This window comes from Papaver somniferum, unplaced genomic scaffold (genome assembly GCF_003573695.1).
Source record: "Papaver somniferum cultivar HN1 unplaced genomic scaffold, ASM357369v1 unplaced-scaffold_117, whole genome shotgun sequence".
Taxonomy (NCBI): Eukaryota; Viridiplantae; Streptophyta; class Magnoliopsida; order Ranunculales; family Papaveraceae; genus Papaver; species Papaver somniferum.
Window position 1 is genome coordinate 7,737,737 of NW_020620714.1, and position 72,089 is coordinate 7,809,825.

General features: G+C 37.1%; 3 protein-coding genes and 2 pseudogenes across 3 annotated transcripts; 4 read left to right on the forward strand and 1 right to left on the reverse strand.

The window, feature by feature from the left end:
• The first annotated feature begins 31,571 nt into the window (after window positions 1-31,571).
• LOC113329769 lies at window positions 31,572-33,388 on the forward strand (annotated as a pseudogene).
• Window positions 33,389-34,521: 1,133 nt separating this feature from the next.
• Window positions 34,522-41,408, reverse strand: LOC113329770 (annotated as a pseudogene).
• A 518-nt stretch (window positions 41,409-41,926) lies between these two features.
• Window positions 41,927-43,943, forward strand: LOC113329442 (pentatricopeptide repeat-containing protein At1g63330-like). The gene has a single exon (XM_026576311.1). It carries the CDS (start codon window positions 41,960-41,962, stop codon window positions 43,820-43,822), a length of 1,863 nt encoding a protein of 620 aa, XP_026432096.1. The 5' UTR covers window positions 41,927-41,959; the 3' UTR covers window positions 43,823-43,943.
• A 7,859-nt stretch (window positions 43,944-51,802) lies between these two features.
• LOC113329771 (pentatricopeptide repeat-containing protein At3g22470, mitochondrial-like) lies at window positions 51,803-53,154 on the forward strand. Its single transcript, XM_026576603.1, has 3 exons — window positions 51,803-51,911; window positions 51,983-52,288; window positions 52,391-53,154. The coding sequence occupies exons 1-3, from the start codon at window positions 51,803-51,805 to the stop codon at window positions 53,152-53,154; spliced, it is 1,179 nt and encodes a 392-aa protein (XP_026432388.1).
• A 13,145-nt stretch (window positions 53,155-66,299) lies between these two features.
• Window positions 66,300-67,056, forward strand: LOC113329521 (zinc finger A20 and AN1 domain-containing stress-associated protein 5-like). The gene has a single exon (XM_026576383.1). The coding sequence runs from the start codon at window positions 66,454-66,456 to the stop codon at window positions 66,967-66,969; it is 516 nt and encodes a 171-aa protein (XP_026432168.1). The 5' UTR covers window positions 66,300-66,453; the 3' UTR covers window positions 66,970-67,056.
• Window positions 67,057-72,089: the final 5,033 nt, after the last annotated feature.

The window sequence follows — 72,089 nt, forward strand, 5'->3', positions numbered from 1 at the left end:
TCGGGTGATGATGGTGAAGAAGTGATGGCGCTGCAGAGGTGAGGTGGTAGCGCAGGTGGTGACAGAGGTGGAGAAGGTGGTGGTGTACGGTGGTTTCTGCAGAGGAGTGGGGGAGAAGAAGAAAGAAAGAGGAGAAGAATGGGTCGAGTTTAGGGTATAGGTATAGGTTGCTAGTGTGTGAGGCGGGATATCAAATTTCGATGTTGGCGAATCTGAGTCACTGGATGCGAAGCTGGTAGGTGAATCGGATGGTGATGCGGAGGCAAGCGAGGAGCGACCGTCGGATGAATGGATACAACGAAATGAACGGTACTTGATGGAGTTAGGTACTGTAGTGTAAGGCGGAGATATCAAACTTCGATGAACAGCAAGGGAGCAACCGTTGGATTCAACTACCATCTAATCTGAAGGCTTGGAATTTCAGCGCTGTGGTGCTTGGCAGAGACTTCAGATTTTGATGCTCTATGTAGGAGCGACCATCGAATGCTTCTGAGAACTGATCTGATGGCTGAGAACGGAGGCGTTTTTGTGTGTAGAAAATGAGGTTGTGCGCACCATTCTTCGCGGCTTCCTTGCGTGATTTCTCCCGGCTTTTCACTACTTTTCTGCTCTTTTTGCTCCGCGACTCATCCGAACTTTATTTATTACCTAAAAATGCAAAATTAATTAATAAAAATATTTATTCTTGAAAACAATGAAAATACAGAATATGGGATAAAATGTACAATTAATGCATAAAAGATGAGTTAAATGCCAACAAAAAGGGATAAATATATACAATATTTGGCACTCATCAAATACCCCCAAACCTGAATTTTACTTGTCCTCAAGTAAAACAAAACTAAGGAAATCCTAACTATACCACTGTCGCTGGTCTCTCGAATGCATTTAGCGTATGCACTAAGCCTTTTAAACCACTAAGTGTCCCTAGTGGACGAGTTGAAGTCTCGTGAAGGTTTGCTTAGAACGTACCTACAAAGTTCTAGGTCAAAATATAAGCTCAGATTCCATCAAATGTGACATGTGCAAAACAGTTAAGCTCACAGCAAAATGGAGATGTCAATCTAGCTATCGAAGGCACAATCCTAGCACTGATAACAAATAAAGACATGTGATAAGAGTGTAAAGTGTATCTACACATGTGTAAAGAAAGATCTGAAGTTATGACTACTAATCACCAAGAGATAGTTTCTCAGGCTAAGAACCAAGGTCGAAATCTAGCTAGCTGTCCGGACTTTACGAGAATTGTGAATGAGTTGGAGGTATTTCACAATTACTCGCGTTGTACATCAATGGCATACACCCTCCTTGCTTATTACAATAAAACACAAAAGATGACTCTTTACATGACTCTTATTTACATTGACTACTCTCTTTTTATTTTTGGAACAAGAGATGATGGAATTAATAAATACTTGACTTTTTTTTTTGTATTTTTCTGATATTTTTTTATTTTTTTATTTTTTTATTTTTTTTTTAAGAAGGAAACACTTTTGATATATATACAAAAGGAAACAAAAGATTACATGACACTTTGCAAGAGGTAGCCCTTTTTGATGCACCCAGTTAAATTCGATGGTTGTCTTTCTTAATGTAACCTCCACCTTCTATCCCAACCAACCAAAGAACAATCTAGTCAAGTTTCGTTCAGTATTCTAAAGTGATTGGCAATCGTAACTTCCTATCAAACACCTTGAAGATCGAGGCCATACATGTATTGGTAGATCGTGCGCGTGCAAATTTCTTATCACTATGTGAATTGTGCTAGAATCAGGGTGCCTAAATATCTAGACTAAGACTCCTAATAAAAATACATATTTGCACAAGAGTCAACATTTCAAGGTAAATGAGCTCCATTTTTATGATTTTTTTTTTCAATTTTTAATTTTTTTTGAATTTTGATTTTTTAATTTTTTTTGGAATTTTTCAATTTTTTCAAAAAGAAGAAGGAGTTCGTTTTCAATTATAGCATATTATCGTGGCATCTACTCTATACCCCCAAACCTAAACTAAACATTGTCCTCAATGTTTCAAAATATGGAAAGAATTAAAATGCAACATATGGAAAGGGACATGCTGAGTAGAGTAAAAGGAGAGAGAATACCCGATTTCGGCGAAAGCAGAATTAAAACTCCGTTATTCAAGGCAAAAATCCAACATATTTCAGCCGAGATCATATTGGATTAGAAAATATATACAAAAGGAACAAAAGGGTTTTTAAAAATTTTATCTACTGGATTATATACAAAAAAATTCACCATACACTAACAATCTAAAGAGTTGAGGATCAACCCAAAAGAAAAAGTGTAGAGACATGAAAGTTTCAAAACACTAAAATTGGACTTAAATGGGAGAGAGTGAAAAACCGAATGAATCACCCCTAAACCAAAATTTTTCAACAGGTTTACTTTTAAGCACAAAATCTTTTAATTTTAAGGGTTCAGGATTCAAAAGGTCTAACTCATAATGGACTGTTTTCGGGATGGGCAAACATGCAATTTCCAACTGTGGCTCTTTAAAAGTGTTATATTTTGAAGCAAAATAGTCCAAGAGGACTTGGGAGGCACACAGTTCCAATCCTAGATTAGGAATTTTCAGAAAAGTTGGTTTAAAATTTGTACAAACCAAATCTAGGTTGGGTGGAAGGCCATCAGATTGTGACTTAGGTAGAAGAATAGGCATATCATTATCAATCAAATCAAAATCTTCTAACTCATCTACACATGTCACATCATGCTCACAATCATCAATCAAATTGGCAAGATTACAATCAGAATTATCAACATCATCAACAGATTTATTCTCGTGTATCGGCACATCAGGGGAAACATCACATGGAATACTAGAAGAAATATCATGCATTAAGGTCGGGGCAGAGAAGCCTAATGTATTTGAACCCAAAGGTTCCATAACATTTTCAGTATAGACATGTTCTTCTAACATAACATCATAATCATCATCATCATGATAGGAATTTTGCAATCTAGGATAATTTTCAATCCTAAGGTCGGAGCTATTACAAGAATAAAACTCTAATTCATGGGGTGACTCATATCATGTGGTGTTGTTCCTGTTTCCCTAACGGATTCCCATTGATGGGTTTTCTCTGCAATCTCGGCTAAAAAATTCCATGCATCATCCACAGATTTATCAATAAACTCACCATTACACATAGACTCAACCATGGTTCGAGATTTAAAGTCTAGTCCCTCATAGAGGATGACGACAAGTCTCCACTTCTCAATTCCATGGTGCGGACATTCACTCAACAAATCATTAAAACGTTCAAAATAGTGAAAAACAGTTTCCTCATCCAATTGGACAAAACAATTGATATTTTGACGAATAGCGATGGTCCTATGATGTGGAAAAATTTTTGGAAAAATTGATTAGTGAGTTGTTCCCAAGTGGTGATTGGTGGTCTCAAACCGTAAAACCATGTTTTGGCCCTTTCCTTTAAAGAAAATGTAAACAAACGCAATTCAGAGAGTCTTCGGACATGTGATCAGGTTGCATAGTCCGACAAATTTGTTCAAACTCTCTTACATGAGTATAGGGGTTCTCAGAATCGAACCCTCGAAATATAGGAAGTATTTGTATCATGCTTGCATTTATTTTAAAAGGGTTATTGGTTTGAGGTAATACAATACATGATAATGGAATTTTATTGACGGATACATGTATTCATGGAGAGCACGAGGTTGGCCCATTTTGAAAGACACAAAGCCCACTATTTGGTTTTAATGGGTTTGGATTTTTGGGAAAAATTTGGTTTTGGTGGGAGACATTTGAAAAGAAAATTTGGTTTAAAAATGGGAGCAAAGTGGAAATTTGGTTTTAAAATTGGGAGCAAAGATTTTTTTTTTTTTAGAAAAGAAAATAAAATTTGGTTTTTTTTTTGAATGGGAGCAAGCCCACTGTTTGTCCTCTAATGGAATGGAAGGAAGGCTGCGGCCCACGAAACACTAAGTTTTAATTTTGAAAGTTGAATTTGGCCCAGTTGTTAAGGCCCGACGTTTGTTTTAAAACTTTGGTTTCGAGGTCCACTTTTGAGTGGAATACAAGTCCACAATCAGTTATAAGCTCAGCTGGGTTTAAACCCAGAATACAAAATACAAGTACAATGGAAGAATTTAAACAAGCCCACACAAATAAATACAAGCCCACAAATTAAACAACAAGCCCACAAATAAATTATTACAAACCCAAAATAGAAAAATAAAAAGCCCAAAAAATTGGGTTAATTATTACAAGCCCACAATTAAAGAAATTTGGAAGCCCACAGGTTGGGTTCTCTCAATGGAATGGGTTTAGGCTTACCTTTTAGCACAGCCCAGCTGCTCTGATATTGTTGCAAAAACCCAGTTGGGTTTTGGTTCTTTTCCTTGGTGGCGTCCCAGAGGAAAAACAGGTTCAGAACAGCAGGTCCAACAGCAAATGAAGTGAAGCAGATGCAGATGCAAATGCTATGAAATGAAATACAAAATAGCTAAAGAAAAACACAAGAAAAAACAGCACCAATCCCCGGCAGCGGCGCCAAAAACTTGGCAGGCTTTGAAAAGGTCCTAAAATTATCCCCGGCCAAAAACTTGGTGGGCCCGGAGATATGTATAAAATTAAGCGCAAAAAAACGGGGGCCTACAGTAATACCGCAAGTGCACGGTCGTCAGTTGTAGCTCGTGCAAGTACGGGTCGATCCACAGAGATCGGGTGTGTTTTGTAGTGTTCTAACTATTTTGGGTTCTAGTTGCTATTGGGCTATGAAGCCTTTTGGCTTAAATTGGGCTTTGAGTACTAATGGGTTTGATAATAATAAAATGAACTGAGCTTGGGCTCAGTTAGCCTTTGAAGTGTAAATGGGCTTTGGTTGAAGTTGGCTTTGGCTTTAGCCTATCAGTACACTAGGCTTTGGCCTTAAACTTAGGCTTGGGCTGAACTGGGCCTTTTCTTGTTCTGAGCCTATTTCTGGGCCTTAATGAACTAAACCTTGGGCTTTGTACCTTTGGAATTGCACTGGGCCTTGGGCTTTAAACCTTTGGTTTTTGGACTGAATTGGGCTCAGCTTTTGAAGTGAGCTTTGGGCTCAGTTGGCTTTAGCCTTATTCCTAAGAATGAACTGTGAGCTTTGGGGAGGAAGCAGCAGCAGCACAAGTGCTGCACAGCAGCTGCACAAGCAGTGCATGTAGTAGCAGCAGGGGAAGGAAACAATGCAATGCAGCAGTGCAGTGCAGTGCAGCAGGGCAAGCCAAGGGAAGCAATGCAGGGCAAAAGTAACAGCAACAGCAGCTGCAAGCAGTGTAGCAGACAGCTGCAAGGGAAGTGGAGTGGCAACAACACAAGGCAAAGAAGAGAAAGCAGCAGCAGGTTGGCAGAGAAAACCAACAGCAGCAGCAACAGAGAAAAAAGAGATGCAATCAACAGGGCAAAACAAGGCAATGAAATAAAGAAAATAGCAAACAAAATAAACATGGAAGCAACATAGGGCAACACAGGGCAAAAACAAAGAACAAAGCAAGTGAACCAAGGCCTAAGGCCAAGGGCAAGGATGATAGTGAAACTAACAGAGCAAGGCTAAGGCAAGAATACAGGCAAACAAAAATGGAATGGCAAGATAATCAGCTTGCTATGAGCACTGATTTCTTCCATTGCACAATCAGCACATTGCATCCTAAGCATACAAAAGGAATGGCAAGATAATCAGCTTGCTATGAGCACTGATTTCTTCCATTGCACAATCAGCACATTGCATCCTAAGCATACAAAAGGAATGGCAAGATAATCAGCTTGCTATAAGCACTGATTTCTTCCATTGCACAATCAGTTCAGTGCTTCTAAGGCTTCTAGCCTAGCATTCCATCACTTCACATGTATCACAAACTTAACACTAAACATTACATGGCACTAACAGGACATTAACAATGACTCTAACACATAAACAAGAACAACACATGTTAACAGGACACATGTAACAGGAATTTAAAACATGAAATTAACATGCACATTAACAGGAAAATAACAATTTTAACATATGCAGTGAAATTAGAATTGAAACATAACAGGGAATTAAAATTGAAACCCTAAATTGAAATCTAATTGAAATTCAAGAACTGAAATTAAACCTAAACTAACCCAATTTTGGGGGAATCTCGGCTAGCCCAAGAACACCCTCAAATTGCTCTACACACTCTCTATTTATAGCATACAATTACCCAAATTTTTCAAACCCTAAAATTAGAAATTAGGTATTTTTCAATTCCGAAATTGCTCACCAAATTCGCTGAATTGGTGGTGACCCATGCCTCTTTTCTTCCCTCTCGGTCCTTCTCTGCCTCCAATTGCGTCAATTTCTCCCTAATTCGAGGTGTTTTATCAACCCTCACCTAGGTCAGTTGGTGAGAGGAGTTAAAGCAGCTCGGCTAGGGGATGGTGTGGTGTCGGGTGATGATGGTGAAGAAGTGATGGCGCTGCAGAGGTGAGGTGGTAGAGCAGGTGGTGACAGAGGTGGAGAAGGTGGTGGTGTACGGTGGTTTCTGCAGAGGAGTGGGGGAGAAGAAGAAAGAAAGAGGAAGAATGGGTCGAGTTTAGGGTATAGGTATAGGTTGCTAGTGTGTGAGGCGGGATATCAAATTTCGATGTTGGCGAATCTGAGTCACTGGATGCGAAGCTGGTAGGTGAATCGGATGGTGATGCGGAGGCAAGCGAGGAGCGACCGTCGGATGAATGGATACAACGAAACGAACGGTACTTGATGGAGTTAGGTACTGTAGTGTAAGGCGGAGATATCAAACTTCGATGAACAGCAAGGGAGCAACCGTTGGATTCAACTACCATCTAATCTGAAGGCTTGGAATTTCAGCGCTGTGGTGCTTGGCAGAGACTTCAGATTTTGATGCTCTATGAAGGAGCGACCATCGGCTTCTGAGAACTGATCTGATGGCTGAGAACGGAGGCGTTTTGTGTGTAGAAAATGAGGTTGTGCGCACCATTCTTCGCGGCTTCCTTGCGTGATTTCTCCCGGCTTTTCACTACTTTTCTGCTCTTTTCTCCGCGACTCATCCGAACTTTATTTATTACCTAAAAATGCAAAATTAATTAATAAAAATATTTATTCTTGAAAACAATGAAAATACAGAATATGGGATAAAATGTAGAATTAATGCATAAAAGATGAGTTAAATGCCAACAAAAAGGGATAAATATATACAATATTTGGCACTCATCAAATACCCCCAAACCTGAATTTTACTTGTCCTCAAGTAAAACAAAACTAAGGAAATCCTAACTATACCACTGTCGCTGGTCTCTCGAATGCATTTAGCGTATGCACTAAGCCTTTTAAACCACTAAGTGTCCCTAGTGGACGAGTTGAAGTCTCGTGAAGGTTTCTTAGAACGTACCTACAAAGTTCTAGGTCAAAATATAAGCTCAGATTCCATCAAATGTGACATGTGCAAAACAGTTAAGCTCACAGCAAAATGGAGATGTCAATCTAGCTATCGAAGGCACAATCCTAGCACTGATAACAAAAAGACATGTGATAAGAGTGTAAAGTGTATCTACACATGTGTAAAGAAAGATCTGAAGTTATGACTACTAATCACCAAGAGATAGTTTCTCAGGCTAAGAACTGAGGTCGAAATCTAGCTAGCTGTCCGGACTTTACGAGAATTGTGAATGAGTTGGAGGTATTTCACAATTACTCGCGTTGTACATCAATGGCATACACCCTCCTTGCTTATTACAATGAAACAACAAAAGATGACTATTTACATGACTCTTATTTACATTGACTACTCTCTTTTTATTTTTGGAACAAGAGAGATGGAATTGATAAATACTTGATTTTTTTGTATTTTTTCTGATATTTTTTTTTTTTTTTTTAAGGAAACACTTTTGATACATATACAAAAGGAAACAAAAGATTACATGACACTTTGCAAGAGGTAGCCCTTTTTGATGCACCCAGTTAAATTCGATGGTTGTCTTTCTTAATGTAACCTCCACCTTCTATCCCAACCAACCAAAGAACAAGCTAGTCAAGTTTCGTTCAGTATTCTAAAGTGATTGGCAATCGTAACTTCCTATCAAACACCTTGAAGATCGAGGCCATACATGTATTGGTAGATCGTGCGCGTGCAAATTTCTTATCACTATGTGAATTGTGCTAGAATCAGGGTGCCTAAATATCTAGACTAAGACTCCTAATAAAAATACATATTTGCACAAGAGTCAACATTTCAAGGTAAATGAGCTCCATTTTTATGATTTTTTTTCAATTTTTTAATTTTTTTTGAATTTTGATTTTTTAATTTTTTTTGGAATTTTTCAATTTTTTCAAAAGAAGAAGGAGTTCGTTTTCAATTATGCATATTCGTGGCATCTACTCTATACCCCCAAACCTAAACTAAACATTGTCCTCAATGTTTCAAAATATGGAAAGAATTAAAATGCAACATATGGAAAGGGACATGCTGAGTAGAGTAAAAGGAGAGAGAATACCCGATTTCGGCGAAAGCAGAATTAAAACTCCGTTATTCAAGGCAAAAATCCAACATATTTCAGCCGAGATCATATTGGATTAGTAAAATATATACAAAAGGAACAAAAGGGTTTTTTTAAAAATTTTATCTACTGGATTATATACAAAAAATTTACCATACACTAACAATCTAAAGAGTTGAGGATCAACCCAAAAGAAAAGTGTAGAGACAATGAAAGTTTCAAAACAAAAATTAGACTTAAATGGGGATGAGAGTGAAAAACCGAATGAATCACCCCTAAACCAAAATTTTTCAACAGGTTTACTTTTAAGCACAAAATCTTTTAATTTTAAGGGTTCAGGATTCAAAAGGTCTAACTCATAATGGACTGTTTTTCGGGATGGGCAAACATGCAATTTCCAACTGTGGCTCTTTAAAAGTGTTATATTTTGAAGCAAAATAGTCCAAGAGGACTTGGGAGCACACAGTTCCAATCCTAGATTAGGAATTTTCAGAAAATTGGTTTAAAATTTTTGTTACAACCAAATCTAGGTTGGGTGGAAGGCCATCAGATTGTGACTTAGGTAGAAGAATAGGCATATCATTATCAATCAAATCAAAATCTTCTAACTCATCTACACATGTCACATCATGCTCACAATCATCAATCAAATTGGCAAGATTACAATCAGAATTATCAACATCATCAACAGATTTATTCTCGTGTATCGGCACATCAGGGGAAACATCACATGGAATACTAGAAGAAATATCATGCATTAAGGTCGGGGCAGAGAAGCCTAATGTATTTGAACCCAAAGGTTCCATAACATTTTCAGTATAGACATGTTCTTCTAACATAACATCATAATCATCATCATCATCATGATAGGAATTTTGCAATCTAGGATAATTTTCAATCCTAAGGTCGGAGCTATTACAAGAATAAAACTCTAATTCATGGAGGTGACTCATATCATGTGTTGTTCCTGTTTTCCCTAACGGATTCCCATTGATGGGTTTTCTCTGCAATCTCGGCTAAAAAATTCCATGCATCATCCACAGATTTATCAATAAACTCACCATTACACATAAACCTCAACCATGGTTCGAGATTTAAAGTCTAGTCCCTCATAGAGGATGACGACAAGTCTCCACTTCTCAATTCCATGGTGCGGACATTCACTCAACAAATCATTAAAACGTTCAAAATAGTGAAAAACAGTTTCCTCATCCAATTGGACAAAACAATTGATATTTTGACGAATAGCGATGGTCCTATGATGTGGAAAGAATTTTTGGAAAAATTGATTAGTGAGTTGTTCCCAAGTGGTGATTGATTGTGGTCTCAAACCGTAAAACCATGTTTTGGCCCTTTCCTTTAAAGAAAATGTAAACAAATGCAATCTCAGAGAGTCTTCGGACATGTGATCAGGTTGCATAGTCCGACAAATTTGCTCAAACTCTCTTACATGAGTATAGGGGTTCTCAGAATCGAACCCTCGAAATATAGGAAGTATTTGTATCATGCTTGCATTTATTTTAAAAGGGTTATTGGTTTGAGGTAATACAATACATGATAATGGAATTTTTATTGACGGATACATGTATTCATGGAGAGCACGAGGTTGGCCCATTTTGAAAAGACACAAAGCCCACTATTTGGTTTTAATGGGTTTGGATTTTTGGGAAAAATTTGGTTTTGGTGGGAGACATTTGAAAAAGAAAATTTGGTTTAAAAAATGGGAGCAAAGTGGAAATTTGGTTTTAAAATTGGGAGCAAAAGATTTTTTTTTTTTTTAGAAAAAGAAAATAAAATTTGGTTTTTTTTTTTTTGAATGGGAGCAAGCCCACTGTTTGTCCTCTAATGGAATGGAAGGAAGGCTGCGGCCCACGAAACACTAAGTTTTAATTTTGAAAGTTGAATTTGGCCCAGTTGGTTAAGGCCCGACGTTTGTTTTAAAACTTTGGTTTCGAGGTCCACTTTTGAGTGGAATACAAGTCCACAATCAGTTATAAGCTCAGCTGGGTTTAAACCCAGAATACAAAATACAAGTACAATGGAAGAATTTAAACAAGCCCACACAAAATAAATACAAGCCCACAAATTAAACAACAAGCCCACAAATAAATTATTACAAACCCAAAATAGAAAAATAAAAAGCCCAAAAAATTGGGTTAATTATTACAAGCCCACAATTAAAGAAATTTGGAAGCCCACAGGTTGGGTTCTCTCAATGGAATGGGTTTAGGCTTACCTTTTTAGCACAGCCCAGCTGCTCTGATATTGTTGCAAAAACCCAGTTGGGTTTTGGTTCTTTTCCTTGGTGGCGTCCCAGCAGAGGAAAAACAGGTTCAGAACAGCAGGTCCAACAGCAAATGAAGTGAAGCAGATGCAGATGCAAATGCTATGAAATGAAATACAAAATAGCTAAAGAAAAACACAAGAAAAACAGCACCAATCCCCGGCAGCGGCGCCAAAAACTTGGCAGGCTTTGAAAAGGTCCTAAAAATTATCCCCGGCCAAAAACTTGGTGGGCCCGGAGATATGTATAAAATTAAGCGCAATAAAAACGGGGGCCTACAGTAATACCGCAAGTGCACGGTCATCAGTTGTAGCTCGTGCAAGTACGGGTCGATCCACAGAGATCGGGTGTGTTTTGTAGTGTTCTAACTATTTTGGGTTCTAGTTGCTATTGGGCTATGAAGCCTTTGGCTTAAATTGGGCTTTGAGTACTAATGGGTTTGATAATAATAAAATGAACTGAGCTTGGGCTCAGTTAGCCTTTGAAGTGTAAATGGGCTTTGGTTGAAGTTGGCTTTGGCTTTAGCCTATCAGTACACTAGGCTTTGGCCTTAAACTTAGGCTTGGGCTGAACTGGGCCTTTTCTTGTTCTGAGCCTATTTCTGGGCCTTAATGAACTAAACCTTGGGCTTTGTACCTTTGGAATTGCACTGGGCCTTGGGCTTTAAACCTTTGGTTTTTGGACTGAATTGGGCTCAGCTTTTGAAGTGAGCTTTGGGCTCAGTTGGCTTTAGCCTTATTCCTAAGAATGAACTGTGAGCTTTGGGGAGGAAGCAGCAGCAGCACAAGTGCTGCACAGCAGCTGCACAAGCAGTGCATGTAGTAGCAGCAGGGGAAGGAAACAATGCAATGCAGCAGTGCAGTGCAGTGCAGCAGGGCAAGCCAAGGGAAGCAATGCAGGGCAAAAGTAACAGCAACAGCAGCTGCAGCAGCAGTGTAGCAGACAGCTGCAAGGGAAGTGGAGTGGCAAGCAACACAAGGCAAAGAAGAGAAAGCAGCAGCAGGTTGGCAGAGAAAAACACCAACAGCAGCAGCAACAGAGAAAAAAGAGATGCAATCAACAGGGCAAAACAAGGCAATGAAATAAAGAAAATAGCAACAAAATAAACATGGAAGCAACATAGGGCAACACAGGGCAAAAACAAAGAACAAAGCAAGTGAACCAAGGCCTAAGGCCAAGGGCAAGGATGATAGTGAAACTAACAGAGCAAGGCTAAGGCAAGAATACAGGCAAACAAAAATGGAATGGCAAGATAATCAGCTTGCTATGAGCACTGATTTCTTCCATTGCACAATCAGCACATTGCATCCTAAGCATACAAAAGGAATGGCAAGATAATCAGCTTGCTATGAGCACTGATTTCTTCCATTGCACAATCAGCACATTGCATCCTAAGCATACAAAAGGAATGGCAAGATAATCAGCTTGCTATAAGCACTGATTTCTTCCATTGCACAATCAGTTCAGTGCTTCTAAGGCTTCTAGCCTAGCATTCCATCACTTCACATGTATCACAAACTTAACACTAACATTACATGGCACTAACAGGACATTAACAATGACTCTAACACATAAACAAGAACAACACATGTTAACAGGACACATGTAACAGGAATTTAAAACATGAAATTAACATGCACATTAACAGGAAAATAACAATTTTAACATATGCAGTGAAATTAGAATTGAAACATAACAGGGAATTAAAATTGAAACCCTAAATTGAAATCTAATTGAAATTCAAGAACTGAAATTAAACCTAAACTAACCCAATTTTGGGGGAATCTCGGCTAGCCCAAGAACACCCTCAAATTGCTCTACACACTCTCTATTTATAGCATACAATTACCCAAATTTTTCAAACCCTAAAATTAGAAATTAGGTATTTTTCAATTCCGAAATTGCTCACCAAATTCGCTGAATTGGTGGTGACCCATGCCTCTTTTCTTCCCTCTCGGTCCTTCTCTGCCTCCAATTGCGTCAATTTCTCCCTAATTCGAGGTGTTTTATCAACCCTCACCTAGGTCAGTTGGTGAGAGGAGTTAAAGCAGCTCGGCTAGGGGATGGTGTGGTGTCGGGTGATGATGGTGAAGAAGTGATGGCGCTGCAGAGGTGAGGTGGTAGAGCAGGTGGTGACAGAGGTGGAAGGTGGTGGTGTACGGTGGTTTCTGCGAGGAGTGGGGGAGAAGAAGAAAGAAAGAGGAGAAGAATGGGTCGAGTTTAGGGTATAGGTATAGGTTGCTAGTGTGTGGCGGGATATCAAATTTCGATGTTGGCGAATCTGAGTCACTGGATGCGAAGCTGGTAGGTGAATCGGATGGTGATGCGGAGGCAAGCGAGGAGCGACCGTCGGATGAATGGATACAACGAAACGAACGGTACTTGATGGGTTAGGTACTGTAGTGTAAGGCGGAGATATCAAACTTCGATGAACAGCAAGGGAGCAACCGTTGGATTCAACTACCATCTAATCTGAAGGCTTGGAATTTCAGCGCTGTGGTGCTTGGCAGAGACTTCAGATTTTGATGCTCTATGAAGGAGCGACCATCGGATGCTTCTGAGAACTGATCTGATGGCTGAGAACGGAGGCGTTTTGTGTGTAGAAAATGAGGTTGTGCGCACCATTCTTCGCGGCTTCCTTGCGTGATTTCTCCCGGCTTTTCACTACTTTTCTGCTCTTTTTGCTCCGCGACTCATCCGAACTTTATTTATTACCTAAAAATGCAAAATTAATTAATAAAAATATTTATTCTTGAAAACAATGAAAATACAGAATATGGGATAAAATGTAGAATTAATGCATAAAAGATGAGTTAAATGCCAACAAAAAGGGATAAATATATACAATATTTGGCACTCATCAAATACCCCCAAACCTGAATTTTACTTGTCCTCAAGTAAAACAAAACTAAGGAAATCCTAACTATACCACTGTCGCTGGTCTCTCGAATGCATTTAGCGTATGCACTAAGCCTTTTAAACCACTAAGTGTCCCTAGTGGACGAGTTGAAGTCTCGTGAAGGTTTGCTTAGAACGTACCTACAAAGTTCTAGGTCAAAATATAAGCTCAGATTCCATCAAATGTGACATGTGCAAAACAGTTAAGCTCACAGCAAAATGGAGATGTCAATCTAGCTATCGAAGGCACAATCCTAGCACTGATAACAAATAAAGACATGTGATAAGAGTGTAAAGTGTATCTACACATGTGTAAAGAAAGATCTGAAGTTATGACTACTAATCACCAAGAGATAGTTTCTCAGGCTAAGAACTGAGGTCGAAATCTAGCTAGCTGTCCGGACTTTACGAGAATTGTGAATGAGTTGGAGGTATTTCACAATTACTCGCGTTGTACATCAATGGCATACACCCTCCTTGCTTATTACAATGAAACAACAAAAGATGACTATTTACATGACTCTTATTTACATTGACTACTCTCTTTTTATTTTTGGAACAAGAGAGGATGGAATTGATAAATACTTGATTTTTTTGGTTTTTCTGATATATATATATTTTTTTTTACAAGGAAACACTTTTAGATACATAAAAAGGAAACAAAAGATTACATGACACTTTGCAAGAGGTAGCCCTTTTTGATGCACCCAGTTAAATTCGATGGTTGTCTTTCTTAATGTAACCTCCACCTTCTATCCCAACCAACCAAAGAACAAGCTAGTCAAGTTTCGTTCAGTATTCTAAAGTGATTGGCAATCGTAACTTCCTATCAAACACCTTGAAGATCGAGGCCATACATGTATTGGTAGATCGTGCGCGTGCAAATTCTTATCACTATGTGAATTGTGCTAGAATCAGGGTGCCTAAATATCTAGACTAAGACTCCTAAAAATACATATTTGCACAAGAGTCAACATTTCAAGGTAAATGAGCTCCATTTTTATGATTTTTTTTTTCAATTTTTTAATTTTTTTTGAATTTTGATTTTTAATTTTTTTTTGGAATTTTTCAATTTTTTCAAAAAGAAGAAGGAGTTCGTTTTCAATTATAGCATATTATCGTGGCATCTACTCTATACCCCCAAACCTAAACTAAACATTGTCCTCAATGTTTCAAAATATGGAAAGAATTAAAATGCAACATATGGAAAGGGACATGCTGAGTAGAGTAAAAGGAGAGAGAATACCCGATTTCGGCGAAAGCAGAATTAAAACTCCGTTATTCAAGGCAAAAATCCAACATATTTCAGCCGAGATCATATTGGATTAGTAAAATATATACAAAAGGAACAAAAGGGTTTTTTAAAAATTTTATCTACTGGATTATATACAAAAAATTCACCATACACTAACAATCTAAAGAGTTGAGGATCAACCCAAAAGAAAAAGTGTAGAGACAATGAAAGTTTCAAAACACTAAAATTGGACTTAAATGGGATGAGAGTGAAAAACCGAATGAATCACCCCTAAACCAAAATTTTTCAACAGGTTTACTTTTAAGCACAAAATCTTTTAATTTTAAGGGTTCAGGATTCAAAAGGTCTAACTCATAATGGACTGTTTTCGGGATGGGCAAACATGCAATTTCCAACTGTGGCTCTTTAAAAGTGTTATATTTTGAAGCAAAATAGTCCAAGAGGACTTGGGAGGCACACAGTTCCAATCCTAGATTAGGAATTTTCAGAAAAGTTGGTTTAAAATTTTGTTACAAACCAAATCTAGGTTGGGTGGAAGGCCATCAGATTGTGACTTAGGTAGAAGAATAGGCATATCATTATCAATCAAATCAAAATCTTCTAACTCATCTACACATGTCACATCATGCTCACAATCATCAATCAAATTGGCAAGATTACAATCAGAATTATCAACATCATCAACAGATTTATTCTCGTGTATCGGCACATCAGGGGAAACATCACATGGAATACTAGAAGAAATATCATGCATTAAGGTCGGGGCAGAGAAGCCTAATGTATTTGAACCCAAAGGTTCCATAACATTTTCAGTATAGACATGTTCTTCTAACATAACATCATAATCATCATCATCATCATGATAGGAATTTTGCAATCTAGGATAATTTTCAATCCTAAGGTCGGAGCTATTACAAGAATAAAACTCTAATTCATGGGGTGACTCATATCATGTGGTGTTGTTCCTGTTTCCCTAACGGATTCCCATTGATGGGTTTTCTCTGCAATCTCGGCTAAAAAATTCCATGCATCATCCACAGATTTATCAATAAACTCACCATTACACATAGACTCAACCATGGTTCGAGATTTAAAGTCTAGTCCCTCATAGAGGATGACGACAAGTCTCCACTTCTCAATTCCATGGTGCGGACATTCACTCAACAAATCATTAAAACGTTCAAAATAGTGAAAAACAGTTTCCTCATCCAATTGGACAAAACAATTGATATTTTGACGAATAGCGATGGTCCTATGATGTGGAAAGAATTTTTGGAAAAATTGATTAGTGAGTTGTTCCCAAGTGGTGATTGATTGTGGTCTCAAACCGTAAAACCATGTTTTGGCCCTTTCCTTTAAAGAAAATGTAAACAAATGCAATCAGAGAGTCTTCGGACATGTGATCAGGTTGCATAGTCCGACAAATTTGCTCAAACTCTCTTACATGAGTATAGGGGTTCTCAGAATCGAACCCTCGAAATATAGGAAGTATTTGTATCATGCTTGCATTTATTTTAAAAGGGTTATTGGTTTGAGGTAATACAATACATGATAATGGAATTTTATTGACGGATACATGTATTCATGGAGAGCACGAGGTTGGCCCATTTTGAAAGACACAAAGCCCACTATTTGGTTTTAATGGGTTTGGATTTTTGGGAAAAATTTGGTTTTGGTGGGAGACATTTGAAAAGAAAATTTGGTTTAAAAAATGGGAGCAAAGTGGAAATTTGGTTTTAAAATTGGGAGCAAAAGATTTTTTTTTTTTTAGAAAAAGAAAATAAAATTTGGTTTTTTTTTTTTGAATGGGAGCAAGCCCACTGTTTTCCTCTAATGGAATGGAAGGAAGGCTGCGGCCCACGAAACACTAAGTTTTAATTTTGAAAGTTGAATTTGGCCCAGTTGGTTAAGGCCCGACGTTTGTTTTAAAACTTTGGTTTCGAGGTCCACTTTGAGTGGAATACAAGTCCACAATCAGTTATAAGCTCAGCTGGGTTTAAACCCAGAATACAAAATACAAGTCCAATGGAAGAATTTAAACAAGCCCACACAAAATAAATACAAGCCCACAAATTAAACAACAAGCCCACAAATAAATTATTACAAACCCAAAATAGAAAAATAAAAAGCCCAAAAAATTGGGTTAATTATTACAAGCCCACAATTAAAGAAATTTGGAAGCCCACAGGTTGGGTTCTCTCAATGGAATGGGTTTAGGCTTACCTTTTTAGCACAGCCCAGCTGCTCTGATATTGTTGCAAAAACCCAGTTGGGTTTTGGTCTTTTCCTTGGTGGCGTCCCAGCAGAGGAAAAACAGGTTCAGAACAGCAGGTCCAACAAATGAAGTGAAGCAGATGCAGATGCAAATGCTATGAAATGAAATACAAAATAGCTAAAGAAAAACACAAGAAAAACACAGCACCAATCCCCGGCAGCGGCGCCAAAAACTTGGCAGGCTTTAAAAGGTCCTAAAAATTATCCCCGGCCAAAAACTTGGTGGGCCCGGAGATATGTATAAAATTAAGCGCAATAAAAACGGGGGCCTACAGTAATACCGCAAGTGCACGGTCGTCAGTTGTAGCTCGTGCAAGTACGGGTCGATCCACAGAGATCGGGTGTGTTTGTAGTGTTCTAACTATTTTGGGTTCTAGTTGCTATTGGGCTATGAAGCCTTTTGGCTTAAATTGGGCTTTGAGTACTAATGGGTTTGATAATAATAAAATGAACTGAGCTTGGGCTCAGTTAGCCTTTGAAGTGTAAATGGGCTTTGGTTGAAGTTGGCTTTGGCTTTAGCCTATCAGTACACTAGGCTTTGGCCTTAAACTTAGGCTTGGGCTGAACTGGGCCTTTTCTTGTTCTGAGCCTATTTCTGGGCCTTAATGAACTAAACCTTGGGCTTTGTACCTTTGGAATTGCACTGGGCCTTGGGCTTTAAACCTTTGGTTTTTGGACTGAATTGGGCTCAGCTTTTGAAGTGAGCTTTGGGCTCAGTTGGCTTTAGCCTTATTCCTAAGAATGAACTGTGAGCTTTGGGGAGGAAGCAGCAGCAGCACAAGTGCTGCACAGCAGCTGCACAAGCAGTGCATGTAGTAGCAGCAGGGGAAGGAAACAATGCAATGCAGCAGTGCAATGCAGCAGGGCAAGCCAAGGGAAGCAATGCAGGGCAAAAGTAACAGCAACAGCAGCTGCAGCAGCAGTGTAGCAGACAGCTGCAAGGGAAGTGGAGTGGCAGCAACACAAGGCAAAGAAGAGAAAGCAGCAGCAGGTTGGCAGAGAAAACACCAACAGCAGCAACAGAGAAAAAAGAGATGCAATCAACAGGGCAAAACAAGGCAATGAAATAAAGAAAATAGCAACAAAATAAACATGGAAGCAACATAGGGCAACACAGGGCAAAAACAAAGAACAAAGCAAGTGAACCAAGGCCTAAGGCCAAGGGCAAGGATGATAGTGAAACTAACAGAGCAAGGCTAAGGCAAGAATACAGGCAAACAAAAATGGAATGGCAAGATAATCAGCTTGCTATGAGCACTGATTTCTTCCATTGCACAATCAGCACATTGCATCCTAAGCATACAAAAGGAATGGCAAGATAATCAGCTTGCTATGAGCACTGATTTCTTCCATTGCACAATCAGCACATTGCATCCTAAGCATACAAAAGGAATGGCAAGATAATCAGCTTGCTATAAGCACTGATTTCTTCCATTGCACAATCAGTTCAGTGCTTCTAAGGCTTCTAGCCTAGCATTCCATCACTTCACATGTATCACAAACTTAACACTAAACATTACATGGCACTAACAGGACATTAACAATGACTCTAACACATAAACAAGAACAACACATGTTAACAGGACACATGTAACAGGAATTTAAAACATGAAATTAACATGCACATTAACAGGAAAATAACAATTTTAACATATGCAGTGAAATTAGAATTGAAACATAACAGGGAATTAAAATTGAAACCCTAAATTGAAATCTAATTGAAATTCAAGAACTGAAATTAAACCTAAACTAACCCAATTTTGGGGGAATCTCGGCTAGCCCAAGAACACCCTCAAATTGCTCTACACACTCTCTATTTATAGCATACAATTACCCAAATTTTTCAAACCCTAAAATTAGAAATTAGGTATTTTTCAATTCCGAAATTGCTCACCAAATTCGCTGAATTGGTGGTGACCCATGCCTCTTTTCTTCCCTCTCGGTCCTTCTCTGCCTCCAATTGCGTCAATTTCTCCCTAATTCGAGGTGTTTTATCAACCCTCACCTAGGTCAGTTGGTGAGAGGAGTTAAAGCAGCTCGGCTAGGGGGATGGTGTGGTGTCGGGTGATGATGGTGAAGAAGTGATGGCGCTGCAGAGGTGAGGTGGTAGAGCAGGTGGTGACAGAGGTGAGAAGGTGGTGGTGTACGGTGGTTTCTGCAGAGGAGTGGGGGAGAAGAAGAAAGAAAGAGGAGAAGAATGGGTCGAGTTTAGGGTATAGTATAGGTGTATGTGTGTGTGAGGCGGGATATCAAATTTCGATGTTGGCGAATCTGAGTCACTGGATGCGAAGCTGGTAGGTGAATCGAGGATGTGATGCGGAGGCAAGCGAGGAGCGACCGTCGGATGAATGGATACAACGAAACGAACGGTACTTGATGGAGTTAGGTACTGTAGTGTAAGGCGGAGATATCAAACTTCGATGAACAGCAAGGGAGCAACCGTTGGATTCAACTACCATCTAATCTGAAGGCTTGGAATTTCAGCGCTGTGGTGCTTGGCAGAGACTTCAGATTTTGATGCTCTATGAAGGAGCGACCATCGGATGCTTCTGAGAACTGATCTGATGGCTGAGAACGGAGGCGTTTTTGTGTGTAGAAAATGAGGTTGTGCGCACCATTCTTCGCGGCTTCCTTGCGTGATTTCTCCCGGCTTTTCACTACTTTTCTGCTCTTTTTGCTCCGCGACTCATCCGAACTTTATTTATTACCTAAAAATGCAAAATTAATTAATAAAAATATTTATTCTTGAAAACAATGAAAATACAGAATATGGGATAAAATGTAGAATTAATGCATAAAAGATGAGTTAAATGCCAACAAAAAGGGATAAATATATACAATATTTGGCACTCATCAAATACCCCCAAACCTGAATTTTACTTGTCCTCAAGTAAAACAAAACTAAGGAAATCCTAACTATACCACTGTCGCTGGTCTCTCGAATGCATTTAGCGTATGCACTAAGCCTTTTAAACCACTAAGTGTCCCTAGTGGACGAGTTGAAGTCTCGTGAAGGTTTCTTAGAACGTACCTACAAAGTTCTAGGTCAAAATATAAGCTCAGATTCCATCAAATGTGACATGTGCAAAACAGTTAAGCTCACAGCAAAATGGAGATGTCAATCTAGCTATCGAAGGCACAATCCTAGCACTGATAAAAATAAAGACATGTGATAAGAGTGTAAAGTGTATCTACACATGTGTAAAGAAAGATCTGAAGTTATGACTACTAATCACCAAGAGATAGTTTCTCAGGCTAAGAACTGAGGTCGAAATCTAGCTAGCTGTCCGGACTTTACGAGAATTGTGAATGAGTTGGAGGTATTTCACAATTACTCGCGTTGTACATCAATGGCATACACCCTCCTTGCTTATTACAATGAAACAACAAAAGATGACTATTTACATGACTCTTATTTACATTGACTACTCTTTTTTATTTTTGGAACAAGAGAGGATGGAATTGATAAATACTTGATTTTTTTGGTATTTTTCTGATATATATATATTTTTTTTTTTACAAGGAAACACTTTTGATACATATACAAAAGGAAACAAAAGATTACATGACACTTTGCAAGAGGTAGCCCTTTTTGATGCACCCAGTTAAATTCGATGGTTGTCTTTCTTAATGTAACCTCCACCTTCTATCCCAACCAACCAAAGAACAAGCTAGTCAAGTTTCGTTCAGTATTCTAAAGTGATTGGCAATCGTAACTTCCTATCAAACACCTTGAAGATCGAGGCCATACATGTATTGGTAGATCGTGCGCGTGCAAATTTCTTATCACTATGTGAATTGTGCTAGAATCAGGGTGCCTAAATATCTAGACTAAGACTCCTAATAAAAATACATATTTGCACAAGAGTCAACATTTCAAGGTAAATGAGCTCCATTTTTATGATTTTTTTTTTTTTCAATTTTTTAATTTTTTTTTGAATTTTGATTTTTTAATTTTTTTTTGGAATTTTTCAATTTTTTCAAAAAGAAGAAGGAGTTCGTTTTCAATTATAGCATATTATCGTGGCATCTACTCTATACCCCCAAACCTAAACTAAACATTGTCCTCAATGTTTCAAAATATGGAAAGAATTAAAATGCAACATATGGAAAGGACATGCTGAGTAGAGTAAAAGGAGAGAGAATACCCGATTTCGGCGAAAGCAGAATTAAAACTCCGTTATTCAAGGCAAAAAATCCAACATATTTCAGCCGAGATCATATTGGATTAGTAAAATATATACAAAAGGAACAAAAGGGTTTTTTTAAAAAATTTTATCTACTGGATTATATACAAAAAAATTCACCATACACTAACAATCTAAAGAGTTGAGGATCAACCCAAAAGAAAAAGTGTAGAGACAATGAAAGTTTCAAAACACTAAAATTGGACTTAAATGGGGATGAGAGTGAAAAACCGAATGAATCACCCCTAAACCAAAATTTTTCAACAGGTTTACTTTTAAGCACAAAATCTTTTAATTTTAAGGGTTCAGGATTCAAAAGGTCTAACTCATAATGGACTGTTTTCGGGATGGGCAAACATGCAATTTCCAACTGTGGCTCTTTAAAAGTGTTATATTTTGAAGCAAAATAGTCCAAGAGGACTTGGGAGGCACACAGTTCCAATCCTAGATTAGGAATTTTCAGAAAAGTTGGTTTAAAATTTTTGTTACAAACCAAATCTAGGTTGGGTGGAAGGCCATCAGATTGTGACTTAGGTAGAAGAATAGGCATATCATTATCAATCAAATCAAAATCTTCTAACTCATCTACACATGTCACATCATGCTCACAATCATCAATCAAATGGGCAAGATTACAATCAGAATTATCAACATCATCAACAGATTTATTCTCGTGTATCGGCACATCAGGGGAAACATCACATGGAATACTAGAAGAAATATCATGCATTAAGGTCGGGGCAGAGAAGCCTAATGTATTTGAACCCAAAGGTTCCATAACATTTTCAGTATAGACATGTTCTTCTAACATAACATAACATCATAATCATCATCATCATCATGATAGGAATTTTGCAATCTAGGATAATTTTCAATCCTAAGGTCGGAGCTATTACAAGAATAAAACTCTAATTCATGGGGGTGACTCATATCATGTGGTGTTGTTCCTGTTTCCCTAACGGATTCCCATTGATGGGTTTTCTCTACAATCTCGGCTAAAAAATTCCATGCATCATCCACAGATTTATCAATAAACTCACCATTACACATAGACTCAACCATGGTTCGAGATTTAAAGTCTAGTCCCTCATAGAGGATGACGACAAGTCTCCACTTCTCAATTCTATGGTGCGGACATTCACTCAACAAATCTTTAAAACGTTCAAAATAGTGAAAAACAGTTTCCTCATCCAATTGGACAAAACAATTGATATTTTGACGAATAGCGATGGTCCTATGATGTGGAAAGAATTTTTGGAAAAATTGATTAGTGAGTTGTTCCCAAGTGGTGATTGATTGTGGTCTCAAACCGTAAAACCATGTTTTGGCCCTTTCCTTTAAAGAAAATGTAAACAAATGCAATCTCAGAGAGTCTTCGGACATGTGATCAGGTTGCATAGTCCGACAAATTTGCTCAAACTCTCTTACATGAGTATAGGGGTTCTCAAAATCGAACCCTCGAAATATAGGAAGTATTTGTATCATGCTTGCATTTATTTTAGAAGGGTTATTGGTTTGAGGTAATACAATACATGATAATGGAATTTTTATTTACGGATACATGTATTCATGGAGAGAACGAGGTTGGCCCATTTTGAAAAGACACAAAGCCCACTATTTGGTTTTAATGGGTTTGGATTTTTGGGAAAAATTTGGTTTTGGTGGGAGACATTTGAAAAAGAAAATTTGGTTTAAAAAATGGGAGCAAAGTGGAAATTTGGTTTTAAAATTGGGAGCAAAAGATTTTTTTTTTTTTTTTTTTTTAGAAAAAGAAAATAAAATTTGGTTTTTTTTTTTTTTTGAATGGGAGCAAGCCCACTGTTTGTCCTCTAATGGAATGGAAGGAAGGCTGCGGCCCACGAAACACTAAGTTTTAATTTTGAAAGTTGAATTTGGCCCAGTTGGTTAAGGCCCGACGTTTGTTTTAAAACTTTGGTTTCGAGGTCCACTTTTGAGTGGAATACAAGTCCACAATCAGTTATAAGCTCAGCTGGGTTTAAACCCAGAATACAAAATACAAGTCCAATGGAATAATTTAAACAAGCCCACACAAAATAAATACAAGCCCACAAATTAAACAACAAGCCCACAAATAAATTATTACAAACCCAAAATAGAAAAATAAAAAGCCCAAAAAATTGGGTTAATTATTACAAGCCCACAATTAAAGAAATTTGGAAGCCCACAGGTTGGGTTCTCTCAATGGAATGGGTTTAGGCTTACCTTTTTAGCACAGCCCAGCTGCTCTGATATTGTTGCAAAAACCCAGTTGGGTTTTGGTTCTTTTCCTTGGTGGCGTCCCAACAGAGGAAAAACAGGTTCAGAACAGCAGGTCCAACAGCAAATGAAGTGAAGCAGATGCAGATGCAAATGCTATGAAATGAAATACAAAATAGCTAAAGAAAAACACAAGAAAAACACAGCACCAATCCCCGGCAGCGGCGCCAAAAACTTGGCAGGCTTTAAAAAGGTCCTAAAAATTATCCCCGGCCAAAAACTTGGTGGGCCCGGAGATATGTATAAAATTAAGCGCAATAAAAACGGGGGCCTACAGTAATACCGCAAGTGCACGGTCGTCAGTTGTAGCTCGTGCAAGTACGGGTCGATCCACAGAGATCGGGTGTGTTTTGTAGTGTTCTAACTATTTTGGGTTCTAGTTGCTATTGGGCTATGAAGCCTTTTGGCTTAAATTGGGCTTTGAGTACTAATGGGTTTGATAATAATAAAATGAACTGAGCTTGGGCTCAGTTAGCCTTTGAAGTGTAAATGGGCTTTGGTTGAAGTTGGCTTTGGCTTTAGCCTATCAGTACACTAGGCTTTGGCCTTAAACTTAGGCTTGGGCTGAACTGGGCCTTTTCTTGTTCTGAGCCTATTTCTGGGCCTTAATGAACTAAACCTTGGGCTTTGTACCTTTGGAATTGCACTGGGCCTTGGGCTTTAAACCTTTGGTTTTTGGACTGAATTGGGCTCAGCTTTTGAAGTGAGCTTTGGGCTCAGTTGGCTTTAGCCTTATTCCTAAGAATGAACTGTGAGCTTTGGGGAGGAAGCAGCAGCAGCACAAGTGCTGCACAGCAGCTGCACAAGCAGTGCATGTAGTAGCAGCAGGGGAAGGAAACAATGCAATGCAGCAGTGCAATGCAGCAGGGCAAGCCAAGGGAAGCAATGCAGGGCAAAAGTAACAGCAACAGCAGCTGCATCAGCAGTGTAGCAGACAGCTGCAAGGGAAGTGGAGTGGCAGCAACACAAGGCAAAGAAGAGAAAGCAGCAGCAGGTTGGCAGAGAAAACACCAACAGCAGCAGCAACAGAGAAAAAAGAGATGCAATCAACAGGGCAAAACAAGGCAATGAAATAAAGAAAATAGCAAACAAAATAAACATGGAAGCAACATAGGGCAACACAGGGCAAAAACAAAGAACAAAGCAAGTGAACCAAGTCCTAAGGCCAAGGGCAAGGATGATAGTGAAACTAACAGAGCAAGGCTAAGGCAAGAATACAGGCAAACAAAAATGGAATGGCAAGATAATCAGCTTGCTATGAGCACTGATTTCTTCCATTGCACAATCAGCACATTGCATCCTAAGCATACAAAAGGAATGGCAAGATAATCAGCTTGCTATGAGCACTGATTTCTTCCATTGCACAATCAGCACATTGCATCCTAAGCATACAAAAGGAATGGCAAGATAATCAGCTTGCTATAAGCACTGATTTCTTCCATTGCACAATCAGTTCAGTGCTTCTAAGGCTTCTAGCCTAGCATTCCATCACTTCACATGTATCACAAACTTAACACTAAACATTACATGGCACTAACAGGACATTAACAATGACTCTAACACATAAACAAGAACAACACATGTTAACAGGACACATGTAACAGGAATTTAAAACATGAAATTAACATGCACATTAACAGGAAAATAACAATTTTAACATATGCAGTGAAATTAGAATTGAAACATAACAGGGAATTAAAATTGAAACCCTAAATTGAAATCTAATTGAAATTCAAGAACTGAAATTAAACCTAAACTAACCCAATTTTGGGGGAATCTCGGCTAGCCCAAGAACACCCTCAAATTGCTCTACACACTCTCTATTTATAGCATACAATTACCCAAATTTTTCAAACCCTAAAATTAGAAATTAGGTATTTTTCAATTCCGAAATTGCTCACCAAATTCGCTGAATTGGTGGTGACCCATGCCTCTTTTCTTCCCTCTCGGTCCTTCTCTGCCTCCAATTGCGTCAATTTCTCCCTAATTCGAGGTGTTTTATCAACCCTCACCTAGGTCAGTTGGTGAGAGGAGTTAAAGCAGCTCGGCTAGGGGTATGGTGTGGTGTCGGGTGATGATGGTGAAGAAGTGATGGCGCTGCAGAGGTGAGGTGGTAGAGCAGGTGGTGACAGAGGTGGAGAAGGTGGTGGTGTACGGTGGTTTCTGCAGAGGAGTGGGGGAGAAGAAGAAAGAAAGAGGAGAAGAATGGGTCGAGTTTAGGGTATAGGTATAGGTTGCTAGTGTGTGAGGCGGGATATCAAATTTCGATGTTGGCGAATCTGAGTCACTGGATGCGAAGCTGGTAGGTGAATCAGATGGTGATGCGGAGGCAAGCGAGGAGCGACCGTCGGATGAATGGATACAACAAAACGAACGGTACTTGATGGAGTTAGGTACTGTAGTGTAAGGCGGAGATATCAAACTTCGATGAACAGCAAGGGAGCAACCGTTGGATTCAACTACCATCTAATCTGAAGGCTTGGAATTTCAGCGCTGTGGTGCTTGGCAGAGACTTCAGATTTTGATGCTCTATGAAGGAGCGACCATCGGATGCTTCTGAGAACTGATCTGATGGCTGAGAACGGAGGCGTTTTTGTGTGTAGAAAATGAGGTTGTGCGCACCATTCTTCGCGGCTTCCTTGCGTGATTTCTCCCGGCTTTTCACTACTTTTCTGCTCTTTTTGCTCCGCGACTCATCCGAACTTTATTTATTACCTAAAAATGCAAAATTAATTAATAAAAATATTTATTCTTGAAAACAATGAAAATACAGAATATGGGATAAAATGTAGAATTAATGCATAAAAGATGAGTTAAATGCCAACAAAAAGGGATAAATATATACAATATTTGGCACTCATCATACATCTAAACACGTCTTGTGATAATCCATTGTTAGCAGACTTTGTTCTGTGCGTAATTGATCACAATAGTTTCAAGTTTATGTTGTGTAAGTGTTTATTGAAGATCAAAGAAGATTTGAAGAAAAAGAAGATTTCTTATTGGTTTCATATCTTTGGTGTGCAGAAAACTTGATCGGCTGGGATCCAGTTAGAATCGGTTTATCTTTGATAGATTCAATTAGTTAATTATTTAGATCGGCATCACTTTATAGTGTCTTGGTGGATTCTATATTGGTTGATTGCAAAGTATAAACTCTTCTACTTCGGTAGTTGTTGATAGATTTAAACCCGACAAAGGAGTTTATTAAATTAAACAGAACAGCCTTTGTCTAACTCATATCACTGAGATTGAATAGAGTTGTTACCAAACATATTTGTTGTTTCTTTACTGTTTGGAATCCGAACCAAAGGAATTGTTCCAGTGCGTGCACTTATCGAATGTCGGAATTGCAGGGATACTGAAGAAACTAGGTGAACTATAGGTTTAGTTGCTTGGTCTCAACTATACAAAGTTGGTTTAAATTTGGTATAGCGGCTTAATTCTGAGAGTATTTAATTCTGGACTAGGTCCCGGGGTTTTTCTGCATTTGCGGTTTCTCATTAACAAAATCTTGCTTTGTCTTTTACTTTTGTTTTCCGCAATTATAATTGTTGTTATTATAATTTAAAGTAAATTACACAAACGTTATTTCCGTATTACTTGATAATAATCCTATAGAGTTTGGTTAAGTCCGAACCTATTATCAAGTAATCACACTTTAATTGTTATGTTGTCTCGATCTCGTATCCATAGACGATCACACAAAGTGTAAATACCGATTTGTTGTATTGTCTCGACTAAGTCCATAGACAATCACCTTCGGTAAGAGGACTTATAAGTGGAAAAATTTAAGATTGTGGTTTATTTGGATACCCTCGTCTTTTCAAATACACTAAGATTTTTTTGGTCTAACTGAAGTACAACACCACTTGGTACTAGAAGAGACAGAGAAGAGTTGAGATACCATTTAAAAGTACAGAGACTACCAAACTTTTTTTTCGGTTGGCTCGTAGAAATTTAATTGGCTACCAAATTTTTTGAGCTTGCCGAAATCTTCTCTGTAGCCTGATTTTCTATGTTGTCCACAAATTGAAAAACTCATCCTCTTTATGCTGAATTAAAAAAATTACACTCTTATGTTTGTTTTAGATTGATTTATCATTTATATGTTTTTTTGGGTCCAACTGTAGTCCAACACTAATTGGAATTAGAAGGGTCAGAGAAGAGTTTGATTACCACGAATAATTGAATAGAAAATCGAACTATAAGTTAGGTGGGGTGGCAATATTTGTTGATAACGGACTAAAAGTTCGGTGAGATCGCAAAGTAACCGAACTTTGATATTTTAAATTACAATGTTACATACATGACACAGTTATTGAGGAATGACTATTTTTCTTATAAAAATATAGCCGTTACACACATCCATAATATATATATATATATATCTCACAATTAACATTTTGTTATAAAATCTCCTCAAAATGGAAGTTGGTAGTCCTAAATTTACTCTTAAGGAGGATGTTTGATCCATGTTAAGGTACATGTCTTAGCTATTGTCGTGGTCAAAAATAGTATGGTACTCTTTATCGTTGTCATGCTTTATAACCGTAATCCACGATCTAATTAACGATAGCGATATTTTCAGCATTATGGAATGGAGGAGCCATTTTTGTTCTCTGGAAGGGGTGGATGAATGAGAATAAAGAGATAAGTAAATAATTTAAAAGGGATAGGCGAATGAGATTGAGAATTTCAAAGGAACATGTTTCCTTTTATAGAAATTGTAGACCCAACAATTACTATTATGACAAATATAATAGCAGTTGAGTGAGTATATTGACTCAAGTTCAAAATTCGCAATAATTAATGCTAGGGTTTTCACCCAAAAGTTTGATAACCTGTAAAATTTTAGCAGGTTCGGTAGTGGTCTTCAATAACTGACTTTTGAATATGTGAGCGTAAACATATAAACTTAAACCATCTGTGTCTGCTCGTCGTTGTCTTTATTTTTTTATCGTTCTCTCATGTTATACCAAGAACACAAACATAATCTCCCGAACACACAGAAATAACATTTTCTAGTGGTTACCAGGAATTCAAACATAATCATGCATGCATTTACCTTTCAATCGCATATATGTAATATTAAATCTTCCGTATGCACTTCACAAATTTTGACGATGATATCAAACTGGTTAATAGTAATTGTTTCTTTCTCTTTGCTAACAAAACTCTAATTTCAGGATATTGACCATTAAAAGATCTTCTCCAACATAAACGGATATGACTAGTACTGACACTAAATAAAATATTCAACAAGTTGTCGTTGTTGGCTGCCCAACTTTCCTTTATGTAATTGTAATGGATGATTTCATGTGGCATTTGTACCCAGAAAAGTCTCTAATTAACATAAGTTACAAGTTTCTTTTCTTTCGAAAACAAAAAAAAAGAGAAAAAGAAAAAAAGAAAGTTTGAAACTTTCTAGTTAGATCCAAACCAAATGTAAAACTAACCCTGATGCCAGGCCCCTACGAAGATTGATGCCGCTCGATCACCAACTCCAAGGCTGAGTGCTCGTAGGCTGACATGCACTCACGTAATCACATTAGGCCTTAGGCCCTAGTAGGCTAGTACACACTATTAGGGTGCTTCTAGATAGGTCATCCTCCTAGACAACAACTTTAATTAGATTCAATTGTGAATCATGGTTTGATTCATTTGAAAAAACAGATCGAAAGAAAGTGCGCATATATTATACTTCTTTAAGGGAAACTACGGGTGGCAAGTGGTAATGGATGTACATTGTGAAAGTAAAACGAGGTAACTAATCATATCAAAGTAAAACAAGGTAACTAATCATAAAAACCACTTGAAAAGAAACAGAAAAAGTGATTATAAGTGTGAATCCAGAAAATGAACAACCAACGTTGTTATTACTCATTAGCAAGAAGTAAAGTGGTCTATTGTGCGTATGGTTTCGTTGTAATTCTTTATTGTAGCTAACGAGTGAACTTGATTTTATTCCAACTTAATTTTTTTTTAAAACAAACTCGAAAGAAGAATTCATTTTTCCGTTTCTTTTTTTGAAGAAAGAAATAAGAATTCATTTATACATCATCAAAAAAAAAATAAAAGAACAAAAATAAAAAAAGATCACAATGCTTCAAAGAAACAAAAAAGAAAATATAACAAGAAATTTACTTTTTGAGTCGCAGTTTGTTGCATAAATGTTTTGTAGACACCAAAATAAGTGTATTAAAATAAGTGAAAATATTGTAGGAATCCAAGTCTGATCCATCTCTTTTCCAAAAATCAATCATTAAGATGTATGTATTTGTAGCTAGAGGTGTAAATTGGGCCGGACTTGCACGTTTATGACGCACACCACGTTAAAATTTGAGCACAACACTTGACCTACACAGCACAAGCACATCACGCTAGCTAAATGTGTTGTGTTGTGCCAGAAAAACATACAGACACATCAAAATGGCACAACACGCGACACAACAAAGCATGACACACTTAGAAAGCACGTCAAATCGTACACAATACATCACATTTGATGCATATTTTACAAAGAATCATCGTTTTAGCCAATTTTTGATATTTATTTTCGTTATGGTAATTTATTTCAATAATAATACGTATACTAACTAAAATATCCAAAAAACATTTACTTTGGAAAACATAAACTAAGTGTGCTAGCACAGCACAACACAACACAACACGACACAACACATTTATTTTTATGGCACAACACAACACAACACGACATTTTAGCATCGCACAACACAACGCGTTTGAATATCAGGCACAACCCAGCGCAGCATACTAAGCACGTGTCTTCGTGGGCTGGGCTATGTCGGGCCAACACGTTTTACACTTCTATGTGCAACTCCAAATACAAGTTCAAACTCATGTCATTGGTATCATCACCCAGTAACTTTACAACTGTACTACCGCTAGATGCGTGATTATTTTTTATAGACGGATACCTATACTCTGATGAAGGTTTCCAACTTCGCTTTCGCATATGCCAGAGCCACGTGGTCACTATGATTATTGGAGATACTTTTTGGGTAAAACCTGAAATCAACTATCATAATGATACACAAAACATGCGAGGACACCGTGGATTAGCTGGCACAAGATTTATCTGCAGACGCTTTTTCCAACACTCTAGTACTTGTAGCACAACCTCTGGGAATAACCGCTGCCCTCAAAGCAGAGTCATGTGTCAATGCTCATCGCGTCCAGAACAGCAAAAGAACGAAGCTGGCCAAAGGATCAATTTGAAACATACTCGATAAATCTACTCCGATTTTTAACTTCAAATGTCGACCGTCTTGGTACATCTCAGGAATGATCTCTGAAATCAAACATATCATAAGCCAGGTACCCAATGCATGGTTAACCATAACTACAACGAAAGCAATCAAGCAGCGGACGGATTGGCCAATCAAACGGAAATACAGTCAATTAGGGAATCTTACAACTTTATTTTAGGACCATACGATCCCACAATACATCAATCAAATTGTAACGATTGAATCCTTAAGTCACATATCCTCCTCGTGTAACAATAGCCGCTCCATCCTTATAATATTTCCATGCTTTCAAAGCAAAGAAAAAAAGAAAGAAAAAGGACGGGAATACATACTCAACAAAAAGATCAATGCTGCCCTAATTAAGGAATCTTATGGGTGTCCAACTGGTTGCCTAAAGAGTTTTACTTAGGTATTTTAATGCAATATTAATAGAATGAAATTTGTGGTCCAAGTTGCTCAAGCGAGAACCAGTTAGGTATAGCTCCATAATACAGTACAAAATTTGTTTGATTGAGGTGCACGTTCCTTTATTTATTCTGATTGAGGTGCACGCAATTAATATTTTATATTTAAATTAGATTATCTCCTTACTCCTTGCAATTTCCAGTAATCCAGCCTAACAAAATGAAATTTATCTTCTTGGTACCACTGCCTTGGGTATATATATATATATTGTACTCCAACGAGTCTATATATACTGAACCAGTTGCTATAATTCCATCCATCTTCAATTCACTATAACGTCAAACCTTACTATCACCGATTCACCATGAAGGTTGATGTAATTTCTAGAGAAATAGTTAAACCATCTCATCCAACTCCATCTCACCTTAAAACCCATAAACTATCCTTTCTCGATCAGTTTGCACTTCGAGTTTACATTCCTCTCCTTCTTTACTACACCGGCGGCGACAAAGAAAACATCATCGATACAAATACTCGTCTTAATGTAATTAAGAAATCCTTAGCTGAAACGTTAACGAAATACTATGTCTAGCTGGTAAGATCGTTAGTGACGAAATCGAAAGATTTGTTGATTGCAACGACGATGGAGTAGACTTTTGCGAAACCAAAGTAAGTAACTGTCATGAACTCACTCAAGTAATTAAAGAACCTGATTTTCTTGAACAAGTGAAATTGTTCCTCCCGTTTGATCCAAGCGACCATGAAAGATCTGCGTCCAGTGCTTCCGTACTCGCCGTTCAAGTTAACGTTTTCGAGGATTGTGGTGGTATGGTGATTGGTTTGTGCGTTAACCACAAGGTAGCTGATGCATCTTCAATCGCGGCTTTCGTAAACGACTGGGCTACTATTGCTCGTGTTATTGTTATAAATAGTCCTGATCGACAGATCAAAGGTCCTTCTTTCGAAGTTCAATCTCTTTTTCCACAAAAAGAGAACGGAACTGGTTTCAAAATTCCAACGTTTCCAAAAGATGAGACAGTGCCGGTGACTAAAATTTGTGTTTGAGGCTTCTAAATTAGCAGAACTTAAAGAAAGATGCAAATTCGCCGGTGCAACAGAAGACATTCGTGGTGGGTACAAGCCGAATCGAGTTGAAGCCTTATCGACTTTCTTATGGAAGTGTTTCATAGATATCGATCAAGCCAAAACCAAGGCAGCTGCTCCTGCAAGGGTTTATTTAGCATCAAATGCAGTAAATATAAGGTCAAGGATTGTTCCACAACTGCCTACAAGCTCCTTCGGCAATATGGTCGCCATTACCGATGCAATATTCACCGTAAACAGCAATGAAAACAACGGCATAAATGACCCGTACTACCCAAAACTGGTGCAAAAATTTAGAGACGCCGTAAAGAGAGTCGACGGAGAGTATATTGAAGCACTGCAGAGTACGGATTTACTCCTGAACAATGTGACGAAGTTGTTTAAACATATTTTAAACGGCCAGACATTATCGATAAGCTTCACTAGTTGGTGTAGGTTTCCATTCTACGATACAGATTTGTTGGATTAACTTCAACATAGAAGTCACTAACAAGTTGGTTAGGACAAGATTAAGAAATTGATGTAATCCTAAGGAAATTAGAAGTTATCTAGTTCTAAGAAAAGGAAAGACATGTAATAAGGTAATAGGACTAGGAAAATGAATTCATAGTTCTATATATATGCTCATCAAAGTTGTGGTTGATCATATGAGCAAGATTAGAGCTTGCGTTTAGTTTTGAGAGATTTTCTAAACATCAATAAAAAGAGTTGTCTTTATATAAGCTAAATTTCATCTTGCAGTTGCCATTAAGATTTTGGTTTGGGGAAGCCGATTTGGATAAGTAGGTGTCCGATTTCTATGAAGAACATTGTCGTGTTAATGGATTCAGATTCTTCTGGAGATGGAATCGAAGCGTATGTAACATTGGATAAAGAAGACATGGTGGAATTTGAACATCATGAGGAACTCCTTGCACTTATTTCTTAATTAATTACTTGTATCTCTTCACCATACTTTTTTTTTTTTTGATTGAAAGGAGGTAATAATAAAAGAAGAAGACATGGTGCTTCACCATACTTTCATTAATTGTCTTGCTTCTTAATTTAAATTAAAATAAACAAATGTCATGGCTGCTACGATATTCTCAGGTATAAACATGCAAAAGCCAGTGAGAATACGGCATACAGATAAGATTAAAAGAAAGATAAAAAAAAAGAACACTATATAGAGATAAACACGTAGATCTTTCTGTAAGAGGGCAGGAAGAATATTAGTTAATGGTTGAAGATTTAATCATTTGCAGTAAAATGATGAGGAGTCTTTATCTTACCGACAGTACATAACAAATGGATATGACATAATGATGGAAGGTACTGGCCGACCTACATTATTAGATTGATGTAATGTAATAGTTTAATTTGTGGGTTAGATGTCGTGGTTAATTTTCTTGGTTGGACATAAGTTTTTAATGTGGTTGTTGGACATTAAATGAGGACTCAAGGCAGCCTTAGCTGATCATTATTTGATGAAGCTTGAAAGCAGGTAAAACCTTCTAATTCTAGTACGTAAACCTCCCCATTGTCTTGCTTTTTAATCAATATTATAATAAACAAGCATCATGGCTGCTATTTGGGGTACCTGTTTGCTCGAAGGTATACCATCCTAGAGGTAAATAATGTTTTGTCTTATCGGAATATTGTAACACCTTCAAATTGGTATCTCTTATTAGCAATCCGATACTGGTACCTCTGCAGTAAATATATCTAGCTATATAACATTCATGCGAACACAACACAAATTGGTATGAAGTATGTACATTTTTTTTAAGCTAACAAGGAAATAAAATGGGCAAATTAGCCTTTTTGAACCAAAAAAAGGCCATGCAAGCTCTTTTCAGATTTCAATCTAAAATGACTAATGCTAGAACCCTCAGTGTTGGTTAAGAAGTCCGGCTCCGACTTCCTTGAAATGAAACGAAGGTTCCCTTTTAGACATAACATCCGCCGAAAAATTAATTTTACGGAACATATTTGAAACCATACAAATGAACCATCAAACAGGGAAATAGTTTCACTATTTCATACAACGAAAACCATACAAATCGAACTGAAACGACAGAACTAAGAGACTCCTAGTCGGTCACGCAGTGTGTCGAAAATAGATGATGCAGCTGCATTTTGAGCCAAGGTCAGCTTCAACCGGCCTAGCAACTTGCCGTCTTTTAACTGAGTTGCAGCATTTTCAGCTTCTTCTACCATCCCAATACGAGCATAAAACTCAGCTCTTTCTGTGGGATCTCTGAGTTTCTGGATATATTTGAGAGTTTCATTTTTCTCATCTGCATCAATGCATGCCTCAACAAACGGTCTATAACCTGTAGGTGGTCTCTTCTCCTTGGAAAACTTTTCTAGTGCAACTTGTAGCCAGAGCAGATGCTTTGAGCCAATACCATCTTTTTTCAGAAACCTTAAATTCTGATCTAACTTTTGCTGCAGCTCCATCATTGCCAAGTGCAATACACGTTCGGATTGTATCACTAGCACTCGAACCGACAAATATAGTTTGCTTTGTGCTCACCTCTAACTTATGTTGTATTTTTATCAATCTTTCATGCTTTTTAGCAGCCTCGGACTCAAAGGTGTGTTCTTTGGCCTCAGCAAATAACGAAAGAGTCTGCTTGATAAGTTCCATCGGATTCTTTCCTGGTTCCCATGACTCCTTCCATGTGAGAAGAGCGTCATCTTGAAGCCGTCCAGTCGAGTGAAAGAAGTGTTTCAGGAGCTCATGTTTATAACACCGCGCATATGTGATGAATACATCCCTAGCCAGAGGTCTTGCCTGTATCATTCCAAAAAACTCCAGGGATGGACTCTTCTCCCAGATGTGGAAGGGACAAAGATAAACAAGGTCAGTATCACCACTCTCGATAGCCTTCATCAAAGCTGTATCATCCTCTCCTATGTTTAACAAAACAGGAACCTGTTTGGATAAACGTGGTTCATGTTCGACAAGCGTTGCAGCTAACTTACGACGGCCTCTTTTATCTGCTTGAGCGGAAACTGCGGGATATGATACGCCTTTGCAGAATTTCAACTTATCAAGCAACATTTCAAGAAGAGCAACATCAACAATGGCCGGCGAATTTTTTATTTTTGCACACGCCCAGTGGTGCATTACAACCACCTCCTGCTGGCTCAAGCCAATATACTGTGATATGCGCAGTGCCAAAAGGTGTTGGTGAGCATTAATTAGACGACCAATCAGAGCTGGCGCAGTTAGTAACTTTTATTGCTGAATAGTAAGAGGAACACCAAAATCATAGTTCCGCACAGCATTTAGCACCCGTAATGTTGTACACATTTCTCGAAACCGATCACGGTTAACATGTCTGCAAAAGGATTGACCATAGCTGGCAGCCCTAAGTAGATTTTCTTGCCGTGACACATCAAACTCATGACCCGCCGCGTCTATACAAGATTCAACAGCTTCAGGAATCTCAGAACGAATTGATCCCAAATAATCATCCGCCTTGACACTTTGCCTGTCAAAGAGATCCGACGCATCATACAATAATGCTGCAGGTTTTGTGCTCCCAATGCTAAAGATAGACACAGTGGATTCAGGGACTAGTTGTAGGAATTCCATGCTGGTATTTGAAAGTACCCTCACTCCATCACACTCCGGAATAAGAATGATGGGATCATCATATAGATAGCGAACTGGATCACCAAACGGACCAACCACCAAAAGCATGTCATCCCAATAGAGAAGTACACTGTGCATTCCACACCAAGCAAACTGCTCAGGAGGTAAGGCTGACTCACATTCATACTCAAATAATATCTTTTTATAATCCGCAGTGGAAATAACCAGAAGCCGTCCATCATGAGTTAATGACGCAAGGAACTTCCCGTTTTGTGTCAAGACCATTTTCTGTAAAGGTCCAATTCCCTCTGCAACCTTCTGGATATTTCCAGCTTCATCGACAACTAAAATATAATCATTCACTCCTAAAAGTACTTCAACATTCCCAGACTCTGTAAACTCTGGTTCAATGACAGCAATACAGAGCGGATAATCTTCTAAAAGAGGATCTTTAAGTTTACAGGGATTAGGGTTTTAGAAATCTGATACACAAAAAATCTGACAGCCTTCAGTTAAACAAACCATGCCATTACCCCAAAACACACATTCAACAACATTCTGTTCTAAGCCTAATGATATACTAGGTTCTTGAATCTCACCGTGAATATTATACCTATAAACAGTTCCATCCTGAACAACACAAACTAAAGTTTGATCATCAGTCCATGACATACCAATTAAACGACCACCAGGACGATCCCATCTAGTTGATGAAAGAAGAATTCCAGCTGAATTATAAATATTTAATTTTCTTAAAGCAGATTCAGCAAGAAGTTGAACAATTTTAGCATCATCACAAATAACAGCGATCGGACCACCAAAAGGAGCACAAGCAATTTTGTTACGAGAAAGTTCTACTTGCCATTGCATGGAATAGATCTTTAGTTTTCGGTAATAGCTTTCGTGCTACTGAAACACCAGGATGTAAATTTGATAGGATCCTACTGAAACACAAGACCCTAATACTAACAAACACAATAAAAGAACGAACGTATGAAATATAAGACGGTCGAGTATTTAAAGAGCAGAGTCAGCATACTATAAGCAAACACAAACTAAAAGTCCTAACCCTAAACATAAACCAATTAAATAGAACTCTAAACTAGAAGTTTAACTAGACTAGTTTGTCACCTGTGCTACGGGTTTGGTTCTTGCTTATGAAACAATTTTATTATAATAATTTAATAAAACAGATAAAATTTTATAAAATATTACAGAAAACTAATAAAAGTTCAATCACTTGAATAATTTAGAAGTTATGCTCGTCCAAACAGGGACGGAGCCAGCCCATTGCAAGGGTGTACACTTGCATCTCCTGCCCAGATGACTCCAAAGCCTACTTAGGCCCAATATGAAGTTTTTTCTATATTTTAAGCCTAATTTTGCATTTTTGCACCCCTAAAGATTTTTTTTGCACCCCAAAGCAAATTTTGCACCTCTATAACCAAATTTTTGGCTGCACCCTATGTCCAATCTATTTTCAAAATTTGATATTCCATAAGTTTTTGGAGATTTTTGTTCCTTTTCTTTTTTATGTACTTTTGCTCTTTTGATCCACCAATCATTATATGCCTCTTTTGTGCGATACATGATAAAATCTCATTAAGAAACTTGATTTTTATACATTCTCCCATCTCAATTATGCCATATGATTTTGTTGGTGTTTTATTGTGATATAATTGATATCTAGCAACGGTTTTTTTCGATAGCTTCATAATCTTCTTTTGATTTTCCATTTTTCTACACAAACCAGAAAATATTTTACGTGCACACATATACCTCCTTTGGTCCTGATGTAATTCCTAACAAATCATGGATGGATCAAATTATTATCATGAGTGATATAGTCATCAAATATATATATATATATATAGTTGTATGAAATTATGAATTGTGTTGGATAAAAATATCAAGAAACAACATAAAAACTAATTTTTTTCCATCTCCTTTGTTACCAGTGGAGTTGAGAGAGTGAGTAAAACATACACCCAGAGTCAGCCCGTTGTCGAACGTTTCTTTGTACCTCGAAAAAAGACTTCTCTCCATTCATACATCAAATAGATAGTGCCTTATTTAAGAAATGAGAAAAATATCTTAATAACAACTTCTGTATCTATTGGGTTTCTAACCCACAAACTACTTGAAAGTAGAAAAATGAATAAAAGAGAAGTTTGTGATCGATTACTTGAGCAGTGCCAGCCGCGAAATCTGTAACTTCTTCAACAACACCCAACTTATCGAAGCTGATGATCTCACACTGAATGAGATTAAAAGTGTTAAACCTTACGACAATGTTAAGACATATTACCTTATTTTGGGAAAAGTGATAATTTCACCTTTTTTTTGTTCTGTTTGGATTAATATTCGGTATTCCATGTTCCTTTTATATATTTTACATGTATTTAAATTTAATGTTATGTTAGTGTTTAGTAGACATACACGCACTTATACAACTTATCACTTAGTAACCAGGCAATGAGCATATCTAAATGATTGAAATTTATTGTCATTTGAGTCATCTAGAAAACTGGTGCCGAAATTGTAAGTGTAATCTTATCAATGGATTTCCGCTCTCTGGTATCCGTCAACTTGTGCTTCATACAATTGATTAAGTTATTATTTCTCGTTGTTCAATACCGCTGGTGGTGTAAAATTTCACATTTATGTTCATGCATAGTTGTGCATGCATATAATTGATCTAGAACATCTAAATGACATAGATGCACAATTCCTACCTGCAAAAATACTCCAGAATACCAATGGCACAAAAATTTGTTTTTATAATGTAATACAGAAAAACTTTGCAATTTCATTTTTTGTCGATTTAATTTATATATTTATATTAATGACGTAACTTGAGTTACAACTCCATGATGAATTCTTGTAGTATCAACTCACGCTTTAACAACATGTATTTTATTTGAAAGTCATTAGGCTTTCCCAAAACCTTATATTTAGCAGGAGTCAGTGACTGCTTCTTTGAAATCGTGGGTTCCATTCACTACATGGCATCATATAACGGTACAAATATGTAAATATCAATTATACAACGTGCTTGGAAAGGGCCTGCATTTAAGTAACCTCATCTTCAAGCCTGAAGACGTCTTTGGTAATCGAAATTATTTGAGTAACAATAATGTCCATATATCATTTTTGATTCTCAAACTCCATTGGCAAACTAATTTGACGAAGATAAACAAATAATTGGGACCAACATTTTAAAAGACAAATTTCTAGCCGTAGTTAGTTGTTAACCTGCTCCTGGGTGGATCATTTAATTGAGTTTAATTTATTCATTCTTTTGAATTCGTGCTAATAAGGTTGTTTTCCTTATTCATATTCTCTTCACCATGTCATTGTCAATGGACCATATTTTTTAAGTGATTCAACGAAAAAATTGATCATGTTTCTTTTAGCAAAAAGAATAGGGACTCAAATAGTGGAAAAGAAAGAGCATGGTTTCTACCTGCTAAAACAAAAACTGATAAGCCCAATTAGATTCAGAAAAAAGCACGACGTAAAAATGCTCATTAAACAATGTCTGAAGCAATAATTCCCAAGTAAAAATATTTGTATACAGTGTTAAACTCTTAATCACTTTAACATATAACGACTGACGACTGGTTGATGGTATGTACTCAGGAAAAAAAAACAGTTAAGGAAAAAATGCATGAAAACCGTTAAGAGATGCTTACAACTGCATAAAGGTCAGTTCAATTTGGTATGCGCGCACACATAGAAAAAACAATGAAAAAAATTAAATTGACTTGATTTTTTAGTACCATATATATCGTAGATATATCATACATCATTTTATCTTGTCAGATTCCATGTGGACGAATTTTCCATTTGGTTTGAAAAGGATTGAGTCAATAAGGAGAAGACTTTAAACTTTTTTCTTAAAAAGTTTATGAGATTTTATCTTCACAAATTATGTACATCCGGTTTATATTTATAATGGCGCAACTGGGATATTTTTCTTTTCTTAAGCATGTATATGGATAAAATCATGTTGGCTCTTTTTCTAAATGTAAAAGAACTCCAATCATGACCTCCTATTTCATGATGAGTTTTCCTACTCAAACACTTCCACTCCTTCAAAAGCTAATGTCACATGTAAACAAAATAATGTGAAACGGGGAATGTTATAAGAGAGGTACGGAATATCACCTATTCAAGGAAATTTATAGAACATGCAATCTTTGGTTAGAATAAAAAGATGAATTTCATCCATATTACACCATCAAAGTTTTCAACTTGTGTCGATTCAATCAGTTCTCCCTCACCCTATTCGTACATATAGTGTACCCCTAATTGATTGAAAAAAATCAAGTTTTAGTTGAAGCAAAAAGAACATGGACAAGGATAATGAAAAAAAAAACATGGTTCCACCTGATAAAAGAAAAACTTGTAATCCCAATTAGATTTCGAAATAAGACAGCTCCAAGAGACAGAAAAAAAAATTAGGGCCAACAAAATACCCCTTAAATCTTGCGGTTCAGTAACGGCTACTAACTCATTCTTTTCATAAATGAGACTGCAAACTGCAAAAGAGAGAAACCTTGTGGATCACAAATTGATGTTTTCCCACCATAAAAAAAGAAAGCAAAACAAAAAACCAATAAGAACTTCTATAGCCAATAGAAAAAAGAACAAAAAAACCTGATGAGCTGCTTTCAAAAGAGAGAACATCATCCATCGAATACACTTTTTTCGATACCTGTAACACAAACGACAATCACAGGCCAACGAAATTAATGTAAGCAGATCCAAAACAAGAAAAGATTCAAAACTCGCCTAACCATCAATAAAGCCCGCACAAATAAAATCTATCTGTAAAATTTACAGGTTATCATAACATTAAGAGGACGGGTTGTCATGTATCAAAACAAAAAAAAAGGATTGATTATCAGAAACAATTAACAACTTTATCACAGAACTAATAAGACTTCAAAGTAATTAAATTATTATCCGAGCTATTTTTTAAAGACAAAAGCGGCACTAATCTACTATGAATGCAAGCAAACTTGAAGGTTCCTGCGAAAAAACACGTAAGAATCCGTATAATAAAACCCTATTAAAGAAACCCTAATAAAAAATATGAAAAAAAAGAAGCGGCTTCGACGGGAAATACTGAAATAGATTTAAAATTTATATGCAAGCTTATTAACGCCCGGAACAATAATTTTCCGAAATAATGTTAAATAATATCTAAACATATCTAGAATTTTAATATACTTACTTAAATATATTTGTTGTTGTCTTATTTTTATTAATTAAAACCTGTAATGAAAATATCATTTCTATAATTTTGGAAAAATTATATTAGAAGAAAATAAAAATATACTTACCTTAATATCATTTCTATATCATTTCTGAATTTTAATCTTAAATGTTGTTAGTATTAAAATATTCTAAACGATTTTTTTCAATATATTTTTTGATAATTTGTTATAATATTTTATGACAGTTAGCATTTTGGTAATATTTTTTATTAAATTTCATTAGTCCACAAATATATTGTAGAATCAAAAGATCCTTCTTAAATTTTATTGGTTGAAAATTAAAATGGTGGGGCCAGAATCAACCAGAAGCTCCGATTAATCACGTCGCTTGAAAAAAGTCTGTTTTTATATTTTAACTAGATTTGTTTCCCAACAAAAAATTTTGGTTAGCAATGAATCCGATTTTTTTTTTCCTTTTGTTGATTGCCTAAATTTGGTATCTCCAATTATATTCACTATTACACGACTAGGGTCCGGTAACAAAACGGGTTGACCCATAGTAAAAATAAATAATTCTTACATAATATATATTTTCCGAGACTGAAATTTTTAGAAAGTCTCCACCGCTCCTAAAACCCTATATACCCAGAGAACTCAAAGGTCTCTTTGTATCATAGATTGTGGAAAAATGAGTTTTCTTCAGAGGTTACTACAGTTTAATACAAGAAGACTAGTCTCTAATGATTCATTTCTACTGCATCAAAATAAAATCATGGGTGTGAGAAACTATTATTATAGCACGTCACAACTTGAGAGCTTTGTGAGGGATGAGTGTATGGCAGGAAGGATTAAGAAGCTTGATGATGGTTTGAAATACTTTAATCAATTGATTTCACAAAGGCCTTTGCCATCTAACGGTACATTTAGTCTTGTATTAGGATCATTATCGAAGATTAAATGCTACATAGATGTGATTATGTTGTCTAAGAAGATGGGTTTGGTTGGGGTAGAACCAAGTATTTATACATTCAGCATTTTGATTAATTGTTGCTGTCAACTGGGGAAAGTTAATCATGGGTTTTGTTTTCTCGGAGAGATGTTAAAGAGAGGTTACAATCCTGATGTTATCACTTTCACAACACTGATCAAGGGGTTGTGTCTTCAAGAAAAGATTGATTATGCATTCAAATTGTTCAACAAAATGACTGAGATAGGTATTCAACCGAATACCTTCACATGTAATACTCTAATGCATGGGCTTTGTAATGCTGGTGAAGTGGGTCTTGCTCTTCAGTTAAGAAACAACATGTCAAAATGGAATTGCAGACCTAATGTCGTTTCTTACGGTGTCATCATAGATACACTTTGTAAAGGAAGTTCAGTTGACGAAGCTTTGGTTCTCTTCTCTGAAATGCTTCACGATTCGAAGATTGTGCCGAATGTAGTTGTTTACACTTCTTTGATTGACGGACTTTGCAACTCAGGCCGGTTATATGAGGCAAAAAAACTTTTTAGCGAGATGGCTGGTAGAGGAATCTCCCCAAGTGTGACGACATATAGTTGTATGATTCATGGTCATTGCCTACATGGTCAAAGGGAAGAAGCAAGAAAATATTTTGATGAAATGATGGATAGAGGGATTTCGCCCAATACCATAACTTTTAGCACATTAATAGATTCACTTTGCATAGATGGGATGATGAAAGATGCTTGGGGGTTATTCAAATTGATGGATAAGTTAAACATCCCACCTGATCAGTTTACTTATAATTCAATGATGTATGGTGTGTGTTTGACTGGTCGTGTGGAAGAAGCGGTAAAACTGTTTAACTCAATGGTGAATAGGGGCCTTGAGCCGAATGAGTTCAACTACAATGTGTTAATCGATGGGTATTGCAAGAGTCATAAGTTGGATGAAGCTATGAAGTTATTTGAGAAAATGAAACGAAATGAATTAAAACCCTCGACAATTATTTACAGTACACTATTAGCGGGATTATACCGAGGTGGAAGAATGAAGACTGCAAAGAACTTGCTTAATGAGATGCAAACCTTTGGTCTATCTCCAGATATTGTCACATATGGTACAGTGTTGGATGGTTACTGCAAGGATGGAAATATGGAGGAGGCAGTAGAATTGTTTGAATCCATGGAGGGTACTGGTATGTTAGCTAATGTTGATATTTACAATATTCTTCTTCATGGTTTGTTTCTAGCTGGCAAGGTGGAAGATGCAAAAAAACTATTTAATGAAATCCCCAACAAAGGAGTACAGCCTGATGTAATAACGTATACCACAATGATCAAAGGCTTCTTTCGTAACAACATGTTACTAGAGGCTAAGTCATCAATCATCGAAGTGGAAGAGAAGGGTTGTTTACGGGATGCTAGAGCATACAATACCATCATTCTTGGTTTTCTTGAGGCAAACGAGCCTGCCATGGCACAGCATTTTCTTCGCAAAATGCTTGAACTAAACTTTGCACCAAGTGATTCTGTTATTTGTTTGTTGGTGAACACCATCTCGGCAGATGATCTAATAAAAATGTAGTTGTTTTTGCGAGACCATGTAATTATCGATGTAACAGGGAAAATCTAAATCTCCATTGTGATATCAACATATTTGGATGAGTATCTCTCTACTTTTCCTCTTTTCATATCAGAAAAAATTGTGTGCCTCCTGTTGCTTAATATAAGTATTGATCTTATATTGTTTTTTTCGAGTTTAAGCTTTACCTAGCTCATAAACTTTCATCCTTGACTATTTTGCTATCATTACTGTAGTGTTATAACTACATGATTTATTTTTTTGATCGATCAAAAGTTCAAAAGGAATTGTATTAAGAAGCACATAAGCTGTGCGCGCGCATGCACCAAAAAGAGGGGAAAACAACCCCAGCCAAAGGAAAAAAGTTCAAGGATAAACAAAAAGCAACAAAGGCCTTTTGACAAACCTTAGAAACTAAGCAATCATTGTTACATGCGAACTAAAACAAGAGCTCAAGCTACATTTAAGTAGGATTTTCATTAACTTCTTCCACATTTAAACCCTTGTGATTTTTTGCCACACCACTCAACATTTCTTGACGATTTGCCTTCGAAGATGGAAAGCTTAACCCCATTATTCAACCAAACTCCATGAGATTACCTGCTGAAATCTTATTGGGACTAGTAAGAGATCTCGAATAGCATTTTCTTTTGGTTCTTAATGTCTTATTTTGGAGGAGACCTGTCACTTTAGACTTCTTGCGCACCTTTGTGTTAGCTCCTTGCGGCTCGGACGCTGCTGATTTGGTAACGTTGATGTCGGAAATTTTTGAAGCAACCTCCTGATATATGTTTCGGTTATATGTATGGAATCGGTTATATGTTTCGGCAATTTTAGAAGCGTTATAACTACATGATATAGTAGGAGTTTAAAATTATGTTCTTCGCATGTCATATGCTCCCTTTTTCAGTTGAACTCAATTCATGTATATAATGTTTGGACTTGTTCCGAGAACACTTGGTGGCAGTTCAAGCTTTTTTTTTAGATAACAAAAAGATTTTATTGATTAGGTTTTGTTAGGTTACATATACCCGGATAACATAGTCTCAACATATCAGGGTTTATTACTGAACTCCTCTATTACAACTACAAGTTTATCTCTTCTAACCATTTTCGCAATGGAATCAGCTATGTTAGAGAATAGACTTAAGCGTGTGAATTCATCGTGTGCATTGTATAACTGGCAGGTGTTAGTTGAACTTGTTGTGTGTTACCGGTCTTAACTGTCTTCAGGTGGATTGGTCATTGTGTAGACCAATCATAGTCTTTAAATATCTTTATCCTCTTCTTTAGAGTCTGTAATGAAAAACCTGAGAAATTATTTTCAATAAAATCTGAGAGAATTGTCTAGCGACATTTTTCTCTTAACATGGTATCGGATACCTTGTTAAAACCCTAATTCAAACTCTTCTTTCAAATTACAACTCAAAAATGGCTGAAGTTAATAAACACATATCTCTTCCCTTCAAACCCCCTGCCAAATTAACATCAACAAACTATACTCTGTGTAAATCACAGATTGTGCCTCTCTTAAGAAGCTATAATCTCTTCAGATTCGTTGATGGATCTTATCAGTGTCCTGTCAAGTTCAACTAACACCTTGCAGTCACATAATGCACACAATGAATTCACACGCTTAAGTCTATTATGAGCATGTGCATGAGGGCATGAAACTCTGTGACCTATACCACATTGCTCTAGATAAGTAGATAAATTTCTGTATTCCCCAGTCATATTGAACAAGTTTTATCTTTCTACTTAAAATATTTTCAACATATGTTTTGAATTTGATCAAAGTAGGAAGAATTTCTGATTTGTAAGCTAAAGGATAAAGCCATGTAAATCTGCTATAAGAATCAATGAAAGAAACATAGTACTTATAACCATTTATTGAGCAAATGGGAGAAACCCATACATCGGTATGAATAAGGTCTAAAGGACCATACACTATAGTTGTACTAGAAGGATAAGGTAATGCATGGCTTTTTGCAGTTGCACAGGCTGAGCAAACTTGAGTAGAGAGATGTGTATCTATAACTTCATCAACTAAAGGTAAAACATGTTTCAAAGTTTTATAGGAAGGGTGGCCTAACTTGTTGTGCCAACTAGCTGAAGATGATGCAGAAAGAGCTTGTTTGAGTTGAGAAGCAGTGAATTCCAAGTGATATAATCCATCTTTAACAGGACCACTGAGGATAACTCTATGAGTGACCAAATCCTTCACATAGAATATAGCAGGATGAGTTTCAAAGAAGCAGTTATTCTCTTTTGCAAATTGATGCACATAAATCAGATTCCTAGTAATAGATGGCACATGAAGTATATTTGAAAGAGTAAACTGCACATCATTATGATGTAATGTAGAAGAGCTAACATGAGTAATATGCAAACCTGATCCATTGCCAACTTTCACTTGATCTTGTCCAGTGTAGTCAGAGTGAAGATTCAAGCTAGAGAGATCTGATGTAATGTGATGTGTAGCACCAGAGTCAGGTACTCAAGAAGAACTAGATGAGGCAGTGTGATCATTGTAGACAGCAAATTCTTCAGGTTCCGCACACCAGAATTCTTCATTATCATCTCCATAGTACTCATAGCTAGTGTGATAAGCATGAGCCATTAAATTGTCACTGTATATATACTTGCAGTCAGGTGCAAGATGTCACTTGAGAAGAAGGAGGAAAGAAGTTTTAAGGATATCTGCCTCCGTTGTTGTATCTACCACCATTGTCATATCTACCTCTATTGTCAAATCTGCCACCACGAGATCCACCTCTATATCCACCACCAGATATGTTTCCACGATATCCACTGGATCAATTAGAAGAGCCTCTATAAGAATTGTTCCATGGAACAGAATTAGAGGATGGATGATTAGGTGTTGAGTAATTTTGGTAATAAGCAGTAGGGGGTTGAGTGTAGTTATGGTATGGAGAATCAAAGTATGAATAAGGATATTGAATCTGAGATTGTTGAGTTGTCAAATTTGCAGACGCTGTTGTAAGATCTGTCTTGGAACCAGATTCACCAGCAGGGGATGAATTAAATATCTAATGAAGTGGATATTACTTTATCTGACAAGTGCAATACTTCTATGTCTTCACCACCTCTTGAGTCTACTAAAGAACCTACTACTAATAAGCACTCCATGACTACTAGAGGGAAGAAAGGTAATTTTAAACCAAAAAATTTCAATTCTGAAGTACAAACAGTGTGTGAAGATATTACAGTTCCCACTTGTTACTCTGGGGCTTGCAAAGACCCTAAGTGGTACCATTGCAAGGTACAAAGCTAGGTTAGTAGCAAAGGGTTATAACCAAGTGGAAGGCATTGACTATCATGACACATTCAGTCCTGTTGTCAAACCAACTACTGTCAGATTGATACTTTCTATTTCTCTTTACAAAGGGTGGCAGATTAGGCATCTTGATGTAAAGAATGCATTCTTGCATGGTCATCTATCAGAAGATATTTTCATGGTTCAACCACCTAAATACACTGACAAGCTTATGCCACATCATGTATGCAAATTACAAAAGTCTTTGTATGGATTAAAACAGGCTCCAAGGGCATGGTTTGCAAGACTCAGTCATTTATTGGTTCAAAGTGGATTTCAATTTTCCAAAACAGATACTTCATTGTTCTTCAAAGTTACCTCTTCTGAAGCACTTTATGTACTCATCTATGTTGATGATATTCTAGAAACTGGCAGTTCCACTGTTGCAGTTAATCAACTACTCACAGGTTTGGGCAGAGAATTTGCTATTAAGGACTTGGGAGAATTACATTTCTTCCTAGGCATTCAGGCTTCTAAGAACAATGAAGGTATTCTTTTATCCCAGGAGCAATACATCTCAAATTTGCTACACAAGACTAAGATGACTTTTGCACATTCCATCTCAACACCACTTGCAACAGAAAAGTGTGCATTTTCTTCTCCCTTATTTGATGGTCCAGCTTTGTACAGAAGTGTTGTTGGTGCATTACAATATGTCACCATTACCAGACCAGATGTCTCATTTGCAGTCAACAAGGCCTGTTAATTCATGCACTCCCCTACTGAAGCTCATTGGACTGCAGTCAAAAGAATTTTGAGATACTTAAAAGGCACCATGAGCTATGGTCTTCAATTCAAGAAATCTAGTTTTCTGCAACTTCAAGCACTTTCCGATGCAGATTGGGCTCGAGATATTGCTGACAGGCGTTCTACTAGTGGCATGGCTATTTTTATGGGGCCTAATCTCATATCTTGGTGTTCCAGGAAGCAGAAGAGTGTTTCTTGCTCAAGCACAGAAGCTGAGTATCGTGTTCTAGCTGATGCTACCTCTGAAATCATTTGGGTGCAGTCTCTATTGACAGAACTTCAGTTCTCGTCACCTAGACCTCTTGTTCTCTGGTGTGACAACATGGGTGCCACCTATCTGACAGTCAATCCCATTTTTCATCAGCATATGAAGAACATTGAAATTGCCTTTTATTATGTTCGTGAATTGGTAGCTGCAAAGTCTCTTGAAGTCAGATTTATCTCTACAAAGGATCATCTTGGTGATATATTTGCAAAGGGTCTTTCTACTAATCGTTTTTCTATTTACATTCCAAGCTCGGTGTCTCTGTTCCATCTTCGACACTGGACTTGCGAGGGGTGTTAGAGAATAGGCTTAAGCGTGTGAATTCATCATGTGCATTGTGTGACTGGCAGGTGTTAGTTGAACTTGTTGTGTGTTACCGGTCTTAACTGTCTTCAGGTGGATTGGTCATTGTCTAGACCAATCATAGTCTTTAAATATTTTTATCCTCTTTTTTAGTGTCTGTAATGAAAAACCCGAGAAATTGTTTTCAACAAAATCTGAGAGAATTGTCCGGTGACATTCTTCTCTTAACAAACTATATGATTGCCAAGAGGTGACAGTTCAAGCTACTTCAACGATTTTGCAGCAGTAGAAACAACATCAGTTGAGTCTGAGAAGATAACCAAAAAAATAAGAGAACTTGTGTAATTTTCGGGTTTTCAATACTGAGCTGCATAGAGGTGAACCCCACAAAAGCCACCTGTAACATCATTTTAAGCTCTAGTGCTGATGTTAAGGCCGACCCACCATGTCATCAACTCAGCCTGTTCCACGCTGAATCACATAAATCGGGCTTTTTTGAGTCCATCTAAACAGCAAATCACCATTTTTCTTTCTTATCCCAGCCGCTGCAATAAACCCAAAGAGAGAGCACAAAGTTTTTCTAAACCCTAATCTTTGGCCGCATCTCTCTCTCTGTACCGGCAAATCAAATCTGAAGCAATGTCAAGCGATTCAATGATAGTTGATTTCCGAACTCCATCATTTATTCTGTAAGTGTTTGATTCTAATTTCAATCCGGAGATTTACGATTCATTCTTTGAGTATTAGAAAAATGATTGAATTAGAAAATCATGAAGTTAAATCAACAGATTTCACATCTGAATCTCTCTAAGTTGTTCTTTTCATATGTGTGGTTCTTCTTGTAATGGTTTCTTATGGTTTTATAATACAATCAACATGAGGTTTCTTTGTTTTTGGAACCCATCCACTAAAGAATACAATCAATAGGCTTAACAAATCAACATGCTCCTGACAAGTCTGAATGCTTTTCTAGTCAAACCCAACTGAAGAGACTAGATGATGTATGGAACGAAGATAGACCGTCAGTAGCTTGTGGGGGAGAAAACTTTGACAAAGTGGTCAGAATATGCACGGAATGACGTTGAAGATTAATTCAATTTGGGTTATGGTATCTAAAGATATTCAAAACCAGATTGGAAACATGTTGGGATGAAAATTCAATAATGAGATGTGTTGTTTCGAATTTGGAGAGCACAGTCCTGAGGAGTGGAAAGGATAGTTCAATATTGGGATGTGTAGAATTGCATAATTCTGAAAAGATAGATTCCCAAGCGCGGGGTTTGCAGAATGAAGTTACTCAAAGTGGTGAAAAGCAAAGAGATAAAAATAACAAGAGCAAACCTAATGCTTAAACCAGCAGCCGAAGGAGGATGATATGCTTTCTTCATTTGAAGAGGAAAAACATTGAAATTCTATTGCTGCATTCTGATCTAGTAGTGAAAAAAACTTCCTTCTTTTTTATGGTAAAACAAGTAGAAGAAGAAGTTGTATTCACTATTCGATGAGAATGCATTTGTGGGATAATGAAAGCTGGTTAGGAAATTGAAATTGACTGTTTGAATTTGGAAGAAGCTCGGAGTCTGGTTCAGCAAAAGGTCGTTCAAAAAGCTGTAAGTTTTTTTTGACAGGATGAAGCTCTAAGTTGGCGTCAAGATATAACTGAGGTTGCCTAAATTGTCATGAAAAGAATGTTGCATCAAGCTTTCATCATTATTGGCTGAACTGTGGGTAGCCCAAAGACAATGAAAATAGCAACACAGTTCGTTTCAGGTATATGCTGGTTTTCCCTTTTAGTTTTAGTTCCTTGTCAATTGTCTTGATAGACATACTCTAGTTGTGTTTGTATTCGTAGTATGATCTCGTCGACATAACATGTGAATTTCCCAATTTTAGCCCTTTTAGTGTAGTTCTTCGTCATGAATCATGATAGATGTTACTCTTGTTGTGTTCTGTTTTCGTAGTAAGATCTCATGGATGTGACCTGTAAAGTTCCAAAGTTTCCCTTTTTAGATTAGTTCTGTGCCATGATAGATGATACTCTTTATGTAGGAACGGTTATTTTTTTGTGCTCGTCATTTTAAAAGTATGCTTAAGTCCATTTCATTGTTTTCTTGGTCAAATAAATCATTCAAAAAGGTTTTGCAACTCTTATCTCCTCTGGTTATCATACTAAGTTACAAATGCCTCTGGATATTCTGATAAACATTTTGCCATCAATCTCTTTTTCCTGACTATTTCTGCTTTCAGGAATGCTGCAATCTATTCTTCTTTCGCTAATTTGGGCAATTGCTCTGTGGCCCAGTGTTTAGCTTCAGTCAGCTGGTCATCCTGGAGCAATGGTGCAAATTGCAGTGTTGGTTTGTTAAGGAGAAGTTTTTTTATCGAGCAAGAAGCTGCCTGTCCTGATCCAATATGGAACCTCAAGCCTCCAACAGAAATTAGTTTCTCTTTGTCAGGAAAAGTGTGTTTTATAGTCTTGGTATAGAGATGTTCAGGGGAAAAGATATTGTGGTTCTTGTACAGCATGACCTGTGCAGTTTGGCGCTAGTGAGCGCAAACCACTTCTTTTTTTTTCACTGTTCTTTCACAACCAAAACCTGGGTCCCAATTACAGCCCAAAATCTGTGTGGTGCTGTGGTAGATGAACTTTTCTGTTCAAGTGCTTGGCGCTTTTTATGTTAAGTGAAAATTTGGTAGCCTTGTGGAATTGTGTAAATCCCTGCAACTGATAATGCACGGGTCGTTTAATGGTAAAAGAAACCAACCAAAAAGATGCTGGTTATCCATACGGAAGCTCTCTGTCTTGTGGAGTTTACAGTGAGTGCACCTGAAAGCAGTTTTGCAACTTCTGAAACCATCAAGTGATGTTCTGTTTAGCCAGATAGCAGCATAAATGACATAGCTCCTGCAAAACGAGTTATTGATATGTTTGTTATTTTGTCTGTGGTAGATTTAAATTTGCTCTTTAATCATGGGAGCACTGTGGAAATATAAACCAAGGATTCAGATTAAGTTTCACATTTTTCTCTACTCAAGCTGTCTGTCAGACCAATTCATTTACTGAGTCGACTCAGTACTAATACCCACTGCTCAGTAACAAAATGGGTTGACCTATGTTCAAATTATTTTAGGTAGAAATATTCTCAAATCCTATAGCATTTTTTCTTAGACAGAAGTAGTAGTACTCAGGTATACTCTTTTTCTCTGTTCCTATCATAAATTTTGGGAAAATGAGTTTGAATTAAAGATTACTACAGTTTACTAATTATTGTTATCATTTTAGTAATTCATTTCTACTTCATCAAAATAGAATTATTATAACATTTCAGAGATGGAGAGTTTTGTGAGGGAGGAGTGCAAGTCTGGAAAGATTAAGAAACTTGAGGATGGTTTGAAATACTTTGATAAGTTGATTTTGGAAAGACCATTACCGTCTAACAGTACATTCTATCATGTATTGGGTTTTTTACGTTTAGCATTTTGATTAATTGTTGTTGTCAACTGGGAAAAGTTGATCATGGGTTTAGTTTGCTTGGAGAGATCATAAAGAGAGGTTATCGTCCTGATGCTGTCACTTTAACTACATTGATTAAGGGGTTGTGTCTACAAGAAAACATTCATTCTGCATTCGAAGTGTTTGCTAAAATGACTGAGATGGGTATTCAACCTAATGCTTTTACTTGTAATACTCTTATACATGGGCTGTGTAAAACTGGTCAAGTGGGTCTTGCTCTTCAGTTAAAGAACAAGATGCCGAAATGGAATTGCAGACCGAATGTTGTTTCGTATTCTGTCATCATAGATACACTTTGTAAAGGTTGATGAAGCTTTGGTTCTCTTCTCTGAATGCATAGAGATTTTAATGTTGTATCCGATGTAGTTGTTTACGCATCTTTGATCGATGGACTTTGCCATTCAGGGCACTTGAAAGAGGCAAAGAGACTCTTTGACGAGATGGTTGGTAAAGGAATCCCTGCAAATTTAATAGCATATAATTGTATGATTGACGGGTATTGCAAGAATCGTAAGTTGGATAAAGCTATGAAGCTATTCAAGAAAATGAAGAAAAAAAAAGGATTAAAACCCTCTGTAGTTACTTACAACACATTCTTAGCGGGACTTTATCGAGTTGGAAGAATGAAGACTGTAGAGAATTTGATAATTGAGATGCAAACTTTTGGTTTGTCTCCAGATATTGTCATGTACGGTACAATGTTGGATGGGTACTGCAAGAATGGAAAAATGGAGGAGGCAATAAAATTGTTTGAATTCATGGAGGGTACTGGTATCTTAATTAACATTCACATGTACATCATTCTTATTCATGGTTTTCTTCAGGCTGGCAAGCTGGAAGATGCAACAAAGCTGTTTGATGAAATTCTAAGAAAAGGATTAGTGCCTAATGTAGTAACTGAGAATGCTATTCAGGGAGACGATTCGTTACAGTCTGCTAAGAAGAGTTTTATGGAGAACTTTTCTCCACTTGTGGGTTCTTGTTCGTCTAATCACCGGAATCCTCCTGGTTCTTTGTGTGGTGGAACTTCTTCTTGGTCAGGAATGGTTTCAAAAGATCTAAGGAACCTTCAGATGAAAAGTGATGATTTGAAGTATCGTGATCCTCAACTCTTTAATGGTCAAAAAGCTTTTGTTTCCTCTTTAGATGATTTTGAGGATGATATTTGACAGTATGAGAAATTGGTTGTTGGGGCTTTTGTGGGTCATCGATTAGCTTTTCATTTTGTTAGAGAGATTTTACTTAGGCTCCGGAGACTCAAAGGGGAGGTTCACATGACCTTGCATAGTGATGCCTCGTTTGTGTTTGATTTTAGTAATGATGAGGATAGACAAAAAGTACTAGAAATTGGTCATGTGTATATTGCTAGTAGACTTTTTATGATTCGACCATGGTCTCCAATGGTTGAAAAAATGGCAGAGGATCTTAAACCTATTCCTGTTTGGTTCACTCTTAAGAAGATTCCTATGTTTATGTGGAACCAGAAGGGGATTGGGATTATTGCTAGTTACCTTGGCATTCCTTTGATGAATGATAAGAAAACCTTGGAGAGATCTAGAATGAACTTTGCTAGGGTTTGTGTGGAGATTGACACTAGCTGTGACTTCCCTAGTGAGATTCCAGTGGTGATTGATGGCAAGAAGGCTTTTAAGATACCTGTGGAGTGTTCTTGGAAACCACCAAGGTGTCTTGGGTGTCAGACTTTTGGACATCTAGATGCTAAATGTCCTCTTAAACATCATATTCCAATTGAGAAGCAGAAGGTGCAACCTACTTCTTTACCTCAGAAAACTGTTTGGGTGGTTAAAAATAAAGATAAAGTACAAGATTCAATTTGTGCTACTAATTTGGATGATGTTACTGAAGATGTTATGGTAATTCACATTGCCGAGGATAGAGAGATTCATGACATCCCTGATGTTAATCCTACAACTATTGAGATGGTGATGGAGAGTAGAAAGAGGATGTATGATGAAAGAGATATGGCTCAGGGGCCTTCTCATCCTGTAACTAATACTGGTATCTGAGTGGTGACTGATCTCCATACTAATAATGCTTATAAGGTCTTTTTGGAAGTATCTAAAGCTTTTGAGGAGGTGAATATAAGAGATAGTGAAAACGCGGGGGTTTAACAACCTCACCCAATATTTCGGTTAACAATCTGTATGGACTAACTCCAATATACTTTATAGAGAATCACCTAGACAATCAGACTCAATTTAGAGAAAAGTATATCAAAGAGTTAATATCTCGATCACTCGATTTGATCTATACTCAAGCAAGTAGAAATCTGCGAGTCTTTATCAAATACTAGAGAGATAACTTGGATGGTACCAAAGACCAATATCTAAGTGTCAATCAATTTAAATCAACAACCAAAGGTTGGATATTCTACTTGATTGATCTTAACGCACAACATGTGATATTTTAATTATATAACAAAATATAATGCGGAATAAAAATAACACAGACACCTGAAATTTTGTTAACGAGGAAACCGCAAATGCAGAAAAACCCCGGTACCTAGTCCATATTGAACACCACATTGTATTAAGCCGCTACAGACACTATCCTACTACAAACTAACTTTGTCCTGGACTGTATTTGAACCCCAATCAATCTCACACTGATTTAAGAAAGTCACGAACCACTTCAGCAGAGACCATATCCTCATTCTCAACATCTTGATGTGAGTAGGAATAGTAGAATGAGGCATTAGGTGCACCATCTTCTACAAGAGTTCTTTTCTTCCTCCCTTTTGATTCGAAACTGAAACCTTTCTCAAGAAATCCCTTTGCAAAATCACCATAGTGAGATGAAGAAGAAGACATTCCCGACAACCCAAAAATAACCTAGAGTATGCGTACGTGACTTACGTAACTCAATAGGTCGAGTACTTAAAGGTTTCTTATGGAAGGAGTTTTTTAGGGTTTCCTTAATTGATTCGTGCCAATCACATGGGTAGCCCGTACGAGATAAATCTCGACCCAAACGAAAGACAAGAGTCGTTTTCACACGACCTTGCAGAGAACTCTTTGCACATGAGGAAATCATAAAGGCTCCAAAAAAAAAAAGTCTCATAAGAGAAGTAGTTTTAGAGTACAAGAGTAGAACAAAGTTTAACCAAAACAACAAAACAAATACTGATCACATCATAAACAAATACTTGTGCAAGTATTTTCGCAGAGATACTCATGCTAAAGACGATAAGAAAATATCTTGAGAAACTGAAAATACCATTGCTAAGAAGTATACCTGAGCCTATATCTCAACCAGGATTTTTGTGTGAGAGATTTCAACCTTGTGATTAAGTAGCACAAGTATGAGCTTTTAGCTCATCAAATGAATATTGTTTTTGGTTGAATCTCTTCCTTCTGTACTTTGGAGGAAGACTGTCATGATGTGAAAAATTATCTTAAAATTTACTATCATCATAATACGATGCATAATAGGGATTTTTACCTGAAGAGTATTGCCTAGATGGATCAGTCAGCCTGTTGATGATTTCCTTATATCCTTCAATAATCAATTTAAGGTAATTGTCATCTATCTTCTCATATCTGCATTCTTCACTTGATACATGTTTCACATAAGGGTTATCATTATCTCCATTTCTGATAGGAGAGAGAACATGAGTTCTTCTTGGACGATATTTGTCAACAGGTCTATTATGCTTTTGTGCATTTGAGGAACTCATTGAACTTACTTTCGTGGTAGGAAACACAGTATGTGTACTGAAACCAATTTTTTTAGTCATACGAATGTCAGTTACACCTTTAAGAATCAAATCTAAGGTGTGTTGAAGTTGAACAAATGATTTGTTTTTCAACCTGGTTTCCTCTTGTGCACTATATGCCCTTTTGATTCACAAAAGAGGCATACTTTCTAATCACAGAAGTGATTAGAGATTGCAGACCTAACATTATAGTTTGGAGATTTCTTTCTTCCAACTGACGTGTGAATTCCATGTGCATCAGTTTGAATGGGAAGAAAATCTGAAATTACTTCTTAAACTGGAGCTCTTTCAGTTTGAATAGAAGTAGATGGTATAGCAGACTTTTCTGAACATCCTTGAATGGAGAATTTACTCAAGAGATGTTCAATTTCTAAAGGATCTTTTTTAAGTTTTGCCTCAAGTAAGATACGAGTTGATCGAACTTCAGGATTTTCCGTATAAGAAGCCTTTTCACTGGAGCCACAGTCTTTTACTACACCAAGAAGAACATTGACATGTTTTTTCAACTGTTTGAATCTATCAGCTTGAATTCTAACAAGATTTAGAATTAGTTTACTTTCTCTAGATGCTTCCTCTTGAATAACAGAGTCAGATTTATCAGGAATCAGGATAACCCATGTCAGTGTTAGTCTGTTTCATTTGAACACAAGGTTCGTCTATAATAGAGATTGAAGGATCTTTCTCTTTAATATACCTATTAGAAACAGAGTCTTTATTTCTGGTGACGCGTTTATCGGAGATAGTTCTTCTCTCCATAGAGTCAGATCGCAATAAACACAGACTTTTGAGGTCTTAAACGTGTTTGCCTGCTCTGATACCAATTGAAAACGCGGGGGTGTAACAACCTCACCCAATATTAGCAATCTGTATGGACTAACTCCAATATACTTTCTAGATAATCAACTAGACAGTCATACTCAATCTAGAGAAAAGTATATCAAAGAGTTAATATCTCGATCTCTCAATTTGATCTATACTCAAGAAAGTAGAAATGTGTGAGTCTTTATCAAATACTAGAGAGATAACTTGGATGGTACCAAAGACCAATATCCAAGTGTCAATCAATTTATATCAACAACCAAAGGTTGGATATTTTAATTGATTGATCTTAACGCACAACCTGTGATATTTCAATTATATAGCAAAATATAACGCGGAATAGAAATAACACAGACACCAAAAATTTTGTTAACGAGGAAACCGCAAATGCAGAAAAACCCCGGGACCAAGTCCAGATTGAACACCACACTGTATTAAGCCTCTACAGACACTAGCCTACTACAAACTAACTTCGGTCTGGACTGTAGTTAAACCCCAATACATCTCACACTGATTCAAGGTACAGTTGTGTTCCTCACGTCTCTGATCCCAGCAAGATACTACACACTTGATTTCCTTAGATGATCTCACCCACAATCAAGAGTTGCTACGGCCCAAAGTCGAAGACTTTAATAAACATCCCACCTGATCAGATTACTTATAGTTCAATGATTGATGGTTTGTGTTTGGTAGGTCGGTTGCAAGAGGCAGTTAAACTGTTTGACTCGATGATGGATAGGGGCTTAGAGCCAAATGAGTTCAACTACAATGTGTTAATCGATGGGTATTGCAAGAATCGTAAGTTAGATGGAGCGATGCAGCTATTCAAGAAAATGAAACAAAATGGATTGAAACACGCAACAATCACCTGCAGCGTACAGTAAGGGGACTATACCAGGAAGGAAGAATGAAGACTGCAAATAATTTGTTTAATGAGATGCAATCTTTTGGCAACTCTCCAGATGAAGTTACATATGGTACCATGTTGGATGGGTACTGCAAGAATGGAAAAATAGCGGACGCAATAGAATTGTCTGAGTCCATTGAAACTACTGGTATCTCAATTAACATTCACATGGACAGCATTCTTATTCATGGTTTGTTTCAGGCTGGCAAGCTGGAAGAGGCTAGAAAGCTGTTTGATAAAATTCCAAGAAATGGGTTAGTGCCTGATGTAGTAACGTATACCACAATGATCAAAGGCTTCTTTCGTAACAGCATGCTATTAGAAGCTAACTCATTAATCAGCGAAATGGAAGAGAAGGGTTGTTTACGAGATGCCAGAGCGTATGATACCATCATTGGTGGTTTTCTTGTAGCAAAGGAGAATGCCAAGCCATTGCATTTTCTTCGCCAGATGCTTGAACGAAACTTTGCACCAAGTGATTCTGCTATTTATTTGTTAGTAAACACCCTTTCGGAGCATGAACTGAAAAATCTGTAGCTGTTCTTTCCACACCTTGTAACTATTGAGGTAACAGCTAATATCAAAATCTCCATCGTGTGTCAACATATTTGGATGAATATGTAAGATTCTAAAATCATAAAATTTGCTGTACCTTTTGTGCTACTAAGTATTGATCCTTTTTTTTTTTTTTTTTGAGTTTAGCCTTTGTCCAGCTTATAAGCATTCTTCCCTCACTATTTCTCTGTTAACGAAAAAACAACATATATAGAATGGGTTTAAGATTCTGTTCTTCCTGGGTCATATGCTCCCTTTTTCAGTTGGACTCCATTCATGTATAAAATGTTGGAACTTGTTTAGAAAACTCTCAGGTGACACTCCAAGCTATTGCAGCGAGTAGAGTCGTAGCGATCACAGAGTGCGGACTTCTTTCTGATGGCGGGACGACAGAAGCTTGATAAAGTACACATAATCTGGTGCAGTTTAGCCCATGGCCAAAACCTCATGTATCGGTGTGAGTTATTAGTATTATCTATTTCATTAACCAGAGCATCATGATTGTGGAAGTTTCTTGAAAATATTGGTTGTCATATCTGTTAATGGATGTGTTCATCAAATAGCATCTATACAGGATATGAAGAGAATTTAGACGAAGACGCATAACAAGAAAACTCAAATGCCTTGTTAAGAACAATGCTTTACGCTCAAAGAGGTAAAATCACATTAAGAGATGTTTAGAGATTTCTTCGTTTCCTATTTTCTAATTTTAGAAGGTAAACTGGAATAATGATACAAATGTTTCTTATTGCCTTATTATTAGATGAACTACTTGCCTCATTTTGCATGAACACTGAAATGGGTATTATGGGAATGCCTGCAGTCTGCTTAACGAGAGATTCATAGGCTGGTCATATAGCATCGCATGTAAATTAGCTGTCTTTTCCAAAATTAGTAAACACTAATTAACATTGCTAAACTGAGGCAATTCTCTTGCTTTTTGGTTATATACTCGAAATTGTGGTTGCTGAAAGTTACTATAATTTGTACAGGAGAAATTAGCCATCCAACATCAGGCTCCAGGAGCAAGCAATTGGCTTCTCTCAACGTGTCACATCAACAATTTACAGTATAGTCATTACCGTAAGTACTAAGTATCCAAATTTACTTTATCACACATATTTACTAACTATTGGAACTTAAAGATTAATATCTTTAAGGGCTGGTGGTCTCTCTTTGCTCAATTTGGTGCCAGTTTATTAGTTGGTAATTGAATTTTTTGATATTCTGGTGGTCCAACTGGAACTTGTTTGCATCTCGCAGAATTCCACTTTTTGTTTCTTGCACACTGGAATGCGCTCAGAAATCTGATTTGTGAAGTTACTTACTGACCTTTTGACGATATGTTCCTGCTAGTTCATTATTTTACAGAAGTGGGTTTTGATTGATCAACTGTTTTGAGAATTGGTGTATCATTTTGTTTACTAAAGTTTGCGCTTGTGTACAAAGAATTTGAAGAAAAAGACACATTCATCAAATGTTGCAAATCTGCTTGGTAAAATTCCAAGACTAAGAATAGGCAGTGGTGAATATGTGATACCTGTTGCAGGTAATCCGGGCGTGGCAACAAATTATTTTGCAGAGATAATGTCAGTATTATGTGCAAGTGAATTGGCAGTCTCGAATTAGTAGCAGTATTATGTGCAGGTGAATGGGAAGTTTCGAATCAGCAGCAAAATGTCTGCATTCAATCCGATTCTAAAGGCTGCTATTGCAGCTTTCTCTAACAGGAAATTACCTTGATTTGCAGTTTCAAGAATGAATAAAATTTCTGAGAGTCTGACTGACATTGAACTTGTTCATATACAGGAAAAATAAATTTCTCTGCGGACAAGCCAGCTAAGAAGGGTGGAAGTTTAGCTAGAGGTGAGGTTAATGTGCACAGTCCTAAGCCTCTTTTCCTGACTTTAGAGTTTCCTTACCAGAAGAAGTACAACAGATTCTGTTAACTTTCTGTAATTTTGCTTTTGTCCAATTTATAAGGGCAGTTTCATCTTGAGTGGCCCTTTATGTGGGGCTGCCTCTTTATTTGTAGTACAATCACAGAGAAATGAAGCAGAAACCTCTAAACTTTACAATTTGCAACTCTTATTGACATGCATCTACACTGACAAGTGATGATGTTAACTTTCATATGTAAATTCAGTGAATCTATGACCATCTTTGGTTTGCATCTCACGAAAAAAACACTCTCTTTGGTTTGGAGCTTATTGGGGGTCAGTGCAGAGAATGAAGCCAAAAACTGATCAACCTTGCTAATAGGGGGTACTGATTTTCTAGGGGTACCAATCCATTGCTCGGGAGATTATTTTTTCTTATAGTATAAATTTTGACACACCCCTAAACAAATTGGTACCCCTGCTAGCAACGACTTGGATCATGCATCCACCGTGTACATATAATTGTTGTAGAACTATATTACTGGGGCTTTGAGGGGGCGGGATTTTGGGGGCTTGAAAGACTATGTGGAGACTAAGGGGTATAGGGGGAGATCAGGTTTATGTAAAAGTTCAAAAACACCCTCAATAATTTTCATTTATGACACTTTTACCCTTCCATTAATTGATTAATTAATCAAAAAAATAATTAAATTAAAAAAAAAACTGAAAATCAAAATCAATAAAAGAAGAAAAAAAACTGTCCCACCACCACCTCTCTCTTTTCCTTCTTCTTCCCTTACTCCCCCATTTCTGTTTTCATTCTTCTTCATCTATCATTTTTCGTTTGAAACGATTAATCGTCGATTCAAAAAAATTACGTCGTCGATTTAACTCATTGTATAAAAGCCTGAAAGCAAAGGAAAAATTAGGTCATTCTTCGTTGAATCAACCTCCTATTGAAGCAGAGAAACCAACTTCAACTAATGAAGTGGTAAATGAAGATGAAGAGGAATTGAATGAAGGATATGGACCATCCTCCCAGACTCCTGAGATGACAGCAATAAGGTATGAATCGAAATACTCACTGTTTATTTAAGCTCTTTCTCGATCTTTCAGTTGGTTTCGAAGATTTTAGGTCTGAAAAAACAGTTTCAAAATTTGATTACGGCTGGGAGTTCTTTGATTCCCAGCCATAAATATGTATCACGGTTGGGATATGTTGAATACCCAGTCGTTTAATTGTAACACGGTTGGGAGATATAAGAACTCCCAGCCGTTTTAATTCTCACGGATGGGAAATTGTTGAATACCCTGCCGTAATTCTGGTCGATGCATACGAGATATATTATTCCCATCCGCAAAGACTGAATCACATCTGGGACTTTCCTAGCCGTATATATCTCTGAGTTCGAATGCATGTTTCCGCGGTAGTGGTAACGTCTAGGTTTTGTTGTCCGTAATTGGTTTTCCAAACCGTAAATAATAGTTTCCTAGCCGATTTTATTAGGCGGCTAGGTCTTCCTACCCGTAATATGAGAAAGCAATGAAAAGAAAAAAAATCCCAGTTGTTATGGTTTTTACGGCTTGGTCGATAAATCAACTTCCCATCCGTTATTATATTTGCGGCTGGGATTTTCTATTTATCCTAGACGTTTTTTATTTACATCTTGGACTTTTGATAATTATCCCATCCGTAATTTTGTTTCCGTCTGGAACTTTGTACACATCTTAGCCGTTGTGACTTATCTTCTTTTGCATTTTGGTATGGTTTGTCTTTGAACATAAAAGAAGAAAAGAGGAAGAGAAGATCAGTAGAAGTAACACCTTCTAGTGAGCCCACTCCGCAACCCCATCACGGAAAACCATTGGGTGCAAATGCAAGGAATACAAGTGAAGGTGTACTTGCTATTACTGGAGGAAATGATGGTGTTTCTCTTACTGGAGGAAATAAAGGTGGAGGTGAGACTGTAGGAAATGAAGGTGGAAGAAATGAAGATGGAGGAAATCAAGGTGAAGTTGTTTATGGAACAAATGACGGTGGAGGAAATGATGGTCTTGTTGTTACTGGAGGAAATGAAGGTGGAAGAAATGATGATGCTGCTATTACTGGAGGAAATGAAGGTGGAAGAAATGAAGGTGGAAGAAATGAAGGTGTACTTGTTATTACTGAAGTTGGCACTTCTAGTGGTTCTGCTATTGATAAAGGTAAAGCAGTAGTTGAGGAGGACAAGAAGGACGGAAAAAAGAAATATCCACCTAAGGAAAATGCAAGAGAAATCATTGATGCCATGGAGTTTATACCTAAGAAGGGTAATGGGATACGTTGGGGTGAGCCAAGAGATCATTCCGTCTTGATGGGTTACGAGTCTTCATGTGCTGCTAGACTCTGTGCCGCAAAGGTAATAAATCAAACCTAATATATGCTGGTTTCATTTTATCATGGATATTCAATCATAAAAACCAAAATTTTATATTATGTGTAGTTTCCCGATAAAGCGGTTCCTAAACTAAAGCACCAATAACCAAGGTTTTGGTCTTTAGAGTGTGATGATCCAGAGCATCCAGATGTGGTAGCTTTGGTAAAAGCTTCGTGGTTATGGTCTGGAATCGAGGCGCTGCAGAAATCGTATGATGTTGTGACAATTTGTAATTTTAGAGAAAGATTCTGGCACGAAACCATGACTTTCCAACTCCCATTCGGCGAGATGACTATGATTCTGGATGATGTAAAGTCAATCAACGGTCTTGCTTTGGAAGGAAAGGTTGTGTATGAGGGTTTCAACATTTCTCTATCTTATGATGAGCTTTATGCCTTGACTAGACATTGTCTTGGATGGAGCAAAGATCAAACGGAAGAAGAGTTTGAGATTGGTTATGGAAACCAGCCCAGAGCTAAAAGGATACCTAAAGAATCGGGTGAACCTCGTGAAGGTGTTAATATGTCAAGGAAGATTAACCTGGTCCGTCTGAGGGGCCATTTTGAGCATTCTGACCGTAGGACCGAGAATGGAGAGTTCGTGATGGACAGAGAAAGAGTTATAAATACGGCTATATCTTACTTGTTGCATGCTCTTGGGACCGTCTTTTTTCTCGATTTCTCAGGAAATAAGGTAAATTCTTGTGTTTTTGCAGTGGTTGAAGACTCTCAGTCTCGATCCGGAAACAAACGAGGTACCTAGGTACTCCTGGAGCACCGCCCTCCTTGCTAGTGTGATGGAAAGTCTCTGGAAAGCTACTAGGTGGAACGAAACACAAATCATGGGATGTGTTTCTTTTATCCAGGCATATTTTTGTATTAATATAACAAATGTTGGTTTATTTTACTTTTATATATATATTGGTTTGTCTATATAATTGATTATTTTTGTTCCGTAGTCATGGGTTTACGACCATTTCAAATCCTTGAGGCCTACTCGGGATAAAAAATGGCCACTAGAGAAACCTACAGGAGGAAGATACCCCTTTAACGGGACCCAACACAAGTATAAAGAGAATGAAATGGTCGAAATGAGGAGAAATTTGGATGCTTTGACAATTAATGATGTTGTGTTTGATCCATATTTGAAACTTGATGAGGATGGAGATGAGGAAGTTGGTGATAGAATATTTTCTAATGTTGGCAACTTATACGGGCCCTTTGTTTCATTCAATCTGGTTCGTCATTTTGGATCCTCGTAGAACGCTCTGCCAAATTGGTTTTGTCCATAAAATTGTACCTCAAGAATCTCGTTTTCCACTGAGAGTAGCCAACTCCATCTTTAAGGAAAGTACTGTCAAATTGAATTATGCAACGGAAATAGCTCTATCGATCGAGCATTGGAATGCTCGTTCCCAATCGGCAAACCAAATGAGTACAAGAGGGCTTGAAGCTGCTCAGGGGACTTCCGAAGCGGATCCTAATTACATGGGATGGTATAAAGAGTGTGCTCATCCTTATGTGGAAAATTTGGATCCCGAGGCACGGAAACATTATAAGAAGGCGGCGAAAGAGAGTTCAAAATTAGCGGAAGAGATAAATGAACAAAAGGAATGGGAGAACATGGTGGTACGTATACTACTAATTATGTTTATAAATGTTTTATTTTTTTATTAGCAATGAATAAGTGTATTTGATATGAAAAATAGATTGAACGAGTTAATTGGATGTCCAACAACATCACCGGTATGATTGATGCGGGAGAGATGTTAATAATCCATGAACTAAGATTACTTCGGAATCGAGTCCAAGGCATAATACTCCCTGAGAAAGGAGGTTTATATCCTGAAAAAGGTGCACGATCAAGGAGAAATAAGAGGGATAGGTCTCTTCTCCTAACGACGACGACTCGGATACTCCCCCCATCACAAGCTCCATCAAAGAAAGGGAGAGGCGGCAAAAATGAGGAACAAGTGCTAAAGGCGGCAAAAAAGGAGAAAAAAATGGAGGTCATGCTGGAACAAGTGCTACTCGTGGTGGAAAAGGTCGAGGTGGACGTGGTGGAGGTAACTCCACCTCAAGGTGCCAAAGGAAAAGGAGGTAAAAAGACGAGAGTTGTTGAACCGGTGCTGGTTAAAGATTTGGATGAGTTTCTGAACGAGTCCACGGGGGAGGACTCAAGTGAATCAAGTGAATGACAATCTACTCGTTTTTTAGTATTTTACTTTATGGATATTTTGTTAGCCTTTGACATTTTAATGTTTTTCGTTGTTTGGTTAAGGATTGAGATGGATGGATTTTTATAACTTTGCATTTATGAGTTAATTTTAGTCATTGAATGTGTTTAATCTAAGAAAAATGAGGAAAAAAACATCTAGGTTTTTTCAGGCATTTTCGGCTAGGTCGATGTTTCACAAAACCTAACCGAAAATGCCTCTTTCATAGTCGTAAAAAGAATAACGGTTAGGAACTCCCAGCCGTGAAACTCAAAACAGTTAGGAAATCCGTCCATAGGGGGTTCACGGTTGGGAAACACCTAGCCGTTTTTTGGTCTAAATTCCCTGAACTACAATGACTTATATTTACGGATAGATATCCAAGCCATGTTGGAATCACGGTAAGGAATTATATCCGTAAATATATTTATGTCTTGGTCGACCTAGACAATTCCCTGTTGTTAAACTCCGCACGGTTAGGAAACCCATCTGTGGTTGGTTACGGAACATTCCTAGCCGTTTAGTATTCTGATAAACCCAACAAAAAAAGGCTCAATATCCTATTTGTAATGTTGTTCACGGACAGGAATCTCAGTCGTTATTCTGCCTAAAATTAAAAAATCAGAATTTCGGCCGGGAATCCCAACTGTAACTCTGATAGACCACCAATTCTGCAGGGCATACAGAAACCCTAACAACCGCGACGGGATTGAATTGTATCTTCCATTCTCAAACATACGCAGAAAAGTGAAAGAGTATATGGCTTTACTTCGTATGTGCAAGCAACTTCGACTTAGAGGTGAGACTGATGAAGAAGTCGTAGCTCAAGCTAATAAGGAATGGAGAAAATGGAAAGGTTATTTCAACTTTGAAGCTCAAATGACCATCATCAAAGATTTCTTGATACATCGGAAGGGATGTTACTAAAACCAACTTTGTAATGAAGATATATTAAGCATGTAATGAGTTTTATTGTGGTCTAGTTAATGAAAGTATCAGTAATTTTCAATCGTATTAAGAATTCATGTTGAATCCAAAAAAAAATTCAACTTTCAAATCTAATTACGGCCGGGAAAGTTTGTATACCCAGCCATTTGCAGACTTAGGTAATTCATGGAAGAATTACGGCCAGATGTCCCGTCCGATATTTTTAATCACGGTTGGGAGTTCCTAATATCCCAAACGTTTTAGTTATTTACGGCTTGGAATTCTTAATATCCCAACCGTTATGTGGTGTTTCGGCCGGGTCGACAAGTTTACCCAGCCGTTACTGCCGAAAATTCCAGATTTTCGATGGATTTGAACTGATAAAATTGATGGCGGGAGTTGATTATAAGGTTATCTTGAGTTTTGTGATGAAGGGTTTCGTCATTTCTCTTCAAAATTTGTCAATTTTTTTTCTTCCGAAATCAACATTTATCCTTCTTCAAGACTCAATAAAATCAAGTTTTGATTTTCAAATGATTAGTATTTTGATTAGTCTAATCAATTCACTAAGACTGATTAGTTAGCTTAATCAATTTAATTAGCACTAATCAAATGGATGGTAGATTAGACGCTAGAGAAAAATATAGATAAAGGGTCCTATAAGTTGTTATTTCACGACTCTAAAAAGCCCCCCAAAACCTATCTATTTTAAGCCCCAATAATAAAAGATTCAAAATAAAACGCCAAAAAAATAGTGCGTCGCATGGTACACCCAACAACTCACCGAACAAAAAGAAAACACACAATAATTGGTCCTTTTCAGCCGACAACATGTGTTAGCAGCCACCAATTTTGACCAACAGTCCTCTACGCGTTTCATTTGGGGTCCAATCCCAATCCCATCACCGTCCTCCACGCTCTAAAACCGACCTCGCCAGCGCCACTATAAAATCTCATTTCTCATCTCCAAAACAAAACAAAACAAAAATCTGCAAAAACATTTCTCAAATTCATGGCTCAAAGAGATAAAGAAGAAACAGAAATGAAGGTTTCTGGATCCCTATCACTTTGCATCAACAATTGTGGTTTCTCAGGTAATCCGGCTACCAAGAACATGTGTCAAAGTTGTTACAAGATTTCCACCGGGATTGTGTCACAACCGGCTCTGACGTTTCCCGGCAAAGAAAAGGCTAGATCTCGCTTTGTGAGGTTGCCGGAGCGATCGGATTATCAACGACGATATCTGATTACACAAGATAAGAAAGAAATTGATGATGATGATGATAAAGTCAAGAATGATACGGCAAAAATTAAGGTTATTGAGAAGAAGCAGGAGGTGAATCGATGTTCAGGTTGCCGGAGGAAAGTAGGATTGACCGGATTTAGATGTCGGTGCGGTGATATGTTCTGTTCGGAACATAGATATTCCGATCGACATGATTGTAGTTTTGATTACAAAGCTGCTGGTAGAGAGAGTATTGCTCGTCAAAATCCTGTTGTTAAAGCTGCTAAGATTATTAGACTCTAAATTCATTTACAAAAATAAAAATTCTTGTTGAAATTCAAAATTTTAAATGAATGCGAAAAAAAAAATAAAAATTACTCAGCTTTGAAATTGTTTGTTTTCTTTTCTTTTTGCTCATGGCAACCTGCTGCTGGATGGCAAATTGCCAAAGAGAAACTGTTTTTTGTTTTGTCAAGACTTGCGCTGAATGAAAACAAGCAATTCTCCCAATTGACAACAGCAATCAATCAAAATACTGGGTTGAACCCCAACATTGCAATTTGCACCATTGCATCAGGACAAAGCAGCTTCTTGCTCCATCCATAAGCTTCACTTTAACAAACCAACATTGCAATTTGCACCATTGCTCCAGGAAGACCAGCTGACTGAAGCCAAACACTGGAATCATAGTGCAACTGACCAAATTAGCAAAACATGCATAGTTTGCAGCATTCATGAAAGCAGAAACAGTCAGCAAACAGAGATTGAAAATTTGAAATATCCAGAGACATTTCTAAGCTAGTATGACAACCAGAGGAGATATGAGTTACAAAACCTTTTCGAATAAATTATTTAACCAAGAAAACAATGAAATGGACTTCAAAATAGTTTTAAAATGACAAACACAAAAATAAACATTCCCACAAGAAGAGCGTCATATATAATGGCAGAGAACTAATCTAAAAGGGGAAACTTTGGAAATTACAGGTTGCATCGATGAGATTATACTTATACAAATACATAAAGAGCGCTATATATCATGAAAAGGAACTAAACTAGAGGGGGACATTAGGAAATTTACAGGTCGATGAGATTATACTACGACAACAAGTCTATCATCTATTAGGGCAATTGATAAAGAACTAAACTATAAGGGGCATATACCTTAAACGAGCAGTGTAGCCACTTTCATAGTCTTTGTACTACCAACAGTTCAACCAATACTGATGAATGCTTGATGCAACACTCTTTCACGACTATTTAGGCAAACCTCAGTTACATCTTGATGTCAATTTAGAGCTTCTAGAATGATCTTTTGCTGAACCAGACTCCAAGCTTCTTCCAAATTGAAACAGTCAACTGATCAATTTCCTAACAAGCTTTCATTATCCCACAAATGCATTCTCATCTAATAGTGAATACAACTTCTTCTTCTAGTTTTTTTAACTTAAAAAAGAAGAAGTTGTTTTCACTACTAGATCAGAATGCACCAGTAGAATTTCAATGTTTTTCCTCTTCAAATGAAGAAAGCATATCAGCCTCAGACTTCCATTTACTTTCATTGTCTTCGTTCCTATTCCTACATTTCATGGCCAACATGTCCAAAAGGTCACCAAGAGAAGTTTTTGAATCAGTACAAGTATCAGAATCTTCCGAAAAAGATTCATCAAAACTTTCACAACCGTTATCTGAAACCAAATTTACAAAAGGCTTCTTACTCATTTCGAAATGATCTTGAAATGGTCTCTCCTCGCCCCAACGATTCCCTTCTTCAACATTTTCACCCCCACTTGATAAAAGTAGACATCGAGAAGAAACGTTCACAGCATAGTATTTGGAAAATCCAGACTCTAATTCATGATGTTTATTGATGCCAAAATCATACACATGAGAATCCGTCCTCCTTTGGCTGCTGGTTTCAGCATTAGGTTTGCTCCTGTTATTTTTATCTCTTTGCTTTTCAGCACTATGAGTAACTTCATTCTGCAAACCCCGCGCTTCCGAATCTATCTTTTCAGAATTATGCAATTCTACACATCCCAATATTGAACTTTCCTTTCCACTCCTCAGGACTATGCTCTCCGGATTCGAAACAACACATCTCATTGTTGAATTTTCATCCCAATCTGGTTTTGAATATCTTTAGATGCCAAAATCCAAATTGGATTAATCTTCAATGCCATTCTGTGTATATCTTTAACAATTTGTCAGAATTTTCCACACCACAAGATACTGACACCAAATCTTCATTCCATAGATCATCTAGTCTCTTCATGCGTGGAGCAATTAACTTGCAGAAACTGTGAGAGAAGTAATGCTTTTTCAGATACCAAATGATCAGTGGCATATTTGGCTTAGTTGGGTTTGACTCAAACTGCATTTAGACTTGTGAAGAGCCCATTGATTTGTCCATCTATGTTGATTGTATTCTTTAGTGGATGGGTTCCAAAAACAAAGAAACCTCATAGGGATTATAATAACAACAACTGAGATTCAGATGTGAAATCTTTAGTGAACCATTAAATAAGAAACAACTGAGCATATGAACAGCATGACCTAGAGATTCAGATTTGAAATCTGGCATTTCAACTTCATCGTTTTCTAATTCAATCATATTTCTAAGAATACCAAAGAAGATGATAACGAATCATAAATCTAGGGCTTCAAAATAACTACATATTTCAGAAACACTTACAAAATGGATAACGGAGATCACATCTTACTGAATCGCTTCATATTTGATTTGCTAATACAAAGTGAGCGGCGGGGAAAGACTAGGGTTTAGAAAATAACTTATTTGCTTTGTTTCATCACAGCGGCTGGGTCCTCTATTGATTCATCGTGGTACGGGCTGATTTGATGATTTTCGGGCGGGCCTTGCAAATGTTTATCAGCACTAGAGCTTATAAAGATTTTACAGGTGAAGCATGGGAACAAGATTTTCCAACTGCCAATTCATTCAACGAGCGATAATTCATACTCCCTTTGTCCCAAATTAATTGAGCTATTGTAATTTGCACAATTTTTAAAATAAGGAGGAAAGAAGAGTATGTTTAAGTATTTTTTAAAATTATATCCTTACAGATAATAACTACAAAATTAGTCATAAAAACCCAAGGTAACCAAACTTATGGTATAAAAACCCAATTCAAATGTTGGGTCTATTAAAACTCCATCTTAAACAAACTTGATACAAAACCTCCAAATTTTTAAAAACTGCTACAAAAACCCCAAATTTCAAAATTGGTTTCATCAAATTTTACGATGAAACCAAAATTGGTCTCATCAAATTCTATGATAAAACCAAAATTGGTTTCATCAAATTATTTGAGGTTTTTGCGTTACTTTTGTTTTGATGGGGTTTTTGTGTTACTTTTGTTATTATGGGTTTTTTGTGGATGGGTAGTTACCTATGGGGTTATAACTCGCGGACCGTAATAACTAGTAAAATTTGAAAATGATTTATTTCTTAAACTATCTGTATGTTTAAGTATTTTATACCGTTGAAAAATATTTTAAAACATCTACGTAACGGATATAAACATGACTATCAAATTATACATATTTCTTATAGTAACAATAATCAATTGAAATGGTTGTTTCAGAGATATCTCTTCGATTAGTGAAATAGTTCAATTATTTATGGGACAAAGAGGGAGTATGTAATTAACACGTCTTGACATGCGATTTCACCTCTTGAGCCTAATGGGTTGTATGATAGGATGAGCTTTCCCGTCATATGAAAAGAGGGAAAGTACAGGGATACACATATTTATCCAAATATGTTGATACAGGATGGAGATTTAGATTGTTTAAAAAAGCTTCAGCATTAACATTGTTCTAGGAATTCGGGTCCTCAACTTCAGCATCAACTTTGTTACCAGAGTCTGAATCCTTAGAAAGAGCATCACTGGATTTATTTTTTTCAGATTGATCTTCGGGAGGGGAAACTTCAAAATCTTCTTCTTCTTCATCATCACCTACATAATAATAATCAGTATCATGTTTAGGAAGTTTCTCATCCTCGCTTATATAGAGAGGAGAGACATTCACTGAGGAAGAGACTTACCCAAAATAATTCTATTGACCAGAGCTTGAGTCTTAATGTGAGCACCGCGGGTACCTCCTTCTCAGCATTTCTGGTTTTAATATCAGTAAATATTTGAAGATATGAAAATCGCCTTTGTGCACGATCTCGAGAAGCAGTAAGTGAGACTTCAAGGTTTGAATGTGAGATCTCAAGGCTTGCACGGTCTTTACGAACCTTGGCTAGGACAGATCTCAATTTGGAAATGGTGGATTGGTGCGATTTATCAGAATCTGCAAGAGCAACATTGAATCATAACCTAAGAGAAGTTTTCGCAGTAACAAAATTCAAGCAATAATTAAAGGAGACAAGTAAATTGAGACCGCCAACTCCATATGACTACCTTCCTTAAGCGAAAAAAGAAATTGACATAAACCAAGACCACTATTCTTCATGTTTTCCATAGCCTTGTTAAAGTCATCACCAATTAAACCATTGAGACGAGATCGAATCTTCTTCTCGTCCTCAAAAAGGAAGCGTTTTCTTTTTTAACGACATTATGAGATTTCTTCTCCTGATTATGGTGTTCTTGAAGTTGATTCATCTTCACAGTCAGGTTTATCTTACTTTGAATGATATTTTATTGATTCTTAATGACTGAAGGGCCTTTTATTGATCATCACAAACCTTTTGGTGAATTAGATACTGGCGCGAGAACATCACTTCTATCTTTAGGAAAGAATGTTTCTCCTTAGAAAGATCCATTTCTTCTGACAAGGTTTGATGTCTTAAATCAGCACTATATAATAAATTAGATAAATAGGAGATTTGGGTATTCAATGTCTCATTTTGTTGGATTAGATGGATATTCTCATGCGTAATATTGTCAATCTGATCAAGTGAATATGAGTGTTCATTATTTAATTGATCAATCTGGATATGCAACTTCTCATTATCTGCGCAAGCATCTTCCGCGAGAACTTGAAAATCATACCTCTCCGAAACACGTTTCTTGTTTAGATCTTAATGAACGCATGAAGAGACCATAAAAATGTGTGGTTAAACAAAAGAAGATGTTCTTCAAAAAGATAGTAAAAGGAAAAATAGGAGGTACCTTTGAGCTTTTGGTTTTTCTTGTGAAGATCTTCAGATTCGAGAGTTACAACTTGGAGTTCCACATTCAACCTGTTAACTTCTTTTTCCAAGGAAGCATTACGGTGAGAAAGTTCTAGATTGGAGCAGCTAGATTCGAAATATCCCTCAGCTAAGATCATGCAACGATGAGATTCCTGAAGATAAGATAAAGAATAAATATGTGCGACGTCTTAATTAAGAAAAATATATAAAAGGATGCTTGCCAAAACATGTAGTGCGATATGGATACTTGGGTCAATCT

Coding starts and splice junctions, on each gene's coding strand:
- LOC113329521 (XM_026576383.1), top strand. CDS start 66,454: ATGGCTCAAAGAGATAAAGAAGAAACAGAAATGAAGGTTTCTGGATCC.
- LOC113329442 (XM_026576311.1), top strand. CDS start 41,960: ATGAGTTTTCTTCAGAGGTTACTACAGTTTAATACAAGAAGACTAGTC.
- LOC113329771 (XM_026576603.1), top strand. CDS start 51,803: ATGGAGAGTTTTGTGAGGGAGGAGTGCAAGTCTGGAAAGATTAAGAAA. Junction 51,912..51,982: donor AAGACCATTACCGTCTAACA/GTACATTCTATC, acceptor AACTGGGAAAAG/TTGATCATGGGTTTAGTTTG. Junction 52,289..52,390: donor CATAGATACACTTTGTAAAG/GTTGATGAAGCT, acceptor TTTGCCATTCAG/GGCACTTGAAAGAGGCAAAG.